Source organism: Spermophilus citellus (assembly GCF_964194105.1).
Source record: "Spermophilus citellus genome assembly, contig: SCAFFOLD_241, whole genome shotgun sequence".
In the NCBI taxonomy this organism is placed as follows: Eukaryota; Metazoa; Chordata; class Mammalia; order Rodentia; family Sciuridae; genus Spermophilus; species Spermophilus citellus.
Genome location: NW_027672865.1, coordinates 124,095 through 185,907, shown reverse-complemented (window position 1 = coordinate 185,907; position 61,813 = coordinate 124,095). Strand labels below are relative to the sequence as shown.

General features: G+C 41.1%; 1 protein-coding gene across 1 annotated transcript; it reads left to right on the top strand.

The window, feature by feature from the left end:
* Positions 1-39,969: 39,969 nt before the first annotated feature.
* LOC308640513 (uncharacterized protein) lies at positions 39,970-50,979 on the top strand (the record flags this gene model as incomplete). Its single annotated transcript, XM_081312393.1, has 6 exons — positions 39,970-40,073; positions 40,724-40,752; positions 47,215-47,296; positions 49,090-49,163; positions 50,282-50,375; positions 50,891-50,979. The coding sequence occupies exons 1-6, from the start codon at positions 40,019-40,021 to the stop codon at positions 50,977-50,979; spliced, it is 423 nt and encodes a 140-aa protein (XP_081168519.1). The 5' UTR covers positions 39,970-40,018.
* Positions 50,980-61,813: the final 10,834 nt, after the last annotated feature.

The window sequence follows — 61,813 nt, the reverse complement described above, 5'->3', positions numbered from 1 at the left end:
TTCCACAGACCAGATTTTGGAAGAAAGGATAATTCTTTGGATAAGAATCCAATTAGAATGGCTCAGCGTGGGCCAAGGTGACAGAGTTGCCATGACTGTTGAGTCTTGAAAGTATGATGTCACCCTGCTGTCAAAAGTCAAAAGTGCACCTGGGCAGGAGTCTCTGGAAATTTCCCAGGGACTCCAATAAAACTAGAGTGCAGAAGAGGCACAGGGTCCGTCTGCTTTCTGATAGGACCCACTCTCGCCCTTGAGAATGTCCCCTTCCCCTTCAAGAAGTTCATGCCTGTTACAGGGTGACATGTCTCAAAACTTTCTGATGTGATTGCAAAAATCACGGGTTCAAGGGGGTCTTTTCACTGCCTCAGTTTCTCAGGAGGTCCCAGCTCTATAATGAGTTCATTCTCTCTCTAAAAAAAAAAAAAAAAAATCAGAAACCTTCATTAACAAACAGCAAAACAAAACAAACAACAACAAAAATAGATCAGTAACCTGCTAGAGCAGCCTCCGCAATTTAGCTTCACTCTGTCTCAGAATAAAACTTGCAATAGAGATGTAGTTCAGGGCATGTAGTTCAGAGGGCCGGGCTTGGTGGTGCACACTTCAAGTCACAGCAGCTTGTGAGGCTGAGGCAGGAGGACCGTGAGTTCAAAGCCAGAGTCAGCCATGGTGAGGGCCTAAGCAATTTGGTGAGACCCTTTCTCTAAATAAAATACAAAATAGGGCTGTGGATGGGGCTCAGTGGTTGAGTGCCCCTGCGTTCAATCCCCAGTCCCCACCCTCCCTCCAAAAAGACATAAGAAAATAGAATGTAAAAGGGCAGATATAAAACTAACGACATCAACAGTAACATTATATGGGAATTGACTGAGCGATCCTATCCAAAGGTAGAGGTCATTAGAAAAATAAAAATAAAAACAATGTCCAATTCTACGCACCTGAGACCCAGATCAGGAAATGTAATGAGCAAACTAGTCCCATCTTTGCCCCAGATCTCCCTCCTGGCTACCTGATTCCTTTTTCTTTGGGTTCTATGATGTCTCCTCTGACCGTAAGGGTTCACAGAAAGAGAGAACAAGAAAGAGAGAGAGAGAGAGAGAGAGAGAGAGAGAGAGAGAGAGAGAGAGAGAGAGTTTCAGGGGTTGATGTAGTGATCTGTCAGAGCCTCTTGCTTCAGGACTGGAAGGCGGGGAGTCATTCAGAGTGGCTCCCCACATATCTCCTCTTCCTTAATATTTGAAGGCAATTGGGAAATTGTATCTTTCTGTCACTGGATTCTTGGTCCGAGGTCATCATGATCTACTATTGAAACACAAAAGGCATTAGTAGAAAACATACTATCTCTGGGACATAGCCAACTTGGAAGATCCAGGTTAGTAGTAGTAGTAGTAGTAGTAGTAGTAGTAGTAGTAGTAGTAGTAGTATTCTGCCAAACACTCATCAGAATATTCTTCATCTTTTCTTGATTTTATTGGGAAGCCTTGCACTTTGCAATGGTAACATAGATATTTTCATTTGGCATGGCGCTTCAGCCTCTCCACAAACCATGGAACAGAGGGCTCAGTCACAATATTTATCACAGTGGCCTTTTAGAGCATTTTAACTCAGTTCTAGTTTTACCAACAGCATTTATCTGACTATGAAAGCTCTTGGAAGGAATTTAAGTCCGATGTTAAGAGAATCCCTATGTTGTAAGTTTGAAAGAGAGCCATAAAGACTGTATCATGGAAGCAAGGGATAATATTTAAAGTGGTCACTTCATGAGACCAGGAGATGGCCTAGGTCTGGATAACTGGCATGCACCTGTTTCAGACCTGAATCTTAACTTCAGCAGAGTGTAGCTCTGAAATATCAGCTGGGAATAACTAAGATGAGTTGTATTCATACAGGCTACAGGATAGTCATCATCCTTTCTCTTAATTCTCACATTTAAGGAATCTGTTAGGTCTGTCAGTGATGTAGATATTCTGACGGCAGAAGACAAACATCCTAACATCCTTTTGGGTGCCATCTCATGAGGGTTAGGGTATTACCAGTAAAACCTCCAGGTGACAGGCATCCTCCTGTAATTGTTCTTGTCCATTCTAGGAGACCAGCCTAAATGCATCCACTATTTCTAGACCTCTTGTGTGGTCCTGACTAGACATTTGCATAATACTCAGGAATAATACGTAGGAAACATGCCAGTTTCCATTGTAGAATTATCAGGGCAAACCTACTTCGGTGGATACCTTATGTAAATAACTGGCTTGTAGAGAAAAATTCTATTTCAACAATCCTTCTCTTAGGACAATGGTCCAGATAAGGAGTCTTAATTTCCAAGGGCCAGCATGATTGTCTAGTTTAGGTTTCTCGTATGGTTTCTTTTCCTCAAATATAATCCCAGACAACTTGTTTGCCATAGGATCGACATATAACTGGCCACTACAGTCAGTAGGATTAATCTAGTTTCATGGGTGGGATTTCCAGTCCACACTACAATGTACATTAAAAATGGATCTGAGTGCTGGGGTGGTGGCTCGGTGGTGGAGCGCTCACCTAGCACTTGCGAGGCCCTGGGTTTGATCCTCAGCACCACATGAGAAAATAAACAAAATAAAGGTATTGTTTCCATCTACAACTAAAAAAATTAATTAAAAAAATAGATCTGAGAAATGGGTCCATAGAAGTCTCTTCATAATTTTTGCTTACCTGACAAGCTCATGATGCTGCATGGTTGGAAAATCTGCAGTTGGAAGATTTACCTTCCTGTGTCAGGTTTTTCAGTCATTTTCATGATGACAGGTTTAAATTCTATCTTTTCAAATCTGATTTAATTTACTGAATCATATTCAGCAGCAGTCAACATGATTCAGTAAATTCAGCAGCAGTCTCAAATTTTTTTTTGGGGGGGATGGTGCTGGGTTTGAACCCAGGGCCTTGTGCATGTGAGGAAAGCACCCTAACAACTGAGCTATATGCCCTGAGATTCCCAATGTTACAATTAAGAAAAAAATTAAATATTTTGTAAGATCTAGTGTGTGCCTCTGGGGTCCTGTGTTCCCCCTTTTCTTTATTTAATAAAATTGAGTAAAGACTTGGCATAAGCCATAGTATCATCAGTTTAAGTTATGGATAGTAGTACAAGTATTTAAATGATCAGATTTACCTTGTATTGATTATTGTAATTTCCCAATATATATATACTAGTTGATCCATTCTAACAATTTAAAAGGAATCCTCAATCTCTTTCTGAGAGAAGGTCTCAAAATATCTTCATGTCTCAGAATATTATCCTTTAAATAGGTGTCTCTCGATTGTCTTTTTAAAAATGTCATTAAGCATTATATAAATCCTACCATATTTTTATGGATAATAGGTCCAGTCAGAGAACTTCTATCATGTCCATGAATTTTCAACAAGGTTTGCAACTTTTATTGCTCAAAACTAACGTACAACTTTAATTTGGAGAACCTCAGTCCTAATAAAATTCCCAGATCTCAAAATGATTCAACAAACAAAATATGCAAGAATAGACAGTCTTTGAATCAATCAAATTTAGTCTCCAAGGAGAATTGTAAAAATTAGAATCTAAGTCAGCAGTTTAATGTATTTAGTGTTTAATCAAGGATGTGAATTTATTCACCCAAATTAATCCTTGCCTTAAACAATAAGAATCATTAGGCAATAAAGACTTTGCTTAACAGAATTAAACTTAATATTTTAATAGGTCTTTATCATGTCAAAATATGAACAAAAAATATTAGCTCAGTATCAGCATAGAGAGTAAAATCAGGGAAATAGCCTGAAATATCCTTGAATTAATCAGTTAAAACTTTTAGTCACTCCAGTACATACAAATCTTTTTTTTTTACATTTCTATATTATCTGTCTAATTAATAATATAAATATATTTCTATTTAGGAAAATATTTTTATCATAAAAATCTAGAATATAAAGATCTTGGTTTACCCAAAAATGATTTCTTTCTTCTTAGGACCTCCAATGTGTGCTTCTCCTCTGTTGAAATTCCTTTTAGAATTTTTCCTGGTTACACTTTGAAATGATTTCTGAAAATAATTTCTGAAAAATAATTATCCTTGTACCTTGATAAAAAAGAAATATCAATGAGGGCTGGGGTTGGGGTTCAGTGGTAGCACACTTGCCTGGCATGCATGAGGCACTTGGTTCGATTCTTGGCAATGCATACAAATAAATAAAAAAGGAAAAGGCCCATCAACAACTTAAAATATATATATATATATATATATATATATATATATATATATTTAAAAAAGAAAAGAAATATCAATGTAAATATAGTTAAAGTCCTTGGATATTTCTGTAGATAAGGCATAACCTATAATTAATACAGTAGAATTGATTAACTTTATGTAACCACGTGGTTCTTTAGATATTTTGGATTCATTTCAATTTGTTTTAACTAGGAGTGAACGCTTTCATGTGACGTCACGTGATGTAGCTGATGATCCTTGTGTATACATCTATTTATTTCTTGTAATTATATAGTCAGGAACAAGAAGAGGGATTTGGGGGGGCCATCCCAGGAACATAGATGGCTTTGTTTCTGCGATAAGCAAATGCATCCCCGAGTTACAGCCATCTGATCTAGTAGGAGATTCAGAAAATACACACACACACACACACACACACACACACACACACACACACACACACAGGCTGAACCCTTTTATTGAGGAGAAGCCATTCAAATGAGGCCAGGGGTCAGGTTTCAGGGGGCTGAGTCTAGCTTCCTGATGTCTTGTCCACAAGAGGCTTGGTTTCAGCTTTGGAGTTGTTCTGTATCCTCACTTGCAGGGAAAGCATGAATGAGAGTCAGACCCCATCATTCCTCCTCCAATTAAAAAAATCCTGCAGGAGAAGGGTGGAGTTGTGGGAAGGGCGCCCCCTGCCGGGCTCTTGCAGGGACACGCGGCTGCAGAGTTCTTAGGGTCCCTGTTAGCCTCAGATTGTGTCACCTGAGCAGCAAGTGGAGACCTACTCTAAGATCCCCCAGATTTCAGAGATGGGGGTATTTGCACAGAGCATATCAATAACCTTTGGAAAACATTCATTAGTAAAATCATGTTATACTGAAATATGCATAGATTTTGGAATGCTTCAGTCTAGAGACTATTTTCACATTCTTTATTGTGTTTGAAGAGAAAATTCTTATCAATTTGATGAGGTACTCTTTATCAAATTTTCTCTTCTTGCTGGTGTAGTGGTTCATGCCTGTCATCCCAGCAGCTCAGGAGGCTGGCGCAGGAGGACTGCGAGTTTCCAACCAGCCTTGGCAACTTAGTGAGGCCTGAAGCAACTCAGTGAGATCTTCTCTCTAAATAAAATATAAAGAAGAGCTGGGCATGTGGATCAGTGGTTAAGTGCCCATAGGTTCAATCCTCCATACCAAGAAAAACAAATAAAAAATAAAAATTTTTTAAATGTGGTTTCTGATTGTACCTTCACTATGATTCTAAGACATCTATCCTCTCTCAAGATCCCCAAAATTCCCTCTTGTTTTTTGCCTTGATAATTCGAGTAATTTCAGTATTTGCATATCTGTGTGTTCCATGACACCAGAGTATATTTGGACACATTATACATACATGGAGTGTAACTTATTCTGCTTAGGATCCCAGTCTTTTAGTTGTACATGATGTGGAGTTACCCTGGTCTGTAGTTATAAATGAACATAAAAAATGTGTCCCATTCAGTTTACTCTCTTTCCTATACCATTCCCCTCCCTTTCCATAAGTTCCCTTTATCTAATCCAATACACTTTTATTTTTTCCCTCCTCAACCTCCCCGTGTGTGTGTGTGTGTGTGTGTGTGTGTGTGTGTGTATCACATTTTCTTTATCCATTCATCTGTTGAAGGGCAACTAGGCTGATTGCATAGTTGAGCTATTGTGAATTGAGTTGCTGTAAACAGTTTTGTGGCTGAGTCACTGTAGTGTGCTGATTTTTAAGTCCTTTGGATATAAATCGAGAAGTGGCATAGCTGGATCAAATGGAGGTTCCATTTCAAGTTTTCCAAGGAATCTCCATACTGCTTTCCAGAGTGGTTGCACCAATCTGCAGTCCCACCCACAATGGGTGAGTGAACCTTTTCCCCACCTACTTGCCAATATTTAATGATACTTGTATTTCCGAGAATGGCCCTCCTGACTGGAGTGAGAGGAAATAGTTTTAACTTGCATTTCTCTAATACTAGAGATATTGAACTTTTTTTCATATATTTGTTAACCATGGATGACTGTATGTTTAGTGTGTGACTGGTGCTGGGGCTGCAGCTTCATAATTCTGCAGGACAACTTTTGAATTTTCTAGAATCATTTTAGAAACACTTCTGTCCTCATTGAAATTCTTGGTCCATTTACTATAATGAATTGTTCACAGTTGTGTGCATCATTCCATCTTCAAATACTCCCAGTGGTTTATAAGAATCCAATCTCAGGCTAGAACTTTGTGGTTTGTTCACTGTAGTTTTTCAGTAAGAATTGATGTCACTGTGCTGAACCACAGAGTTTTGTCATGTATTTGAAAGAGTGGGTCATAGTTTTGGTTTTCTTCACAAATTGGTGTGGGTTTTAGGGAACTTGTCAATTTCTCTCTAAGTTTGGAGAATACACTGAATCCTTATGTCAATTTGTGGTGCACTGTTTTCTTTTACTTTTTTGGAAATTTCAAAAATATATTTATAAAAACTTATGTGACTTTTACAAAACAATAATAGAATTCACAAAGATTTAACAAAATTCAAGCCCAATTGAAGTTTATTACAATAATCTTTCCTAGACTTGTTAGGCTCAAATCCAGGACCACCCAAAGACCACCAGAGACCAAGATCCTTGTAAGCAGCAAAGAATTGTTTACTGGGAGCGAGCTTGGTCCTCCATGTGCATCCAGCAACTTGTGATGCTGAGAGGCCCCTAGCCCAGGGTTGGCAGCAGTTTTATACACTCTCTGGGGAAGGCAGGGACTTCACATACGTCATAGCATCTCTTGGCAAATCATCTCACACCGCGGGAAAATCATAAAACAATCTGAAACAAGATTAGCACATTCACTGGTGGGAACAAGTTGGGTAGGGGTGATTTATTAGTACAGAGGGGGATTCATTTGAACTGGTTGGTTTAGGCCACGAGGATTGTATGTGCTGAACTACATGGTTTCCCAACATGTTATCAACCACCATAAACTACTGGGAGGGTCATCTGGCATCCCAGGTATTTCCCTATCTCATGCTGATTGGTGGCTGCTAGGGGGTTGCTATGGGTCCCCACCTAAACTGAGTCAGGGACACCTGGCACAGCAGATATCTCCTGTTATTTGCAGAAAAACAACTCAGCAGGGTGCATTTATGCCTAGGAGTGCTCTGTGTGTCTTTTAAAGTACAAGGGACATGCCCCTTCCTTGGACAGGCTTTGCTCTCAGGTACAGACTGGTTTTTCAGACTGAATGGCATTTTTGTAACAAAGGTTGGGGGATCTCTGTGCCCTTCAACAGATGAATGGATAAAGAAATTTTGGTATATATACGGAATGGAATATTATGCAGCCTAAAAGAAAAACAAAATGATGACATTTACCAGCAAATAGATGGAAATGGAGAATATCATGCTAAGCGAAATAAGCCAGTCCCAAGAAATCAGAGGCCTGGACTGGAGAAACAAACCAAATCTCAATAATAACCCTAAATGTTAATGGCTTAAACTCACCAATTAAGAGACACAGGCTAGTCGAATGGATCACAAAACAATATCCAACAATATGTTGCCTACAGGAGACGCATTTGATAGGAAAAGATATACATAGACTGAAGGTGAAAGGCTGGGAAAAATCATTCCACTAATATGGACTGCGGAAACAAGCAGGAGTGTCCATACTCATATCAAACAAAATAGATTTCAAGCCAAAGTTAATCAAAAAGGATAAAGAGGGACACTGCATACTGCTCAAGGGAACCATACACCAACAAGACATAACAATCATAAATATATATGCCCCAAACAATGGTGCAGCTACGTTCATTGAGCAAACTCTTCTCAAGTACAAGAGTCTAATAGACCACCATACAATAATCATGGGAGACTTCAACACACCTCTCTCACCACTGGACAGATCTTCCAAACAAAAGTTAAATAAGGAAACTATAGAACTCAACAACACAATTAACAACCTAGACTTAATTGACATATATAGAATATACCACCCAACATCAAGTAGTTACACTTTTTTCTCAGCAGCACATGGATCCTTCACAAAAATAGATCATATATTATGTCACAGGGCAACTCTTAGACAATATAAAGGAGTAGAAATAATACTATGCATCTTCTCTGATCATAGTGGAATGAAACTGAAAATCAACGATAAAAGAAGGAAGAAAAAATCATGCATCACTTGGAGAATGAACAATAGGTTACTGAATGATCAATGGGTTATAGAAGACATTAAGGAGGAAATTAAAAACTTCTTAGAGTTAAATGAAATCACAGACACAACATATCGGAATCTATGGGACACACTGAAAGCAGTTTTAAGAGGAAAATTCATTGCTTGGAGTGCATTCCTTAAAAAAAGAAAAAACCAACAAATAAACGATCTCATATATCATCTCAAAATCCTAGAAAAAGAAGAGCAAAACAACAGCAAAAGAAGTAAAAGGCAAGAAATAATTAAAATCAGAGCTGAAATTAATGAAATCGAAACAAAAGAAACAATTGAAAAAATTGACAAAACCAAAAGTTGGTTCTTTGAAAAAATAAATAAAATCGACAGACCCTTAGCCATGCTAACGAAGAGAAGAAGAGAGAGAACCCAAATTACTAGCATACGGGATGAAAAAGGCAATATCACAACAGACACTTCAGAAATACAGAAGATAATCAGAAATTATTTTGAATCCTTATACTCCAATAAAATAGAAGATAGTGAAGGCATCGATAAATTTCTTAAGTCATATGATCTGCCCAGATTGAGTCAGGAAGATATAGACAGCCTAAACAGACCAATAACAATAGAGGAAATAGAAGAAACCATCAAAAGACTACCAACTAAGAAAAGCCCAGGACCGGACGGGTATACAGCAGAGTTTTACAAAACCTTTAAAGAGGAACTAACACCAATACTTTTCAAGCTATTTCAGGAAATAGAAAAAGAGGGAGAACTTCCAAAGACATTCTACGAGGCCAACATCACCCTGATACCTAAAACAGACAGAGACACTTCAAAGAAAGAAAACTACAGACCAATATCTCTAATGAACCTAGATGCAAAAATCCTCAATAAAATTCTGGCGAATTGGATTCAAAATCATATCAAAAAAATTATACACCATGATCAAGTAAGATTCATCCCTGGGATGCAAGGCTGGTTCAATATACGGAAATCAATAAATGTTATTCACCACATCAATAGACTTAAAAATAAGAACCATATGATCATCTCGATAGATGCAGAAAAAGCATTCGACAAAGTACAGCATCCCTTTATGTTCAAAACTCTAGAAAAATTAGGGATAACAGGATCATACCTCAACATTGTAAAAGCAATCTATGATAAGCCACAGGCCAGCATCATTCTGAATGGAGAAAAATTGAAGGCATTCCCTCTAAGATCTGGTACAAGACAGGGATGCCCTCTCTCACCACTTCTGTTCAACATAGTCCTCGAAACACTGGCCAGAGCAATTAGACAGACGAAAGAAATTAAAGGCATAAAAATAGGAAAAGAAGAACTTAAATTATCACTATTTGCAGACGATATGATTCTATACCTAACAGTCCCAAAAGGGTCTACAAAGAAACTATTAGAGTTAATAAATGAATTCAGCAAAGTGGCAGGATATAAAATCAACACGCATAAATCAAATGCATTCCTGTCTATCAGCGACAAATCCTCTGAAACGGAAATGAGGACAAGTACTTCATTCACAATATCCCCCCAAAAAATTAAATACTTGGGAATCAACCTAACAAAAGAGGTGAAAGACCTATACAATGAAAACTACAGAACCCTAAAGAGAGATATAGAAGAAGACCTCAGAAGATGGAAAAATATACCCTGTTCATGGATAGGCAGAACTAACATCAAAATGGCGATATTACCAAAAGTTCTCTATAAGTTCAATGCTATCCCAATCAAAATCCGAACAGCATTTCTTGTAGAAATAGATAAAACAATCAGGAAATTCATATGGAATAATAAAAGACCCAGAATAGCAAAAACAATGCTAAGCAGGAAGTGTGAATCAGGCAGTATAGCGATACCAGACTTCAAACTATACTACAGAGCAATAGTAACAAAAACAGCATGGTACTGGTACCAAAACAGGCAAGTGGACCAATGGTACAGAATAGAAGACACAGTAACCAATCCACAAAACTACAACTATCTTATATTTGATAAAGGGGCTAAAAGCATGCAATGGAGGAAGGATAGCATCTTCAACAAATGGTGCTGGGAAAACTGGAAATCCATTTGCATCAAAATGAAACTGAATCCCTTTCTCTCGCCATGCACAAAAGTTAACTCAAATTGGATCAAGGAGCTCGATATTAAATCAGAGACACGGCATCTGATAGAAGAAAAAGTCGGCTATGATCTACATACTGTGGGGTCGGGCTCCAAATTCCTCAATAGGACACCCATAGTGCAAGAGTTAACAACTAGAATCAACAAATGGGTCTTACTCAAACTAAAAAGTTTTCTCTCAACAAAAGAAACAATAAGAGAGATAAACAGGGAGCCTACATCCTGGGAACAAATCTTTACTCCACACACTTCAGATAGAGCCCTAATATCCAGAGTATACAAAGAACTCAAAAAATTAGATAATAAGATAACAAATAACCCAATCAACAAATGGGCCAAGGACCTGAACAGACACTTCTCAGAGGAGGACATACAATCAATTAACAAGTACATGAAAAAATGCTCAACATCGCTAGCAGTCAGAGAAATGCAAATCAAAACCACCCTAAGATGCCATCTCACTCCAGTAAGTCCAACAACAACAAGTGCTGGTGAGGATGCGGGGAAAAGGGTACACTTGTTCATTGTTGGTGGGACTGCAAATTGGTGCAGCCAATTTGGAAAGCAGTATGGAGATTTCTTGGAAAGCTGGGAATGGAACCACCATTTGACCCAGCTATTCCCCTTCTCGGTCTATTCCCTAAAGACCTAACAAGAGCATGCTACAGGGACATTGCTACATCGATGTTTATAGCAGCACAATTCACGATAGCAATATTGTGGAACCAACCTAGAAGCCCTTCAATAGATGAATGGATTAAAAAAATGTGGCATTTATATACAATGGAGTATTACTCTGCAATAAGACATGACAAAATCATAGAATTTGGAGGGAAATGGATGGCATTAGAGCAGATTATGCTAAGCGAATCTAGCCAATCCTTAAAAACCAAATGCCAAATGTCTTCTTTGATATAAGGGGAGTAACCAAGAACAGGGTAGAGACGAAGAGCTTGAGAAGAAGATTAACATTAAACAGGGATGATAGGCGGGAGGGAAAGGGAGAGAGAAGGGAAATTGCATGGAATTGGAAGGTGACCCTCAGGGTTATACACAATTACATATAAGAGGAAAGGAGGGGTAGGAGAAAAATTATATAAGTGGAAGAAACGATTTATAGTAGAGGGGGTGGAGAGAGAGAAGGGGAGGGGAGGGGAGGGGAGGGGGGATAGTGGAAAATGGGATAGACAGCAGAATACATCAGTCACTAGAAAGGCAATTTGTAAATCAATGGAAATATAACTGATGTGACACAGCAATCTGTATATGGGGTAAAAATGGGAGTTCATAACCCACTTGAATCAATCTGTGAAATATGGTATATTAAGAACTATGTAATGTTTTGAACAACCAACAATAAAAAAAATAAAAAATAAAAAATAAAATAAAATAAAATACTGAACAACTAAAAAAATATATATATAAGCCACAAGTGTGTGTGTGTGTGCACGTGCACGCGTAATCCCTCTGAACCCCAGTTACAAATTGCCATCCCCAATCTTCACAGTCAGCTGAACTTAAGACCACTCATGTCAATTTCCAGGGACACCAAAAAAAAAACACAGACACACTTTACCCCCAAGCTTCAGGATGGCTTCTCCACTCTCAGCCTCAGGCTCCCCATAAGGGAAGGCAAGAGAAAGTCATGAGAGCCTGGTGAGAGAGAGTGATCACGTTTAGAAGAGAGATTTTATTGGAAGGACTCTTGTTCTTAGAAAGTTCTATTCAAAAAGGCCAGAAGAGGCAGGGTTACAAGGGACAGGTGAGTGTAACTCAACCCTCACATGTAACACCCACACCTGAAGACCCACCTCTATCTGAGCTGGGAAAACGCCGAACTCACCACAAATGTAGTGATTGGTCAGAATCTCCTGCTTCAGGACTGGAAGGTGTGGGTCATTCAGAGTGGCTCTTAACATATCCCACCTTCTTTCTTTGAAAAAGCAGGTGATGGGTCATTATTTCAAGTCCCCAAATTCTTGTTCTGGGGGCACGACATTCTACAATTACAACACAAGAGAGAATTAGTAGCAATGAGAACAATACAAAGATAAACATGCAGAGTGTTTAAGAATCTTTCCAGGGTTAAAGCTGTTTAATTCTTTAAGTATTTGATCAGCTATAAAAGTAGGATCTGAAAAATCAAACTTGCTTTTTTGTATATCTTGAATCTGATGAAGTAGCTCCAAAAGATCCAAGCTGTTATCATTATTCTACCAAATATCCAACAAATGGTTTTGAACCTTCTTCCAATACCATTAAGAAACATTGCATTTGGCAGCAGTGACACACACATACTTATAGCTAGCATGACATTTAAGTCTTTCCTTGAATTTCAAAGCAGAAAGTTCATTATTTATATTCATGACAGCAGCCTCTAAGGCATTTAGCTTAGTCTCAATACTTTCATCAACATTTATTTGATTGTGAAGAGTCTTGGAAGTGTTCTGAGCCAAATTATTAAGAAAATTTGCATGTTGAATATTTGAGATATGGCCACCATGGAAGCAATAAAAGAAACCAAGGCAACAATTCCCACTATTATGAGTCCAAGAGCAAATTTAAGTATCACTAGCTGGGCGTGTATTTCTTGTAAGACTTGAAAACTAGCATCAGCCTACCAAGGCTCTGAAATATTTCCTGGTAATAAGGCAAACGAGGGCTGATGGAGCATCATCGTTTCTTTTTCTCTATTATTTCTGGTGATACAATTAGTTAAATTACATTTACTACATGTTACAACATATCAATCATCTTCCCTTTTAACTTTTACATTTCCTGTAATTAAAACATATGGAGATTGAAATCAGGCCCATAAGCTATAGCAAGAACCTTCCTGTTACAGTTCTTGCCTACAAAGTCTGGTAAAAGTTTGTCAGTAAAATGTAAGAATTCTGAGGCAGCAATTAAGTGCCAAACATCTTTCTGAATACCACCTTTGCTGAAGGTCAGGATGTTACTAACAAATCCTCCAGGATTCACGGCATTACCCTTGCATAACTGCCTTTTGTCAATTTTAGGAGACCAGTCCAAAATATACCCACCATTTCTACACACCTTATGCTGTACTGGAAAAGTACTTATATAATCTATCCACTTAGGAAAGGTGACTATTTTTATTGCAGAAGTGTTAGGAGATTGAGGTATTCGTGGATGTTCTTCTGAGATAAGTGGTTATGAGAAAGTCCCATTTTAATAACTGATCTAAGGTTTTGAGTCTCCATTAATAGTATGATTAGTTGATCCCCCAACTGCTGACTTTTCCTCAAATGACACTTTTGGACAGCCACCAATTTATTGTGGGACCAACAGAAGGGTATTTGGGCACTATAGCCAGAATAATTAAATCCAGTCACATGGTTGGGAGTAAGAGGGGTGTCTGTAAATCCTCCCATCATGAATGAGTCATTAGGAAACACTGGGATGGATTCTCCAGTCCACACTGCTCAGTATACTAGAGGTGGATCTGGAAAATATGTCCAGTAAGTTTCTTCCTGATTCCCCTTTACCTGATGGCCCAATAGAGCTATTACTGCAGTGAGCATCATAGTTGGAGATTTAACTTTTCCTTGCTGTCTAATCATTTGTTCAACTGCAGTGTCAAGTCCTTCAGATCCTTCCATGATAGTGGCTTCACCATTGGGTCTCTCTGGGCCATTTTTCTTCCTCTCTTTTTTTTTTGAGTTCCACTTGTTGGAGGGAGTCAGGTCTGGCATCTGTGGGTTGCTATTCAGTCATTTGAATCTTGGTTCTAGGTCCTCCATGCCTGATGATGCATTCAGGTACCCAAATAGGAGGAAAAGCACCTTTTGGGAAAATACAAGCATGAACTCTGCTTCACATGATCACTGGATCTGGTCCTCTCCATTGGCCTGTCTGCAAGTCCTTCCAGCAAACTCAGCTTAAAGGGCCTGTTGCTGTGGAAGACGGGTCACTCAGCTGCAGTGTGACCTTCTGAGTCACAACTTATAAAATTTTAAAAACAGAGAATAATTGAGGTTATTTTGTGGAGTCTTAATCCTATCTCCCCCTTGTAGCTTTTGTAATTGTAGCTTAATAGATAAATGAGCTCATTCTACAATAGATCGACCTTTCTCATTTGTAAGTTTAGAGGACGGATTGTATGTCCTTTAATCACATGACCTAGATATTGAAAAGGAGATGTCTTTAACACATTTTGAGGTGCAATGCACAAACCCATTGCTGTGAGTGACATCCCTAATTGGGCAAAAAGTTTTAAGAGTACATCTGGGTTAGCATGAGACAAAAGTATGTCTTTCATAACATGAATAATATATGCATCAGGGAATTTCTCTCACAGGCGTGATAGCCTGTGTCACAACACTTTGACATAGGGTAGGACTGTTACACATTCTCTGAGGCAACACTTTCCAGCAATACCTTTTAACTGGTTCTTTAAAATTAATTGCTGGGACACTAAAGACAAACCTTTTACAGTTATCTGGGTGCAAAGGTATAGAGAAGAAGCAATCTTTCAGATCTATTATTATCAAATAATAATCTAAAGGAATAGCTGTAGGAGAAGGAAGCCCAGATTGTAATGCTCCAATGGGATCTATAACACAATTAATAGATCTTAGGTCTTATAATAACCTCCAGTTATCAGATTTTTTTCCTAATTACAAAGATGGGGGTGTTCCAAGGGCTGAGCGTAGGCTCTAAATGACCAGCCTGAAATTGTTCCTCAACTAAAAAGTGGGCTATTTTAACTTTTCCCCTGTTAGGCGTCACCGACAAACACAGATTGTCTCTTCTGTGAGCCAATTAATTTTTTTTCCTGTTCTCTGGGTTAAGGATAAGGTTAGGGCCCCTTCCAGAAATTTGGGCTGGGTGCATTAGTTAATCTCTGTTGGAGATATTGGGTTACAGGCAGGTACTCTTCCTATAAATCTCCCTCAATTTCCCTAGAAGTAAACCCTTAATTAAGTCCCTTGAATAACATGATAGTCTCTTGTAGAGAGCTGGATGGCATGTTCTGATTGCACAGCAATTTTAATCTCTTCTCAAAAATTTGAATCAATCACTCCCGGCAGTACCTGAATTCCGTTTTTAAAATGCTTAAATTGTTTTTAATTGTTTCATACCAAAATTAGGCCTGTGGTATGGAAGTAATGGCCCACGAGTCACCACAGATGTAGTGACTGATCAGAGCCTCCTGCTTCAGGACTGGAAGTCCTGGTCATTCAGTGTGGCTCCCCACAACACATCTTAATGTGAGACTGAAAATTGAAAAATGCAAAAGCTCCCCAGTGATATCCAAATTACAATATACACTTTCCATAGAAAAAAAATGACTCCTCAGAACTAAGTTATCCTGTGTGAAATGACATGGAATGAATACAAGAGGAAAGGTACAGGCATGACCCCTGGAAGAAAAAGAATGGCCATGGTACCTCCATATCTGAAACCGAAACTCAAGGATCACAAAAACATCATTACAATTACCTTGGTTTTCTTATCCCTAAAATTGATCTTTAGATTGCAACATTTACATATTCCAGTCAATTTAAATCAACATGTGTAGATTTTTTTTTTTGAGCCAAAGCACTAACACGTAAAACAATATAGGTTAATCATGTGCTTTCACTTTTGAACAGGTTTGTACATAGTTAGCGGCTTATCTGAATAAGAATTTTTTTTTTTCTCAGTGTGAGGACATGTGCTCAAACAATTCGAGGCCTAGGAGTGGCAACTAATCCCCATAGAAGTGCTATGGTATTAGATTGGAAGGATCCTGAAGGAAGTGAAGGAACTATACAACCATATGTATTGGATCATCTTCCTATAAATTTATGGGGATGAGATGTTCTAGATCAATTAGGTCTAACATTAACAAATAACATCAATTCAAATGTGCCCACTATTATGGCTAGACAAGGTTTTAAGAAAGAAAAAGGATTAGGAGAACAAGGACAAGGTATAATGGCACCAATACAAATAGATCAAAAAACAGACATGGATTGGGTTTCAGGAGGGGTTACCGAGACAATAAAAATTACTTAAAAATCAGAAAGGTTCCTCAGTGGCCCCTGACTAAAGAAAAGATACAAGCAGCCCATGACCTGGTCAAACAACAATTAGTGGAGGGACATATACAACCTTCCATATCTCCCCATAATACTCCCATTTTTGTCATCAAAAAGAAATCTAGTAAAAGGAGATTATTGCAAAATTTAACAGCCATTAATAATGAGATGATTATTATGGGACCTGCTCAATCAGGGATTAGTTGCCACTCCTAGGCCTTGAAGCTTTTGAGTGGCTTGTTGTAACAGCCAATGTTTTGGCCATTCTTGACAAGATAATGCTAAGGTCTGCACCTGTATCCAGTAGCCCATTAAATTCATGTCCTTGAATATTTAGTTTTAGCATTGGGCGAGAATCTAAATTTAAAGAAAGCATAGTCCAATCTACACCTGTGGAGCCTAATCCCCTGGAACCTCTTTCTATAGTACGACTGGAAAATTTATCATGTAGGCTGGGTATTATTAATAACTGTGCTATTCTATCTCCTGGTGAAATTACTGATGTACCCCTTGGAGAACTGGCTATAATTTTTATTTCACCTTCATACTCGGGATCAATTACCCCAGGACTTATCATAAGTCCATTTAGAGTAGAAGAACTGTATCCCAATAATAAGCCTACCGTTCCTTGGGGAAGAGGCCCTTTTACCCCTGTGGGAATGATTTGAACTCCCATCTCTGGAGTTAGTACTGCTCTGGTGGAGGCACAGATGTCCAATCCTGCACTCCCTCTGGTTTGTCTGGTGGGGGATCTAATGGATAATGTGTCCTGGGCACTACCCTGATGGGTTGCTGGGTTCCTCCATTGCCCCGTATATTTGTGGTCGTGGGCCCTGGAGCATGGGCCCGCCCCCTGTCCGTTTTTTGGCAATGGAGCCCAATGTTTTCTCCATGTCCTGTCCCTGTAAGACCAAAAAAGAGACAGATTTAGTTTATAGTATCTTGTAAACAGTCTATCATAGAGAAGTTTGGGGAGTCTATGCTATATACTATCTACCCTGCCATCCCAAGGGCATAATTACCATTATATATTATAAAGTACAATAAAAGAGGTAGGAAAAGTACAAAGATATTTAATTAAGTAAATTGTGAGGTGCCCAGCTAGCTCAGTCGATAGAGCATGAGATTCTTAAGTAATCTGTGTGGGAGATTTAAGTGCTCCATGGGTATGTCTCTTTCTTATCCATGTTATTGTACACATTCCTGGTTATATTTCCCTGCTAGGGATTCAAGAATAAATAGGAGGTCAATATTGGGAAAAAATATTTTCCTACATTCTTTGAAGTCATTCAAGTATCCTCGGGGGTTACATTTAGGGATTGCCTGACTCTTTCAGAATGTTTCTGTACATGAAGCGTCAAGAGCCAGGAAGGATCAACATGTAACTGACCACATTTATCTTGAAAATATTGGGAGTATTTCTCCCCAATGACCCTCCTTTTCCCTGAATAGGTGCCAGCTGCTCTCTGCCTTTGAGGTCTTTAAAATAATTACCCTGTTTGGGAGGTTGTGTGACTCTCCAGAATTGCAGGATGAAAATTGAAAAGATACTCAAGATACAGAAATCTGGGGCTTACTTTCATATGCCCATACCTTATCTACACCTGTCTTTATTTTTCCAATAATTATAAGCAGAAAAAAATGAACACTGATATGACTCATAGGAATAATATTCTCCAAGTAAATTGAATGATTAATAATTAATAGAGATGTTATGCCACTATTTACCCAATAGTGTGCTTTTATTACCTGTTACTAAGAACATTTAATAAAGTAGAATAGTTTGATATCTGTGACATGATGATTCCATACAGAACACTGTTAGCACATTAATACTTTTATTTAGTAAAAAAAAAAAAAAGCATATATAATGTGAACAAAGTATTTCAAAGTCCATATCATAGTTTCAACAACAATAACAACAACAACAACAACAACAGATTAAAATCTCTGGGGCTGGGGCTATAGCTCAGCAGTAGAGCACTTGCCCAGCAGGTGTGACACACTGGATTCGATCCTCAGCACCACATAAAAGTAAATAAACAAAATAAAGGTGTTATGTCCATCTACAACTTAAAATTTTTCTTAAAAGAGAAATCTCTCAGAAACAAGTTTTCTTGTTCCTGTGAAATCTGTGGGAATTATGTTCTCCCAGGTTTAAAAAACAATGTGGATATGTAGTAATCTTGACTTATAACAAATTTATATCTTTTATGTTTTCTGCATCATCCTATGATAGTTAGGATGATTTTTAAATTTCTACCCATGAGCTAATAACTTTAAATAAATTTTATGCAAAGATAATGTCCCATTTTCTATACTTATATGACTTAGCTCCATTTGCAATTCTCATATAAATCAAGATATGAGGAAGAGATAAGGGTATTGCTAAACTTTTTACATTTGTCAAGGTTTTTCTTTATTACAAATACTTTGTTGTTATTTAAGGCATGTATTTTCGATGACTCTTTCCACATTCACGTCAGGTATCAGGTTTGTTTCTTTTAATACCGGGGATTGAACCCAGGGGTGCTTAACCACTGAGCCCCATCCCCAGCCCTTTCTTATATTTTATTGAGAGGCAGGGTCTCATTGGGCTCCAAGTGTCTCGCTAAGTTGCTGAGGCTGGATTTGAACTCACGAACCTCCTACCTCAGCCTCCTGAGTCACTGGGATTATAGGCGTGTGCCACCGTGCCTGGCTCAGGTATCAAGTTTTTGATATTGAAGAAATCTCAAAATCTGAATAAAGACTTGGGCACATTACTTAAATGTTTAGAGTTTCATGCACTCTGAGTTCTCCAGTTTCTAGTAACATCTGATCAATTATTAATAGCTTTGCCGCATCCTTTACACTGGCACTATATCTCCACAATATGAATTCTCAAGTGCTGAGTCAGATGGGGACAACTGTCGAAGACAGTCACATGTTTCCACCTTTGTATAGTTTCCCTCTGCTATGGTCCCTCTTGTTTGGGATAAGGGTGGGATCCTCCTCAAGTGCTTTAACACAATGTTCAGATTTGCAGAACTTTTCTCCAGTATGAACTCGCTGGTGTTTGGTAAGGCTGGAAGAATATGGGAAAGCTTTGTCACACTCTTCACATCTGTAGGGCTTCTCTTTCGTGTGAACCATCTGGTGTTGGGAAAGGCTGGAAGAATATGGGAAAGCTTTGCCACACTCTTCACATCTGTAGGGCTTCTCTTCTGTGTGAACCATCTGGTGTTTGGTAAGGCTGGAGGGATACGGAAAAGCTTTGCCACACTCTTCACATCTGCACAGCTTCTCGTCAGTGTGTATCCTGTGGTGTTTGGTAAGGCTTGAGGAATAAGGGAAGGCTTTGACGCACTCTTCGCATTGGCAAAGTTTTTCTCCAGTATGACTCCTCTGGTGTTTGTTAAGGCTGGAAGAATACGGAAACATCTTGCCGCACTCTTCACATTTGTAGGGCTTCTCTTCGCTGTGAATTCTCTGGTGTTGGGAAAGGCTGGAGGAATATGGGAAAGCTTTGCCACACTCTTCACATTGGTCGGGCTTCTCTTCCGTATGCATCCGCTGGTGTTTGGTAAGGCTGGAAGAATACGGAAAGGCTTTGCCACATTCTTCACATTTGTAGGGCTGCTCTACACTGTGAATGATCTGATGTTGGGTCAGCGTGGATCTCTGATTAAAAGCTTTGCCGCATTTTTCACACATGTAGGGCTTTTCTCCAGTATGAATCCTCTGGTGTTGAGTTAGTGAGGATCTTTAATTAAAAGCTTTGCCACATTCTTTACATTTGTAGGGCTTCTCTCCAGTATGGATTATCTGGTGTTTGGTAAGGGATGAAAGATCCTTAAAGGTTTTGCTACATTCTGTACAATTGTAGGGCTTCTCTCCAGTATGGATTCTCTCATGTCAAATAAGGTTTGACCCCCGATTAAAAGCTTTGCTGCATTCTTTACACTTGTAGGGCTTTTCTCCTGTATGAACCCTCTCATGTCGAGTAATGTAGGATCTCTGACTAAAAGCTTTGCCACATTGCTGACAAGTGTAGGGCTTCTCTCCGGTGTGACTTCTCTGGTGTTGAGCAAGGTGTGATCTTTGTTTGAAAGCCTTGCCACATTCTTTACATGTGTAGGGCTTCTCTCCAGTATGAACCCTCTGGTGTTGAGTAAGGTAGGACCTTCGGATAAAAGCTTTGCCACATTCTTCACATTTGTAGGGCTTTCCTCTAGTATGAACACTGGGATGTGGATTGAGTTTGGGGAGTTTACTGAAAAGGTTGCCATGTGCTTTACATTTATAAGGCTTCTCTCTCACAAGATTCCTTTGGTTTTGAGAAAGGGTCGAAGCATTATCGAAGGCTTTGGCACAGTTACATTCGGGGGCTCTCTCTCCGGTATGAATTCCCTGGTGTTGTGTAAAATGTGATCTTTGAGTAAAAGGTCTGCCATACTCTTTGCATCTGAAGGTCTTGTTACTGCCGTGCCATCTCAGGTGCTTAGAAAGGACAGAGCAAGTGCTAAGAGATTTGCCACATTCTTTCCATTTGGGGGGCTTTTCCATACCATGAATTCTCTGATGTTTGATGGGGGGTGATTCTGGGTTAAAGGTTTTGCCACCTTCTCGGTAGTCGTAGTTGTCACTTGTAAAGTATCTGAGGTGTGTGGACAGGGTGGAGCAATCCCATGGTTTGCTACACTCTTTGAATCTGCAGGGCTCTCTTTCAATGGGAATTCTCTCATATTGACTAAGACTGGCCGGATGAGAGAACACTCTTCCACCTTCCTCATGTTTGTAAGGCCTTTGTTCACTATGAATTCTTGGATGGGTCATAAGCCCAGAGGATTGGTGAAAGAGTTTCTCACATTTGCCATTGTGGTACAGGCTCTTTGCAAAATGGGTACACTGAGGATTTCTGGGATTGCAACCAATGCTCATGTTTTTAAGAATTTCACTACTTTCATATTTTTTCTCACCAATATAAACATACTGGTAATTACTTAGGTTAGACACCTAGGCAAGGGTGTGACTGGTTTCATTGCCTATGTAGCAGACATTCCAGAAATCAACATCCGAATTTTGATTAAGGAAGAATGGGTAATGGTGGATATCCCCACAATTGTTATAATTGTAAGTTTGGGCACAAGAAGAAATTATTGTTTGATTGCAGAATAATGGACATTTTGTAAAGGAATGATCAAAGTGCTCTCTTTTAGAAACCTGTCCTTCACTTTTATATTTCTTTGCTAGAGAAATCATTGACTGAAAGTGTAAATCAACACTATATTTGAAATTGGCCAAGTTATAAACTGAAGCATAGACAAAATTGCAATATTTTTGAAAGCTACCTTTAAAATGTTATGGTCTTGGGCTGGGGTTGTGGCTCAGAGGAAAAGCACTTGCCTAGCATGCGTGAGGCACTGAGTTCGATCCCTAGCACCACATAAAAATTAACTAAAGGTATTGTGTCCACCTACAACTAAAAAAATAAATAAATGCTTAAAAAAATAAAATGCTATGGTCTTTGTCCTAAACTTAATAACAGATGTGTCCACATATAGATGACAGGCATGACTGTAATCCCAGCTACAGGAATTCTGAGGCAGGAGAATTGCAAATTCAAGGTCTTCCTCAGCAACTTAGTGATAACATCTCTCCAAATAAAAATTAAAAGAAACTAGGGATATAGCTACATAGATTGAAGTATAAATAAATAAATAAACAAATAAAATAAAAACAAAATAGGCAACCCACCCCCCCCAAAAAAAAAGCCAAGTGTAATGTTTATACAAACAAATACAAACATGTATAATTTTATATTCAAGGATAATGCATATCTTAAGTTCAACTTGCACTGCCCTAATTTGTCAAAGAATGGAAACTGCCACCTAATTATAAAATGCAGGTGAAAGACAAAAATGTTATTAACAGATGTGAGAAAAAGTCCTCTATAAAACACAAGAAACAAAAAAGGAAAAATGAAATTAACCACAAAAAATTCTGAATAACCACAGATGCATGATTTTACACACACTTTTACGTAACCACAATTTCCACCTGTGACTGTGTATCCTCAAAGATCAGCCATTATCAATCACTGATATTAATCTCATGGCAGAACAAATTCACAGAAAATCCATCCTAAGAATTCATAAAGAACTCTGGTAAGGAAATTTTAATGAATAAACACAGAGATGATATGACAGAAACAGCTTTGGGATATTAATATACTACAATGGCTTGGCTAGACATCTTCAGAAATGTGCACATTCCCTAGAGACCCCCAGGTAATGGAAAAGCTGTCATATGCTGACCGTCACAACCAAAGAGAAGTGTTTTGGCTGCTAACTTGAAAGTAGGAGAACACCACTGAAGGGACAGATTTTAAGAATTTGAAAGTATGATAAACATACAACCGTATGTGTCCTATGACAGCAAGAAAAATCAACCTAAGCTTCTGAAAAATCATTTCTGTTGCATGCTTACTTCTCAACCAACAGTTTCAAATGTGACTTCCTCCTTAACCTTTACAACCCCCAACTGAGTCCTCTGTCTCCATTTCCAACCACATGGGTATATATGGCTACTCCTTGTCTCCGCAAATCCAGGGCTCCTTCCTTTGCTCCTGAGAAAGGTGTTCCATTTTGGCTTAGAGACATTAAGATTTAGTGATTGAAAAATAAAATAATGACTATCTGTTGGAAATCTTCTTATACCTACTGATGTTTATATTCTAGAACTGTGCAGATACACACACACACACACACACACACACACACACACACATATGTTGAGAGCCACAGCCGAAGGGGCCCCAGCAAACTTTCAGCTGCCAGGTAATGATTGGCTCACAGCGGCCCCAGCAAACTTCCAGCTGCCAGCTGATGATTGGCTCACAGCGGCCCCAGCAAACTTCCAGCTGCCAACTGATTGGCTCCTCTGCAGTGATGCTCATTGGGCTGTTTCCCCGCCCTTTCAGACCACGGAGCTGCTCATTGGGGGACTTGTTTTGGCTCTGCCCATGCGACCCAGCCAATTGGCCTCAAGAGCAGGAGGAGTGGGGGGGTGTTGAGAGGCTTGTGGGAAGCCAATTGTGGCAGTTGGGCTCTGAGGGAATTCCTGAAGAGCTCCTGTGCAGCGTGTGTTCTAAAAATAAAGTTCATTTCTGCTTGATAAGTGGCTCATGAATTGTGCCCAGCCAGACTGTGGCACACATATATACATATGTATATATCATATATCTGGAAAATAATTTTCTAGCATTTCTACTTACCATATGTAACATCTGGAAAATATTGTGGCATCTATACACAATGGAGTACTATGCAGCAATAAAAAATGACAAAAATCATAGAATTTGCAGGGAAATGGATGGCACTAGAGCAGATTATGCTTAGTGAAGCTAGCCAATCCCTAAAAAACAAATACCAAATGTCTTCTTTGATATAATGAGAGCAACTAGGAACAGAGCAGGGAGGAAGAGCAGGAAGAAAAGATTAACATTAAACAGAGACATGAGATGGGAGGGAAAGGGAGAGAAAAGGGAAATTGCCTGGAAATGAAGGGAGACTCTCATTGCTATACAAAATTACATATAAGAGGTTGTGAGGGGAATGGGAAAATAAACAAGGAGAGAAATGAATTACAGTAGATGGGGTAGAGAGAGAAGATGGGAGGGGAGGGGATGGGGGATAGTAGGGGATAGGAAAGGTAGCAGAATACAACAATTACTAATAGGGCATTATGTAAAATTGTGGATGTGTAACCGACGTGATTCTGCAATCTGCATTTGGGGTAAAATTGGGGGTTCATAACCCACTTCAATCTAATGTATGAAATACGATATGTCAAGAGCTTTGTAATGTTGTGAACAACCAATAAAAAAAAAAAATATATATATATATATATATATATATATATATATATATATATATATTTCTACTTACCATATGTAACTAATATATATTTATAAGTCATAAACATAATTTATATGTAACGATAACACATATTATTTATAATATATATATACGATATGTAACATTTAATTGTAACATATTATATATGACTTATATATAATATATGATTTATATATAGTAAATAATATATATAATATTATATGTAATAGAAATTCTAAAAAATATATTTTTGCAAACTGACCCGTTACAATTTTTAGGAAGAAATTTTAACATACAGATCCTGAGATCTATTTCCAAGTATCAGAGTAAAGGAATCAAATCAAAGTAAAGGGAAGAAATTGGACTGTGACTTGTAGACCATGACACCTTGTGTCACGGTCACTACATATACCAGTAATCTACAATGAAGGACCTAGATCATCTGAAGAAAGGGAGAGAGGAAAGATTAGTGGAGATGTCACTGACATGACAAACCACAAGCTGTCCAAACGTCTTTCTTGAAAGCGAGAATCTTAAACTCATTCATACAGAGCAAAAGCTCCCCACAACTATTCTGCAGAGGAAGAAAATTAGATACTGATAACTAGAAATCCTGAAGCCTCACCTAGGAAGACCAGGTTATGGTAGTTCTGGGAAATCACATCTTGTTATAAGGTCCTCTGAGCGGGCTGCAGACACTCCCACTCCTCTTCAGAGAAGTCAATGGCCACATCCCTGAACGTCAAATGTTCCTGAAATAAGAACGGGGCAAATAAACAGCATGCTGACCACATGATCGTTGACACAGCTTAAAGTGAGAGGGAAGCAGAAAGAACAGTAGAAGTGGCTCTCACATAGATGGGTGACTTCATTATTCAGTGAGTCGCTTTTACAACACAGTCTATTATCCAACTGAAAGAGAGCGACATATTTCCCAAAAGGGTGGCATCTGCTGCACTTGATAAAATGTGAAATTAAGGCATCCACCCAAGAGCATACATCTTCATTCATTTTGTGTTTTATAAGAGACATTTGTATGTTTATCAGATGAAAAAGGAATGGTAAGAAGGATGATTCTCAAATTTTAATTCTGCGACCACAAACTGAGAGATATTACTAAAACATAGACTCGGTGGTTCTGGGATGGCACCTGATTTTCTAAACATGTGGCAAGCTCTCTAGGGACTCGAGGACAGTGGTACAAGAGAAACGACTGGACACTGATGGAAAAACTTATTGATGAATTTGAGTTCAGCTATTTTAAGGGAATTTTTATTTCCATTAAAGTAGCAAGTAGCAACATTTAAGTCATCTAATGTAAGGCCAGCTTCCATCTCCTCCCCCCAAATCTGGTTGCTTTGTGCATATTTTCTTAGGTTTGAAATCTTACTAAGAAAATACATTTAATGTTTTGGGACAGGCTATATGGGCAAGGACCCAACAGACTTGTGAGAAATGCTTCTCCCATGGGGACACCCGCATCTGTGCCTAACAGGAGTTGCTGAGCACAACACGTTTGGCAATGCAAGATGATGATTCTTAAAGAGTGTAAAATTATTCTCTTTGGTTCCCATGTTTCTTGGGCAATGTACCTTGTCAGAGACTGTCTAGACTTGTTAGTAACCATTCTCTAACTTGTGCTCAACGAGGGTCATTGCTGGCTTGTTGCTATGCCAACCTGGAAAGTCCTGTGGGAAATACCAATGTACCCCTTGCATTGTCTCGCTGACCGCCCAATCGGCTTCTGTACCCCTCAACCTGGATGTGGCTTTTGCCATTAAAGTCCCTGAGAGGCTCAGGAACACCTTGCAGAGACAGTTATGGGTCCTGTGGAGAGCAGTGACCGGTTGGCCAACTAAAGACTCTCCAATTGGGACAAAATGGACTGGTATGTTTTCTGAGCCGTCTGCCCCATGACATTAGCACTTACGTAAACAAGTGTTCTCAAGGTGACAAACCTATGGAACAGCAGTGTGACCTGTGTAACAGACACACAAATCCCAAGGGGAAAGTCAAGATATCTCGGCACCATGGCCATTCTCCCACCCCTAGTTTGACTTACTGAAGGACACTGTGGACTCTGGTCCACCCTCACAGCTGTGGCTTTTCCTTGAAGGAAATCCAGGGACAAGAATGATTCTGCATTTCCCTCTCAACACCAGTACCCAATTTGTGAGCCACCAAGTATCTGTGTCTCTGTGAGATGGAGACCACAGGGGACATATTTGTTGAGAGCCACAGCCAAGTCGGGATGGTGCCTGGCATTTTGCCAGAAGGAGTGGTTGAGAAGTGACACCAGCAAGCCATTGGGATGATGGTGATTAAGTTAAGCTGTGTATAATTACTGGGATGGTGACTGATTGCTGTAACTGGATGATGCTAGATTGGGGCAAGCTGTGTATTCAGTTGTGTATATAAACCTCTGCTGTCCAGCAATAAGGCGGCTCCTGCTACCTCAGGGGCCCGCTACTTTTGAGTTCCCGTTGGTTCTCGCAGAGTTTCCGGGGAGTTCTAGAGAGTTCCCGTGGGGTTCGGGCAATAAAGTAGTTCCTGTTTGAACCTACAAGTGGCTCGTGACCTCCCGGTTATTTTGTGCCCAGCCAGAATTCGGCACATATTCATGTCCCAAGAGGTTACTTGTGTAGACCAAATGGATAATGGGAGATTTGGCTAAGCCTCCAAATAACCAACTTTTCCCAAATTCCCGCTCTCATCATTTATCTATCCTCTGGGAAGAGTGAGTAGGGGGCTGATGGTCTACGGACAATTCATTCCTCTGAAGATGTCAGAAGGAGGACATTTGCTCAATGAAGTTCAAAAACAGCCCCCGAGGTGACCTGGGTGAAATGATTTTCCCATTTAAAGGGCATCTCAAGAAAGTTGATGGCACCCTCCAAAACAAGTACCAAGGTAAAAGAGATGGGAACTCGCCATGATCTACTCCCAGCACGGCACCCCAGATGCTTCAACAGATTGCTTGGTGTTTCCTGTTGGCCTGTCTTTCATTTTTTTTTTAATATATTTTTTAGTTGCTGATGGACCTTTATTTATTTATTTACATGCATTGCTGAGAACCAAACCCAGTGCCTCCCACATGCAAGGCGAGAAGTGCTCTACCACTGAACCCTGTCCCCCAGCCCTTTGCTTCTATTTTTTTGGGACAACAGAATCCACAGATTCGTTGCATGGTTCATTTTGGTGACAAGAAGCATGGTTCACAGAAACTTGTGTTGCAACAAAGAACTCCAGTTTCTTCTATGAGAATAACTCAACTTCATTCCCTAGAATCAGTACTTTTCGGTTCACATCTCCAGAGGCTGGGATGGAGCCCGAGGACTCTTCTGCCATGGCATGATCTGCATCTCACGGCTTCTGAGGGTCCCTCCTCTCGCCCAGAGGAAGCTGCTCCCATCAAGCATCACCTTCGTCCCAATGCCAGCTCAGACCTTGTATGAATTCCCTTTCTCAGGGTCAGTCGCAGGAAGGGTATTCTGGGTCATCCACCACCACCACCACCACCACCACTCACCCCACTAGAGAGTGGCTCTGATTTGATGTTGATTGGAGACATTTTCTTTGTTTGGCCTCAAAGATTTGGTGGCGTGGTCAACAGTAAGCCTGACATGGTACGTGTTGTACGCTTTGAAAAAAAAAATTAAAACTCTAGTCGTAAAAATCTTCTTGGGAAAGATTAGCTGGATAATTAGTTGTTGGGTTTGGGTGGAGAGTTTCAGGGTTTGTTTGGGATGAACAGAGATCTTTTTGAACACAAAACTTCAGAACTGAGTCCTGTTTGGGAAGGATGGTGTCCCACAGGAAGTACCAAGTCCACAGGTTCATACGTCAGTTTTTAAAAAGTTGAGTTTCAGAAAACACAGTTGTGTCCATCTGGCATTGACCTTTAGCATCCTATGTGAACTCACTGTTGCAGCCTAGATTTGCTTAGGAAAGAAATCACATCATATAAAGTTAAAACATTAAGTACTTGGGCAAACTGGAATTAGATGGCACCAAGATTTTACAAAAGGCGCTAGAAAAACAAAATTCAGTGAGTAGCCTGTTGGATTCGTAGTCCACAAGGAAACTGGTGAGAATAAATTCCGCCGTCTGGCTGGGCACAAAATAACCGAGCCGCCACAAAGCCTTGTAGGTTCAAACAGCAACTCTTTATTCCTGAACTCTCCCGGGCATTCTACACACACTTCCCAGGAATACAATCCCTCCACCGGGCTCTGCGTGCTCAGAACCCCACCCCCAAGAACTCAACAGGAACTCCAAAGTAGTGGGTGCCCGAGGCAGCAGGATCCGCCCTAATCCTGGAGCCGCCCTATTCCCAGGAGGATCCACCCTAAGCCGCCCTATTCCCGGAGCCACCCTATTCCCGGAGTAGGGTCACCTTTCAACCATTCCCTCTAGCAAAATGCCAGGCGTCATTCTGACTAAACTGTGGCTCTCAACAAATAAATACATGCCCAACTTGGGGAGTCCTCTCACTGTGAAGCCAGAGTTCCCCGTGGTTAATTCCTAAACAGTCAGAAGAAAGTTCTGAGCAGCTCAGGAAAAAAAAAAAAAAAAAAAAAAAAAAACAACAACAAATCTGTGAGGTCCCCACTCCCTGGATTCCTTTTACCCAATGTCACATTCTTCCTCTCCCAGGGTCACAATTCTCACCAGTGAACAAAAACATAGCTACACCTGCTTTAAGGTACTGACAGCTCATCTCCCCCCCCACCACTTGTAATAACAAGCATGTGAATTTGCCAACACCAGCCAATTCCCTAACAATGGGTCATCCAATAATTCCATTTTGCCACTGGCTTGTAGAGATGTTGTAAGTTTTGGGCTCAAAATTGCAGCATTTCGCCCAATTGGGATGCAGGTTACAAGGCCCAAGGTATTGACTGTAATTTTCATCAACTCCCTATAAACTGCAAATTCCCATTTTGTTTCCTTCAGAAACAATTAATTGAACAGGTTTTTCCCATCAGTTGTCAGATCAGAATATCTGCTAACCAAACATGGCTTCGATCTACCTCCCTCACGCCTGCCTCATGAAGTTCAATCCCCTCAGCCTGAGCCAACACACACTCTGTTCCTTGTCCCTTCCAAGTACACACTGGCTTCACGGTAAAGGATTCTCTGGTCTTATATTTGAGTTTTTTTCATGGTTCTGGAGATTTAACCCAGGGGCCTTTCAGCACTGAGCTGTCCCCCCTGGCCACACAGATGAAGAATGTGGTCTCTGAGGGACAGGACTTCAGTTCAAAGTCCTGCTGGGCTGTCTTACGTCAGGGACTTAATTTTTTTTTTTTTTTTACTTTGGTTAATGACAGGCTAGCAAAAGGGATAACTGTGGGAGTCATGACTGAATAAAGGAACCATTTTACAATATGTAAATGACTGCTCACAGCCAAGAACCAAGAATCAGGTGTCTCGTAAGAAGGCTCTGGTTTGTAAAAGATGGTGGAATGAGGTGGACATCATACCCTAAGTACATGTATGAAGACGCGAATGGTAGGAATATTCTTTGTGGACATAAGAGATATGAAAATTTGTGCTCTGTATGTGTTCTATGAATTGTAATGCATTCTGCTCTCATGTATAACAAATTAGAATAATTTTTTTCTTAAAAAAGCTCAGGTTTGTTAAATAAATAAATAAAGTCCCCCATGTGGGATTCCTGATTAGCCAATGAGCATGAATTTTGAAGTCATTATCAAAAGCAGAAGATCAAGTGCCTTAAAGAAGTCACGAACAACAGAATGTCATGCGGGCTCCTAGAAATGTCATGCTTCTGCCATTTGGGGGTCCCTAATTTTGGACAGCTAAATGTCCATCTGCAGCCTGAAAATGAACAGATGTGAAATACTTTACTTGTACCCCTGGACACCAAGCTGTCTCAGAGCGGTTAGGAAGCCTCAAACAGCATCCGCCCTGGGCCTTAGGGCTCACACCAAGGTGTCTAAGGAAGGCACAGCCCTTCAAGTTCTCCTGCAAACACAGGAGACATACTGTGACAAGTAGCCTAATTGTCAAAAGACTTAACCACGCACTCCTGCCTCTGGGGGGTGGCTGCCACTTGTGAGTTACTTACTATAAGGTTGGGAAACACACTCAGGTCAACAGATAACTTCCTCATCAAGTGCTGGTCCTCATCACCAGAAGGACAGATGTCAGCCGGCCACAGGGTGGGCAGGGAGAGTCCAGGCTATCCAAAGGTCAACAGAGAGAAACCAGGTCTGCCTTCCATCAAGCGACCTGTTGCCAGCAGATGGGATAAGAGGCCAGAACCTGCTCAGAGAGCTGGGGGCTTCAGCAAGTTGGATTTGCTTGACACTGGGCCAGACGGGACCGCTTCACTGATAGAAGCCAGTCCAGCAACAACAGCCGGTGGACAGTGGGATACCCCGAAATCATGGATCAGACTTGAATAGCTGAGGCTTTGCTTCTAAAAACATCAGCCCAAACTACTTTCTCTGACAACAGTTCTGACTGACCAAAGGAAAGAATATTATTTTTATATGTGGGGCTGAGGATCGAACCCAGTGCCTCAAGCATGCTAGGCAAGTGCTTTGCCACTGAGCCCCAGCCTCAGCCCCAGCCCCAGCCCCAGCCTCAGCCCCAGCCCCAGCCCCAGCCTCAGACTCAACTCCAGCCCCAGCCCCAGACTCAACTCCAGCCTCAGCACCAGCCTCAGCCCCAGCCTCAACTCCAGCCTCAGCACCAGCCTCAACTCCAGCCTCAGCACCAGCCTCAGCCTCAGCCTCAGCCCCAGCCCCAGCCTCAACTCCAGCCCCAGCCCCAGCCTCAGCCTCAGCCCCAGCCCCAGCCCCAGCCTCAGCCCCAGCCTCAACCCCAGCCTCAGCACCAGCCTCAGCCCCAGCCTCAGCCCCAGCCCCAGGCTCAACCCCAGCCTCAACCCCAGCCCCAGCCCCAGCCTCAACTCCAGCCTCAGCACCAGCCTCAGCCCCAGTCCCAGCCCCAGCCCCAGGCTCAACCCCAGCTTCAAACACAGCCCCAGGCTCAACCCCAGCCTCAGTCCCAGCCTCAACTCCAGCCTCAGCACCAGCCTCAGCCTCAGCCCCAGCCTCAACCCCAGCCTCAGCCCCAGCCCCAGCCCCAGCCCCAGCCCCAGGCTCAACCCCAGCCTCAGCCCCAGCCTCAACTCCAGCCTCAGCACCAGCCTCAGCCTCAGCCTCAGCCCCAGCCCCAGCCTCAACTCCAGCCTCAGCACCAGCCTCAGCCTGAGCCTCAGCCTGAGCCTCAGCCCCAGCCCCAACCTCAACTCCAGCCCCAGCCCCAGCCTCAACTCCAGCCCCAGCCCCAGCCTAAACTCCAGCCTCAGCACCAGCCTCAGCCTCAGCCCCAGCCTCAGCCCCAGCCTCAACTCCAGCCTCAGCCCCAGCCCCAGCCCCAGCCCCAGCCTCAACTCCAGCCTCAGCACCAGCCTCAGCCCCAGCCCCAGCCCCAGGCTCAACCCCAGCGTCAGCCCCAGCCTCAACTCCAGCCTCAGCACCAGGCTCAGCCTCAGCCTCAGCCCCAGCCCCAGCCTCAAATCCAGCCTCAGCCCCAGCCTCAACTCCAGCCTCAGCACCAGCCTCAGCCTCAGCCTCAGCCCCAGCCCCAGCCTCAACTCCAGCCCCAGCCCCAGCCTCAGCCTCAGCCCCAGCCTCAGCCCCAGCCTCAGCCCCAGCCTCAACCCCAGGCTCAGCACCAGCCTCAGGCCCAGCCCCAGCCCCAGCCCCAGGCTCAACCCCAGCCTCAGCCCCAGCCCCAGCCCCAGCCTCAACTCCAGCCTCAGCACCAGCCTCAGCCCCAGTCCCAGCCCCAGCCCCAGGCTCAACCCCAGCTTCAACCACAGCCCAAGGCTCAACCCCAGCCTCAGTCCCAGCCTCAACTCCAGCCTCAGCACCAGCCTCAGCCTCAGCCCCAGCCTCAAACCCAGCCTCAGCCCCAGCCCCAGCCCCAGCCCCAGCCCCAGGCTCAACCCCAGCCTCAGCCCCAGCCTCAAATCCAGCCTCAGCACCAGCCTCAGCCTCAGCCTCAGCCCCAGCCCCAGCCTCAACTCCAGCCTCAGCACCAGCCTCAGCCTCAGCCTCAGCCCCAGTCCCAGCCTCAACTCCAGCCCCAGCCCCAGCCTCAGCCTCAGCCCCAGCCCCAGCCCCAGCCTCAGCCCCAGCCTCAACCCCAGCCTCAGCACCAGCCTCAGCCCCAGCCCCAGCCCCAGCCCCAGGCTCAACCCCAGCCTCAGTCCCAGCCTCAACTCCAGCCTCAGCACCAGCCTCAGCCTCAGCCCCAGCCTCAACCCCAGCCTCAGCCCCAGCCCCAGCCCCAGCCCCGCCCCAGGCTCAACCCCAGCCTCAGCCCCAGCCTCAACTCCAGCCTCAGCACCAGCCTCAGCCTCAGCCTCAGCCCCAGCCCCAGCCTCAACTCCAGCCTCAGCACCAGCCTCAGCCTGAGCCTCAGCCTGAGCCTCAGCCCCAGCCCCAGCCTCAACTCCAGCCCCAGCCCCAGCCTCAACTCCAGCCCCAGCCCCAGCCTCAACTCCAACCCCAGCCCCAGCCTAAACTCCAGCCTCAGCACCAGCCTCAGCCTCAGCCCCAGCCTCAGCCCCAGCCTCAACTCCAGCCTCAGCCCCAGCCCCAGCCCCAGGCCCAGCCTCAACTGCAGCCTCAGCACCAGCCTCAGCCCCAGCCCCAGCCCCAGGCTCAACCCTAGCGTCAGCCCCAGCCTCAACTCCAGCCTCAGCACCAGGCTCAGCCTCAGCCTCAGCCCCAGCCCCAGCCTCAACTCCAGCCTCAGCCCTAGCCTCAACTCCAGCCTCAGCACCAGCCTCAGCCTCAGCCTCAGTCCCAGCCTCAGCCCCAGCCTCAGTCCCAGCCCGCCTCATTCTCCTTTTGACCTTTGAAGATTCCCTAGCTTGCTATTCATAAGATATAAATATTTAACCTAACATTAACATGTTTATACTAGATTATATTAACATTCTCTGATTTAATGAAATGTAAGATACTGAATGGCCTGAAAAAAAGTATTAATTTGTAATGTGGAAATAACTGCATCCATATGAATTTTATAAGGCTCGTTGTATTTTATTCTTTCAATTTTTTAAGAGAGAATTTTTTTAATATTTATTTTTCAGTTTTCAGTGGACACAACGTCTTTATTTTATTTTTATGTGGTGCTGACCAGCGGCCGGCACGTGCCAGGCAAGCGCGTTACCACTTGAGCCACATCCAAGGAGAATGTAAAACTACTGTGCCCACGCCTGGGTGGCTTATGACAAAATTATCCTTGGCACCGAGACAGGCAAGCTTTCTCTCTTCAAAGTGGGAGATCAACACTGGGAGTGGAATATAGTAATCCAGGAGCTCAGCCAAGACTCATCAAGCCTGCATGTCACCAGGGTTGAGAGAGGTGACAGTGCCCCTTTGTGGTGATACCCACACATTCAGTGCCCTGAGACAGTCACACAGCAGGAGCACTATTTACATACCACTTCTAACACATCCACCTTTAAAAATGTTAATTATTCTTCTTCATTTTTAGTATACATTCATATTAAAGCACAAATTTGATAGGTATACCCATGCCTTAGACACAATGATTTTTGCTTTTATACTTTTTATTTTATGCATATTTGAGTGTGACAGTCTTCAAACTTTTTTTTTACAAAACTGAATTGCCTAATGGCTGGCTGCCTGATCTACTGATTAAGTAAACGTGTTCTGGTTCTTGGAGAGTACGAGGGTGCGAGACATCTTGCTAGGTGCTGAGGACACGTAACCTCAAGGAACTTAAAATTTAATGAGGCATCAAATCAACAAAGGCATATTATGATAGAAGAACGTGGGTAAAAAGGGATGTACCAAAATCCTTATAACCAGAAATAATCACATTTAATACATACGACAATGTATTGCTGAGTGCATCAGCCAGGGCAGTCAGCCGTTCACATACCCCCATTTAATTTTTATCCTATATAGTAGGATAAAAATTATTATTACCATCCCCACTGGACCGACCAGGAAACTGAGGCTCACAGAAGTCATGTGACTTGTCCAAGACCACAGTGCTCTTACAGGGCAGGGTTAGAAATTCAAACCCAGATCTGTCTGCCTGCAGAGCCCACACCACCAACCAACCACAGGGCAAACTTGGGGTTTATCTCAGGAACTTCAATTCTCCCAAGTCTTACCACATTCCCAGGCCACAGACACCTCCCTTTCATTTTTGACACTCACCTCTCAGATCACTGTCTCCTTTAGGTGTAATGGAGAGACCAGAATCGCGGACGCGCTCTGTCTCCATATACTCTGAAATTGAGTTTATATTTCCTTTGAGTTTTATAGTATTATTTTCTTAATTTAGGTCTTTGGCCTATTTTGAGCTCGTGTATATGGAATGAAACTGGGCTCCAAGTTAATTATTTGCATGTAGAGATCTGATATTCCAGCACCACGTGTTCGGAAACTATACATTCAAATTAGTTTACGAATGGGTTTATTGGTTCTATTCCATCATCCCACATTTCTGTCCTTCTGCCAGTACCATCCTCTCTTGATTACTGTGGATTTATGGCAAGTTTGGAATACAGAAGAAACATGAGTCCTGCATGTTTGCTTTTTTTTTTTTTCCACTCAAGATTGCTTGGGGGCCCTTGTGATTGATTCCTTGTGAATTTCAGAATCAGACTGTCAATTTCCATAAAGAAATAGGTGGAGATCCTGATAGTGACTGCGCTGGAATTTTAAATCAATATGTAAATGATTGGCGTCTTGACTTCCAAATCCAGGAACATTCGATTTCTCATCTTTTCTAAGATCTTTAATTTTTAAAATATGTCAGTGTAATTTTCATCATGTAATTTTTTCACTTGTTTGGGGAAATTTACTCCTGAACATCTTATTATATTTTCAGATGGACCTCTATGTTGAACCTCTCATGGGCTCAAGAGATTCTCCCAAAATAACCTCCCAAATACCTGAGACACAGCATGTGCTGCAATGAGCAGGTAATCTTTTTGTTGTTTTGAAATTATTGGAAAAAACAATTCTATTTCTGAAAACACTTGGACATTCTTGCTAGAAATACAGTCTAATAGAGACATCATGAAAAACAATATGAGGGCTTGGGTTCTGGCTCAATGGTAGAGTGCTTGCCTAGCATGTGTGAGGCCCTGGGTTCAAATCTCAGCACCACATAGAGATAAATTAATAAATAAAATAAAATAAAATTTATTGGGCTGGGGCTGGGGTTCAGTGGTAGAGCACTCACCTAGCATGCATGAGGCACTGGGTTCGATCCTCAGCACCACATAAAACTAAAATAAAGATATTGTGTCCACCTAAAACTAAAAAAATAATATATTGAAAAAAATAAATAAAGGTATATCAACAATTTTAAAATATTTTTTAAAAAAATATGGGGTTTTTCAAGAAATTAAAACTAGAAATACCATATGACTCAGATATTTTTCTGAGCATATGCCTGGATTAGCCAGGGTCCTTAAGAAAAACAGAATTGATAGAATGCATAAATGTGTATGTGCTCTTCCCCCTGCCTCCTGACTCCCCTCTAGAAACACAGGTCTATACCAACTTTCTAGGCACACCTCACTGCGCTCAGGCTGACCACCACAGTGACCATGACCACCATGAAAGGAAATGAAATCCACTTTTAGGGCTATCTGCACTCCCAAGTTCACTGTGGCCCTCTCCACAATCGCCATTTCTTGAAAACAACGTGAATGTCCATCAAAAAAAAAAAAAAAAAAAAACACCCTGCATATAAAACAATGAATACATATTGCATATATAACGTATATATGTAAATTATAGATATGTATTATTTATATAGTTATTATATAAATATATACATATTTGTATACATACAAATATATAAACATTCATGCATTCAATTCCATCTATCTTCCTTAACATTCCAGGATTTTATTTTTGTTCATGTCTGGGTGATACGCCACGATGAATATATAATACGCTTTCTGACAAATATATTAATTATTTGCTCAGCTGTATCACTGATTTTTTTCCCCTGTGTATGTATTGCTAAACTCACTGTTACACAACTTAAATTCCTACACCCAAAGAAACAACAAAAAAATATAGGAAACTGTTCTTCAGCCCAATTTTATCAAACTGAAAAGAAGCAATCCAAAACTTGAAAAAAAGAGAGAGAGAGAGAGAGAGAGAGAGAGAGAGAGAGAGAGAGATATTATGTGTCTTTTACTTTATTAGTCAACGAGATAACAACATGTTGATTCTCTTTGTACCTGTCACACACTCAACTGATCTGGAGTGTCCAGTAGGTCATGTGACATTACCCAGGCTGTCATGGCGTTCTGCCAGGGGACCCCCAGAGGGCCCCTGACATGCACATTCTCTGTAAGGAAGCTGCATCTTGAGCAGTTGGTGTGGAATTGGGTCGTCGAATGCAAGTGAGGTGGAAGGGGAGAGGTGTTTGTGGGTGGGCAGATGGGGTGGGAGACTTGCTGACCAAGTCCTGCCCATGATCACCTTTGAAAAGTATGCCCACTGCACACTTTACATTCTCGTGTGTCTTCTGTGACAAAGGTAAAGCGCTCAAAAAGAAGTATGGGATTTAGGGATGTTATTAGATCTTCTAAAAAGAAGCCATGTGTTCTAGATTTCAATATATATTATTTATAGGTAGTTATTATATAAATATATACATATTTGTATACATACAAATATATAAACATTCATGCGTTCAGGTTTCCACAACTTTCTAAAAATTATTCCTAAGTATTCTGCTTTTGATATGATTGTCACTAAGATTGTTTTTAATTTCATTTTGAGTCTTTATTTTCTCATGTACAGAAACCACTGATGGATCTCGAATCTTGTTACTTTTCTGAGCTCACTTGCAGCTTCTAATAGCTTATGAATGAATTCCTACCTTGAAAATAACCACTTCAGAGATACTTCTATCTCATGCCTCATTTGGGAAAAAAAAAAACACATAGACGAGACAGTAAGAGAGAGAGAAGCAATTTCCAATGCCCCTTTACCTTGACCAAGGCAAAAATATTGGTGAGATCCTCAGCCAACCGTAGTCCCTACGAGTCACAAACCCAGACAACAAGCTGTCACAAACACACGTCCCCAAAGGATGACAGACACACGAGGCAGCAAACCTATCTGCTCTCAATCTAATAGGAGGTAGAACTGAGGAAGTAACCCAATCTCCAAATTGAGGAAGTAACCCAATCTCCAAAAATAAATCAACTCCCAAAACTACAAGAAGCACCATCAGGAAATTGATGTGAGCATGAACCCCCCCCCCCAGATGTAGATCAGGGTGGTTCAATGCAAATATGTGTTTAGTTCAGAATGTTTGTTAAGGTGTGAATGATGGCAGGTGGTCTAAGGCCAAGGGGGGAAGGTTCTTTAGGGCCTAACACCCAGTTCACATTCCAAAGAGGCTTGGAACTTTAGACTGAAGACACCCTGTGACCAGGGCACTGCAGCTTCTCACAAGGTAGTGGTGTTGGGGCTGGGTGGTGGCTCAGCGGCAGAGCACCTGCCTACCACGTGTGAGGTACTGGGTTTGATTCTCAGCACTGCATGTAAATAAATTTAATTGCAGGAAAAAAAATTCACTTTGCCACTGGGGGGGGGGGAGGAAATCATACATAGAATTGCTTGAGCCTGTCCTTGCTCACCGAATTTGCCAGAATTTCAGAAAAGGCAGCCCCCCAAGGACAATGAAAGGCATCCTATGCAAGACAGGGGATGGGACCCAAAACAGTGGGGGTAAAGACAGAGCTGCACAGGACACTGCCTCAAATACTGAGAAAATTCAGAGATCAGCAAACCTAAGATGCTCAGTGGACAGAGTCGGACACAGAAGCAGAGCAGGGGACAAAGCCCTGTTCAGGTAGCAGGAATGAGCTCTGCCTTTAACCAGGTTCTGGGAAACTCTCCCAGGTGCAGGTCGACCAGATCACCCCTGTTACTGTGACCTCCATCCTGTGAGCGGACCCTGCTGACCCCATCACCGGGTGTATGGGCTCTGGCATTTACCTGCAATCTCTGGGGTTCAGAAGCACTCCAGGTTTGGATTCTGTGACTTCCTCTTTCCAAGATTGCACCATGTAAATCTCCAGGGCTTTGCCTCTGTGAATCCTACTTTGTCCTCTGCCCAGTGGTGCACACCTGTCATCCCAGCCGCTCGGGAGGCTGAGGCAGGAGGATCGTGAGACCAAGCCAGCCTCAGCCATGGTGAGGCCCTAAGCAACTCAGCGAGGCCCTGTCTCTCAATAAGTACAAAATACAGCTGGGGATGGGGCTCAGGGGTCAAGAGCTCCTGAGTTCAATCCCTGGTACCAAAAAATGGAAAAACTAAAAAATCCTACTACTGTCATTTTGAGTCACTGTGTGTCCCATGTTCGAAGGTCAGATCTGGAGTGGGAGATGTTTTTAGTTCACAATCAAGTGCTTATAGTGCAGAATACTCAAAGTACTGTCCATATATTTGGGGGAGGGTGGGGAACACGTCCCAACAGAGTACAACATGGATGAGAAGTTTCAAAAAAGATTTCACAGAGGAAGACACATTCAAATAACAAATAAATATGTAAATGAATACACATGTGAGTATTGAGCTATACTGTTTAAGGAAGGTAAAATCCAAGCCAGCAGAGACTGCTGTATACTCACCAGGAAGGGAAAAAAAAATCTGTGTCTCAGATGGACAGACAGACAGACAGACACACACACACACACAAGAAGACTAATGGCCACCAAGATGTGAGTGGTGGGAATAGCTAGGCCTGGGGTGGCTAGCTCAAAGGCAGAGCCACTCCGGGGCATGGCATGGTGCTACCTATCCAGGCTCATTTCATGGACCACAAATTCCTCCCGAGACAGAGTGGGAGAGATGCTATGGGGTCTCTACCTGCACCACCACTGCCGCCTGACAACTGGGAAAGACCCCCCCAGTGCAGCGCAGGGCCCTTCTGTCCACACCAGACCCGACCTGGCCCCAGGACCACCTCAGACAAGGCCAGGAGGCCCCGGTCCATCAGTGCCAAGGACCTGGGTGAGAAGTGAAGGGTCAGGTGAGCTGGGCAGGAGGGGACAAGGAGCGTGGGGAGGGGCTGAGGAGGAAGACATGTGAGGGCCAGGGGGTGAGCAGAGGGACACAGAGGAAGAGAAGGTCACCCAGCAGGCAGGAGACAGAATCTGGGTACCAGCAGGAGCAGCCTTCCCACGAGCTTAGGGTGCTCCTAAGTTCCTCAGAACAAAACTCGTGTGTAAACGGAATTTTTTATAGAATTTGTTCTTCAAGCATCCAAAATCTGGGTCATATATGGGTGTTTGTTTGTTTGTGTGTGTGTGTGTGAGAGAGAGAGAGATGAATGATTATTGATAAAGTTGTGACGTTCCAATATCACATTGGTCCTTTGGATCGCCATGTCTCAATCGTTTACACCAAACAAACCTTATTTCTTAGATATGGGGTCTATCTGTTCTCACTCGAGGGGATCACGAAAGTCTAATCCGGTTATGCCAGAGAATACAGGAGAAGAGGATGCACAAGAGGAACCAGCGTCCTACAGGGGTATGAGAAACAAACCATAGGTGTCCTAGTGTCCCTGTCAAAGTATCTCAGCTAACTACTTCACATGTCTTGCTTTGTTGAGAAATGACAGGTTTCTAGTAACATATGTACTTTGAATGGTGTTTTTTTTTTTGGCGGGGGAGGGCTGGGTTGGTTGGTTTGTTTGTTTCTTTCTTTTTATGTGGTGCTGAGAATCAAACCCAGGGCCTCACATGTACAAGGCAAGCACTCAGTCACTGAGCCACAAACCCAGCCCTTTGGCTGGGATTTTTTTCTGTTTTTACTTGGGCTTTGCCATTGAATCTCTCAGGGTCCCTCTTCGTGGCTGCCATGGGAGATTGCTGAGCTCCCCATCAGTCTGCACCTTGGCATTGGTATAGGTACCCTTTTCTGTCCTATTTATGCCTGTTTGACACATAATCTCAGTTTTGTGAAAGAAACTGCATGTTTCAGGAAACCTATTCACGAAGCTCCTCTATTAGCTTTGAGTCACATAATTGTTGTTTGGCCAGAACCAGCCAGCGTGGAAACTCAGCAGATAGCGTACTGTTGAGCAGAGTGAAACCATGCACCTCAGCTCTATGTGGAGGAAGGTCTGAGTTGTGTGGTCCTCTTCACCTGGATTAACAGTGTGTCCCTTTGTGTTTCAGCATCTTGGGACACCTCTGAATGCACGAAGGTAATTAAAGCTCTACATTGATGCTGAATGGTTCCCTTTGCAGTGAGGAGGTGCACACTCTTTATGTCCTCTCTTCTTTCCAAGCACGCTGAGCCCCCCGTCACAGTAAAGGAGCCCGACCCATGTCCAGAACCAGGGAAGGCAGAAGCAGAGACAGTCAGATCAGGAAAGTTTGCACTACAACGTTCCAGGGGATCTCTGTGTGAAAACAACTGAAATGCTAGCAGCCTTCCCACGTGTAAGGTCATTGTCCCAAGGAGGTGGGAGGATGTGCCCCCCATGTCTGGCAGTCATCTCAGCACATGATCTCTCCTCCATCATCCTGGGAACATCCCTCCATTCTGAACTGCTTCCCCTCCATTTCATACTGGAGCTTTCTCATGGATCTCTGATGCTGTTTCCATTCTCCCTGTTTCCAGCCTTTGGGGAGATCTAGCTACTGTGCAAATGTCACCTGAGCCTCTGCTCAGAATGTGAAAGGCCTGCCTTCTCAAACTTCCTAGAAATCTTTCCTAACAGGAGCTGTTCCTCACTGAGTCCTTATGCCTGTCCCTCCTTCCCTGTGCTCTGCATCAGTCCTCACCATCCCTCTATCCTGAGACAATGCAGACCCATTTTACACCTTCCTCTGTGTGGGCCTGCAGCTTTCATGCTCTCACCGTCTCCTGCTTCCTGGCTAATCTCCTCTGTCTGCACCTCCTTCCAGAAAAACCACCGTCTCTGGTACCTTTTCTCTGCCTGCTCGGGTCCTGGTGCTGCTCACTGCCAGACACACATGTTCCCCATCGCCCTGCCAACCCGAGTCTCATGGGTATAGACTCATCTGCATCAGTTTCTCTCATATTTTAGGACGCACAGCTGAAGTCTCTTGATAGGCACTGCCATGATCCTGTTGTTGTGTTTCTTTGTGTGTGTGTGTGTCAGTGTGTGTGCATGCTGTTTTCATGAACTGATCCACTGTGGTGGTCTTCTCCAAGGACAGCTACTGCCTAGCACTCCCCTCACCCATGGAGAGAAGAGCAGGCTTTTCAGCACCAGTGCAGAGAGCAGCCTTGTGGTCAGACCAGCTCAGGCAGCATTTTTGATCCTGGGTTTCTTCTTAGAAAGACACACCAAGGCCCAACTTAGAATGCAGCTTCCTCTCCTCTCCCTCATTTGGTCAGAGGCAGATCTGCTCTGGTGTTGGCCTGCAGGTTATGGGCTTTGTTTGATTGTGGTACACAGCTTTCTGAATCCATAAGCCCTTCTGAGTGTCCAGTGTGAAATTTGAATAAAACCCCTCTTCCACTCACCTTGCTGAGAAGCTCTTGACCCACTTCTTGGGGCTCCATGCAATGGCGCAGCTTAGAATGCAGCTTGCTCTAGACCATGGTTTTCCCACACTCAGCCCTTCCTTCATGTGGAAGTTCAGGTTTGTTTCTGAACAAATCACATTGACCTTGAGCAGATGAATCTTGGAGATGTGCTGTGCATTGAACCTGGTGTCCTGTAGTGTGTTGATGATTTGGATCAGGAACAGTACTCCATGAAGAAGTCATTGTTGGTTGGGTGCAGATGAACAGGCGCATCTTATCCACAGCTGCTTGTAAGTCAGAGGCTGAAGAATGGCTGTGTTCAGTCCAGTCAGCAGAGGACCCCGGTTGCCAACTAAAATGGCCAAGGGATAGAACTAAGTGTAGAGTAGTTGACAAGATTGCACAAGTGCCTGGTCCAACCCAAGGTGCAAACACAAGGAAAGGAAAACCGTGCAACATGGAAACCAGGAGTTCCTCACCTGACATTCAACTGACTTGGAAAGCGTATTTGGGAACATTTAGTTGTATTGGTGTTACAGTTACCGCTTTCTACTTAGATCGACATTCACTTATCTAACTCAGTCCTAAGGACTGTGAGTAAATGTATTCACTTGTCAGCAGAGACCCATTCTGATGTGACCTCAGAGGAAGAGCATGAGAGTTCTGGTGACACTCAACATAGCCAGCCACAGGTATGTCAACATGCAACTCCTTTATTCCGGGTTTCCTCTTGTTTTCCTTGTTGAAGAATAAAGGAGGCCAGGTGAAAATACTTTTGAAGTAGTCTTTAGGGGTTTAGGCATCATAATTTATGGCTTAACATGTAACAACAATTTGAAAATAGCATTAGAAATCATGTCTACTTAGAGCTAAACTTTATTTAGTGATGGAGGCAAATGTTTCTAAATGCCGCTTGTTCTTCCACGTGAGAAAGGTGTTTGAAAGGGAAAACATTGAGGTGAAACACACTGAGGAATAAGTACCCAGACCATGAATGGTGTAAATGTGATGGCCGCTGAATGCATACATGCAGAAGGGTGATCATCAGCAAAGGCTCAACATTCTGTAGCAAATCACTTGTCATTCGCTCCAAGTGGAATGATTTTTATTCTGTGATAGCCTTTCCATTTCGATTCTCATGCATGCAGAAAATCGGCCAATATGTTGACTATTTTGATCAAAACATCTTTACTGTGTGTTAAATGTATTTGGATGCAGCATGGGGGAATGATGGAATTTGGAGATACTGTCTTACCATGTTTTCTCACATTGCCAGCATTTCCAAGGTTAATTTTAGGTAGCATACATCTAGATGTATGTCACTTGGCCTGCACATGTGGGTCCTTAGCAGGGATCTGATCCTAGTGTCAGATCCCCAAATGAACATCTAAGTCACATATTTCCAAATGAAAACTTTGTCAGTGCAGCATTTACAATATGTAATCTCACATAATAACAAGCGTATTCCTTAAAACTCTTTTCATGTAAGACTCGAAAACCTTCTTACATTTGATGGGGAATGTGAAGGAGAACGACTAACAATGACTTTGTTCCTCCTTTTCTTTGGGGTATGTATACCTCTGTTAGTGTGATGTCAGGGGATGCCTTTCCTGTGACCTCCATCCTGCTTTTACCCAATTCAGAGCCATTAAAGAGAAGAGTTCAGGTTTATCTGGATCGCAAATGCTATGTTGCCCTGTGGAAAGGATGACTGTTCAGTCTGGACGCATCTGCATTTTAATTAGACCAAAAATTGGGTAATGCCTAAAAAAGTGGTCACGAAATCTTCATGCAACTCACTGGGGTCATTCATTTTGCAGATATTTTCTGAGGCTCATCCACAGATGCAGCTTTCTCACTCATCTGGTGAGAAACAACATAGAGCAAAGGAGGAAACAGATGGACATGACCGTGGTAAGAAGGACATAGTCCACACAGTTCTGGGGATGGAATATCGATTTCTAACATGAGCACTGGTTACTCTAGTCTTGGAGAAATGAACCCAGTAAACAAGTAGAATTGAGAAAGCCAGAAAGATAATCAGTTCATTCTCTCAAGGCCCCAAATCCTGCCCCAGTTATAGTGGGGTGTCCCTCTTAGTTTCTCTAAAGACACGCACAGATCACAGGGGAGTTGGAAGTCATGCAGTGGAGAGGGCAAGGGTGATAAACACTGAGAAGGGCAGAGAGAAAGAGAGAGAGAGAGAGAGAGAGAGAGAGAGAGAGAGAACACAGTGAGTAAATGAAGGAAAAGAAGCCGTGGAGGCAGAGAAATTTCAGTCATGTGCCAGATGGAAAAGACCAGTGTATTTAAAGTGTGGAAAGAACATGGGAGTTTGCAGTTATGCACGTGCCTCAAGGTGTGAATACATTTTCTCACCACTCAATCATGTCTTAGTTGTCATTAAAAAGGAACTCACATGTGGAGAACTGATCATGAAGAAGGACAGGTCTTTTTTTAGTTTGGTTTGGTTTTGAAACTGAAATGTTCTTGAAACCATGTGTGATGTTGTATGTTTACATAAAAGAATATCATAGGGGCTGGAGATGTGGCTCAAGTGGTAGTGCGCTCGCCTGGCATGCGTGCGGCCCGGGTTCGATCCTCAGCACCACATACCAACAAAGATGTTGTGTCCGCCGAGAACTAAAAAATAAATATTAAAAATTCTCTCTTTCTCTCTCTCTCTCTCTCTCTCTCTCTCTCTCTCTCTCTCTCTATCTCTGTCTCTCTCTAAAAAAAGAGAATATCATAGTTTCTTGCTGCTTACCTGGGACAATGCACAGAGGGCAGAGATAGCGGGATGGGGAATGGAATGGTGTGCAGATGCCCAAATCCATGGGTTTCTAACCCCTACTTTGGAGAATCTGGACAGGAGAAGGGGGAAGAAACATTGAGAAAGGCAGAGAGAGAGACAGTGAGTAAGTGAAGGAGAGAGGAATCTTCTCACCCCCAGGTTGTGGACCACCATCTGGAGGAAACCTGACTGTTCTTGGAAGGCACATGAGACAGGAAATGAGCAGCAGACTAAGTAGAGACCCAGACTCTCTAAGTCTAATAGATCCTCTGTTGGGGACCCTGTAGGAAATGCACATTCTGACTGAGCTGGTCTGTGCATCTGCACTCCTTAGGGTGGAGCTGATGCCAGTCACCAGGATCTGCAGGCCATGCTGTAGAGGGGTCAGGAAGGATTTCCCATTAGCACAGCTAGCTGCAGAGCCACTGGAGCATGAGTGTGATCAAGGGATTGCATACATCTTCTTTTCTTTCTGATCTTGTCTTTGCAAGAAGGAGGGACTCACGTACAGGATTTATATTTCTTAGGTCTCCTCACTAAATTGGGGAATAAGGAGGAATGGGGACAATCCATTGACAGAATGTCAGATGGAGAAAAATCAAGACCACAGGTTGAGATGTTCTTTTAAAAAGTCCCAGGACAGAGAAATGGGGAATGAATGAAGTTATCTGTGTAATCTTGGAGGGAATGATGGGGAAACTGAGAGCAGGCAATTGAGGTGCTATCAGTAAATGTAGCTTCCAAAATATGTGAGACTCTGTTACCCGTCCATCATCTGAACCAGGAGGGGCTGGTAGAGTTGGGACAAATTGCAGACTATGACCATCTCCTCTCAGTTCCTACCAGACACGCTGCTGGCTGTGGGTCCAATGGAGTTATTCTAAGAAGCAAAATGACATTTCAGAATCTTTGGTTGTTTTTAAAGACACACACACTCACCTCCCTCCCCCCGACTCTTTCTCTCTCTTTCTCCTTTCTCTCTTCCTGGTTCCTAAAAATGAAAGCATGGGCCTGGGGATTCTTGAATTTCACTGTTAGTCATCCTTCGAAAAGTAATTCTAATTTTTTATAAAGCCAGGCCTTTCACAAATACACTTAAGAAATGAGCAACTTACAGAGAACAAAACTCACTTGTATGTAGAAATTTTTATAGATTTATTCTTCAAACACAAACTCTGAGTCATATATGGTGTGTGAGAGAGTGTGTTTGTCTGTAGGTGTTTTAGCGTGTGTATTGAATGATTGCTGATATATGATATAGCTGTGACCTTCCATTTCACATTGGCCCTTTAGATCACCATGTCTCAGTTGTTTACACTGGTCAAACTTTATTTCTTAGATGTGGGATCTATCTGTTCTCACTCAAGAGGATCACAAAAGTCTAGTCCAGTTACACCAGAGAATACAGGAGAAGAGGATGCACAAGAGGAACCAATGTCCCACAGGGGTAAGAGAAACAAACTATAGGTGTCCTAGCGATTCCTGTCAAAATATGTATCTCAGCTCACTACTTCACATGTCTTGCTTTGTGGAGAAATGAACCTGACCTTCCCCTGGAGTCTGGATACAGCTTTGGCCTTCCTGAACCAAAATGGAAGGATAGGGCTGGGGATGTAGTTCAAGAGGTAGCACGCTCGCCTGGCATGCGTGCGGCCCAGGTTCGATCCTCAGCACCACATACAAAAAAAGATGTTGTGTCCACCGAAAACTAAAAAATAAATATTAAAAATTCTCTCTCTCTCTCTCTCTCTCTCTCTCTCTCTCTCTCTCTCTTTAAAAAAATGGAAGGAAAAATGGAGGAAATGTTATAATCCTAGGGATCAAACCCTTCCCACAGGTTTCTCTAGTGAGATAAGTAATTTGGCTGTTTTTTTTTTTTCTGTTTTTACTTGGGCCTTGCCATTGAATCTCTCAGGGCCCCTCTTGGCGGCTGCCATGGGAGATCACTGAGCTCCCCATCAATCTGCATCTTGGCATTGGCATAGGTCCCCTTTCTGTTTTATTTATGATCATCGGACACATGACCTTAGTTTTGTGAAACAAAGTGCATGTTCCAGGAAACCTATTCACAAAGCTCCTTTAGTAGCTTTCAGTCACATGACTGTTGTTGGCCAGAACCAGCCAGCGTGGAAACCCAGCAGGTAGCATGCTGTTGAGCAGAGCAAAACCATGCACCTCAGCTCTATGTGCAGACTCCAGGAAGGTCTGAGTTGTGTTGTGCTCTTCACTTGTGTTGACAGTGTGTCCCTTTGTGTTTCAGCATCTCGGGATGCCTCTGCTAGCACGAAGGTAATTAAAGCTCTACATTGATGCTGAATGGTTCCCTTTGCAGTGGGGAGGTGCACACTCTTTATGTCCTCTCTTCTTTCCAAGCACGCTGAGCCCCCCATCACAGTAAAGGATCCCGACCCATGTCCAGAACCAGGGAAGGCAGAAGCAGAGACAGTCAGATCAGGTAAGTTGCACTACAACATTCCAGGGGACACTGTGTGAAAACAACTGAAATGCTAGCAGCCTTCCCACGTGTAAGGTCATTGTCCCAAGGAGGTGGGAGGATGTGCCCCCAATGTCTGGCAGTCATCTCAGCACATGATCTCTCCTCCGTCTTCCTGGGAACATCCCTCCATTCTGAACTGCTTCCCCTCCATTTCATACTGGGGCTTTCTCATGGATCTCTGATCCAGTTTCCTTTCTCCCTGTTTCCAGCCTTTGGGGAGATCTAGCTACTGTGCAAATGTCACCTGAGCCTCTGCTCAGAATGTGAAAGGCCTGCCTTCTCAAACTTCCTAGAAATCTTTCCTAACAGGAGCTGTGCCTCACTGAGTCCTTATGCCTGTCCCTCCTTCCCTGTGCTCTGCATCAGTCCTCACCATCCCTCTATCCTGAGACAATGCAGACCCATTTTACACCTTCCTCTGTGTGGGCTTGCAGCTTTCATGCTCTCACCATCTCCTGCTTCCTGGCTACTCACCTCTCACCTCTCTCTGCACCACTTTCCTGAAAAACTACCATCTTCGGTACCTTTTCTCTGTCTGCTCGGGTCCTGGTGCCGCTCACTGCCAGACACACAGGTTCCCCATCGCCTTTCCAAACCATGAGTCTCATGGGTATAGACTCATCTGCATCAGTTTCTCTCATATTTTAGGATGCACAGCTGAAGTCCCTTGATAGGCACTGCCATGATCCTGTTGTTGTGTTTCTTTTTGCGTGTGAGAGTGAGTGTGTGAGTGAGTGAGTGTGTGTGTGTGTGTGCGTGTGTGCACGCTGTTTTCATGAAGTGACCAAAGAAACCACTGTGCTGCTCTTCCCCGAGGACAGCTACTGCCTAGCACTCCCCTCACCCATGGAGAGAAGAGCAGGCTTTTCAGCACCAGTGCAGAGAGCAGCCTTGTGGTCAGACCAGCTCAGGGATCATTTTTGATCCTGGGTTTCTTCTTAGCAACACATACCATGGCCCAACTTAGAATGCAGCTTCCTCTCCTCTCCCTCCCTTGATCAGAGGCAGATCTGCTCTGGTGTTGGCCTGCAGGTTGTGGGCTGTCTTTGTTTGTGGTACACAGCTTTCTGAATCCATAAGCCCTTCTGAGTGTCCAGTGTGAAATTTGAATGAACTAATCTTCCACTCACCTTGCTGAGAAGCTCTTGACCCACTTCTTGGGGCTCCACGACGTGGCACAGCTTAGAATGCAGCTTGCTCTAGACCATGGTTTTCCCAAACTCAGCCATTCTTTCATGTGGAAGTTCAGGTTTGTTTCTGAACAAATCACATTGATCTTGAGCAGATGAATCTTCGAGATGTGCTGTGCATTGAACCTGGTGTCCTGTTGTGTGTTGATGATTTGGATCAGGAAAAGTACTCCATGAAGAAGTCATTGTTGGTTGGGTGCAGATGGACAGGCACATCTTATCCACAGCTGCTTGTAAGTCAGAGGCTGAAGAATGGCTGTGTTCAGTCCAGTCAGCAGAGGACCCCGGTTGCCAACTAAAATGGCCAAGGGATAGAACTAAGTGTAGAGTAGTTGACAAGATTGCACAAGTGCCTGGTCCAACCCAAGGTGCAAACACAAGGAAAGGAAAACCGTGCAACATGGAAACCAGGAGTTCCTCACCTGACATTCAACTGACTTGGGAAGCGTATTTGGAAACATTTAGTTGTATTGGTGTTACAGTTACCGCTTTCTACTTAGATCGACATTCACTTATCTAACTCAGTCCTAAGGACTGTGAGTAAATGTATTCACTTGTCAGCAGGGACCCATTCTGATGTGACCTCAGAGGAAGAGCATGAGAGTTCTGGTGACACTCAACATAGCCAGCCACAGGTATGTCAACATGCAACTCCTTTATTCCGGGTTTCCTCTTGTTTTCCTTGTTGAAGAATAAAGGAGGCCAGGTGAAAATACTTTTGAAGTAGTCTTCTTCTAAAAATCCCCTTAAGTGGTTAGAATCTGAAAATAGCACTAGAAATTATGTCAACTTAGAGCTAAACTTTATTTAGTGATGGAGGTAAAAGGTGTCTAAATGTCACTGGTCCTTCCACGTGAGAAAGCGCCTTGAAAAGGAAAAACATTGAGATGAAACATGAGACTGAGGAATAAGGACCTGTACCATGAATGGTGTAAGTGTGATGGCCACTGGATACATCCCTACCGAAGGGTGATGGTTGCCAAACACTAAACAACCTGGTGAAAATCACTTGTCATTTGCTCCACGTTGAACGATTTTTATTCTGTGGTGACCTTTCCATTTAGTTTCTCATGCATGCAGAAAATCGGTCCATATGTTGAGTATTTGATCAAAATGTCTTTAGTGTGTGTTAAAGAAATATATTTGGATGCAGCAACAGGGGAATGATGGAATTTGGAGATGCCATCTCACCATGTTTTCTGACATTGCCAGCGTTCCCAGGGCAATATTAGGTAGCATGCATCTAGATGTATGTCACGTGGCCTGCACGTGTGGGTCCTTGGGCAGGGGTCTGATCCAAGTGTCAGATCCCCAAGTGAACACCTAAGTCTCATATTTTAAAATGAAAACTTTGTCAGTCTAGCATTTATAATGTGAAATCCCATGTAATATCAAGAGTATTCCTCAAAAATCCTTTTAAATAAGAGTTGAAAAACCCTCTTACATGTGAAGGGGAATGGGAAGGAGAAAGAGTTACAATGAATTTTGTTCCTCCCCTTCTTTGGGGTGTGTACACCTCTGTTAGTGTGATGTCAGGGGATGCCTTTTCTGTGAACTCTGCCCTGCTTTTAACAAATCCAGAGCCATAGGAAGAATAGAGTTCAGGTTTATCTGGATCACAAATGCTAGGTTGCCCTGTGGAAAGGATGACTGTTCAGTCTGGACTTGTCCACATTAGACCAAAAATTGGGTGGTGTCTAAACGAATGGTCATGAAATCTTCATACAACTCATTGGGGTCATTCATTTTGCAGATATTCTCTGAGGCTCATCCACAGATGCAGGTTTCTCTCTCATCTGGTGAGAAACAACATAGAGCAAAAGAGAAAGCAGACGGACATGATCGTGGTAAGAACAACACACTCTAAACAGTTCTGGGGGTGGAATATCAATTTCTAACATGAGCGCTGGTTACTCTAATACTTGGAGAAATGAACCTAGTAAACAGGTAGAATTGAGAAAGCCAGAAAGATAATGACTTGTCTCTCTTAAGATCCAGAGTCCAGCCACAGGTTACACTGAGGGTGTCCCTCTTAGTTTCTCTACAAGACACACACAGTCACAGGGGAGTTGGAAATCATGCAGTGAAGAAGGGAAAGGGTGATAAACACTGAGAAGGGCAGAGAGAGAGAGAACACAGCGAGTAAATGAAAAGAAGCCATGGAGGCAGAGAGATTTCAGACACGTGCCAGATGGAAAAGACCAGGGTAATCAGTGTTTTGAGGCAATATGGGAGTTTCCATTATGAACATTACCTGTGTATGAATGCATTTTGTGTTTTTTGGTCTCGATTGTTTTATCTTATATCATCTCTCTGAATTTATCATTTATAATGGTTTTCATGTGTCTGTCTTCTCCATTAGACTTTAAGCTGAAGAAGGGTCTGGTCTCTTCTGCTTCTTCTGCAGAAACAGCAAAACATGTCACATGTTGTCGGGACACATTGGTATGAATAACGTATGTGAAATATACAGCATTCATATATGAAAATCACTCACATATTGTGCTTCTACTTTCTTTTCTTTGTTACAGATTCTGTTATTTTGTTGAAAACCCAGAAAGATGTTCTGCGATTTCTAAGAAAAATAAAACCTAAAAACCATCACTGTTTACAGTGTTCACTACATTTTAAAAGAAATGCACAACTAGAAAATGAGAATTTTGAGGTGAAAAAGGGGCTATCAGAGTTTTAGCAGGAAAATGCAGAACTGAAACAACAACTCCATGATTTGAGGTATCATATCCTAGATTCAAAGTAGGGGTGGAACCCTTTCCTTTATTCCAGTTGAAATAAAAAGGAAAAATCTTTGTCTGTTGGCATTTTGCAAGGGAGAAAATTTGAATAAAATTCAAATTTTTACAAACTAGATAACATATTGTTAAATGTGATTACTTCTCAAAATTAAATGCATATTCTTCCCTGTCACAATTTTAATGGCTATATGGAAACCCTTCTGCTAGAACTCTATTTATTTAACTAACAGAATTTGGTGTTATTTGTTTATATTTTTAACTATTTTATTACAATTAATGTTTCAAGAAATAGTATTTAGAAAAAATCATTTTACACTCAAGGTGCCATGGTACATGCCTATAATTCCAGCAGCCTGGGAGGCAGAGGAAGGAGGATCAAAAGTTCAAAGCCAGCCTCAGCAACTTAGCAAGGTCGTAAGCAAATCAGTGTGACCCTGTCTGAAAATTAAAAAAAGAAAAAGATTTGGTGGGTTCAATTCCTGGTGCCAAAGGTGGGGGTGAGAACAAAAGAAAAGGAGAGAAAAATTAGACTCTACATTTGTTTACTTTTTTAAAAAATTTAATATAGAAAGTAGGGAAATTTTAAAAAGATATTTGATCAGGATTTCTAAATTGCTCAAGAAAGTTTGTATTCCACCAATGAGGTTTTCTACACTGCCCTAAAATGTGTTTTTATATATTTGTAGTTTTTCTTCTCATGCCTGGGATCAAATCCAGGGTTTTGTGTGACTAGTGTGATGTGCTAGTGCTGAGCTAGACCCTCAGGTACAGTTTTTACATTAACATTCATTAAAAATAAATGTAGTTAAATTTACTCTCATTTATAAATCACATTTGTTCAGATTTCTATATTGAAAGAACTTTTTTTTATTCTTAAGTGTTCATGATAGTGGAGTACATGTTGACATAAAGTCATTCTTGTTATGGCTAATATTTCATTGTGTATATTTTCTTTATCCATTCATCTGTTGAAGGACATTAATCTTTATAATTGGATTAAATATTAGGTTCTCTCTTGTTCCAAAGGGGATTTTAACTTGTTTGTAAAATACATAATGACCAACAAGGTAAGTTGAAAATGTTGCTATAAAAGAAACAGAAATAAGTGTAAAAACAGGTATTAGATTTCTTATCCCAGTTTTGGGTTACAGTAATACAAAACATATGTTTAAAGAAGAATTTCTAAATACACTGCTATACTGTAAGTCAAGTGTAGGTATACCTGACATATTTTATGACATATAAAGATGAAATCATATTATTACCATACTCATAAGTCTTTAAAACTTATTTGACTTGAAATTATCTTTTTAACTGGGGAGGATCTTTGATAGTGCAAAAAAAGATCATTTTGAACTGGTCAGCTTACCAAATTATTTCAAAATTCCTTTTCTGTAGTATCTAAAATGATTACTAGTAACAAAAACTTACCAAATAATAAAATAGTCTTCTATTATGCCTTTCAGTTATGTATGTTTTAGACAACAATGAAGGAGAAATTAAAAATGTGAAGCTAGAAAAGAAAAGCTTCAGAGAATATAGAATTTTTATTAGGATTTTAAATTAGCATACAAAGAGCCAGAACATAAAAAGACTTTTTTTCATTTCTGGCAAAAATTAATTTAAAGATAACCATATTTAACTCCAGGTATGCCTTGAAGGAAGAGGCAAAGAGAAGAAATGATGAACTTTTATGTGAAAAAAATAAGGACAAGTTAAAAGAAAAAGAAGCAGAATATAACAAAGAAGATAAAGTGAGAAAGCAAGCTGAAATCTCTGTCGATACATTGGGTATGAAATTGAGGACTGCAAGAAATCATTTTGATCAGGTAAATGACCCTTCAGTAGAGTTTCAAATTCTTTATCTCCTCTGTATGATTTATAAAATCCCTTTAACTTACTGTATGTGGCCATGTTTCACTTAATGGTGGCAATGTGGTCTGAGGAATGTGCTGTTGGGCAGATTCACCCACATGTAGTCATCATGTGTGTGTACTTCCACACACTTCAGACATCACCCACAATGCCAGGAAATACAGACTTCCAGGTCATCTGTCGATAAGCAATCTGTGGTCTCCCAAAGCATTTGTATGTGGGGTAGGAACTGCTCTTTGGGTTTAAAACACAGTGTTATCTGACTCTAAAATTAAATGATGGCATCTATGGCAAAATCAGTTACTGCAAATCTTAGCATCTGTTTACTGAAAGAAGAAGTTGACTTTGATCACTGATATAAATGCCAATTTAGGGCTTTTTATGTTAAGATACAGAATAAATAGCTATAAAACTACTTAAATACATTTTTTAAAGTCTTTCACAGTTACATCTCTACCTATATTTAAGAAATGTTTTCACTCTGACATTTATCTGTCATTTGTGCAGTTGAAATGTAAGTCATTTATGCATAAATAAATAAAAGAGTAAACCTACTCTTGAGGTTTTATTTTTTTTTTTGAGGTACCACTCTTTAATTAAGTGTTTAGACTTTCCACTACATGCTGATATGTGGTCAAAACCTTGCTGAAGTGAACTTGCAGATTTTAGCAGAACAAAATGAAACCTGCAGACAACTTTCATGATTACAGAATGCCAGAATTTACAATATGGAATTTCAGTAAAACATCTTTGCAAACAAAAAGAGATGGATATGTGCCAAAAGGATACGTTTCCTGAGTTATTTTTCTCTATTGTTTTCAAGTGTGTGTGTGTGTGTAACATTTTAAACAGTAATTATCATGGAAAAGTATACAGGGTTTTAAATCCATATATACATAACCATAATGTACATATTTTGGGGGTGAGGGTGGCATTTTTTGTCCCATTGAATTCAGTAATGTTCTTAAGTCAACTCTATTTCTCTGCAGCAGTACCATGATGGCTTTGAGAGTAGCCTCATCAAGAGAAAGGCCTTTTAATATTTTCCACAGGAATAGATGATTTCTCTATGATATCAAAACCCTTACTTCTAATAGTAGATGTTTTACTTTTGGGTAGTGACTTCACTCGCTTGGTGTGTTAATGTGTGTTATTGCTCCCACTGTTAAGTAAGGAGGAAAAGTGTGGCCAGTGAGGACCCTGATTTTGTATATCATTTCCTCATTCTTGAGAAGAGAAACACTTTGCTCCAAGTAATTTCTTATTTCAGTGCAAAACACCTTTGGAAACAATGGCATACCATAATATGCTCTTAGAATAAGTTACTGGTAAGTATTTGTTCCTGATCAATAAAGTTAGTTTATTTCCCCTTTCTTATATTGACTTATGTATCAAACCTCACTGAGATGAAACAAATGCTGCTGAGTAGAAATCTCAGGATTTTCTGAGCAGAGCCTTGCACATTTTGCCTTATTTGTCATTTGTATTTTGAAACACAAGCCTTCTTTGGTGTTTATCCATTCACAGGAAAGAAATAACTGGCTTGGTGGATGGGCACTAGGAGCAGAGGCAAAATACTTGGAGAAAAATCTTGCAACTTGCCTATGTCTTTAGCCTCACCCTCCTTTTCAGAATTGTGATACATTGTTCATTGGTATACATACATGTGGTTAGTGCTATTCCTGGATATATCATTTATCAGTAGATGGCAATTCTCATACTTTGCTCCAAAATGTTAGAAATATAATAAGGGAGAAATACTTTCAGGAAAAGAACTTGGGGATCTCTTGTGTGTCTGAGTACATGTAGAGCTAAGGCTGGTACTAGGCTGGTCAAATGCTTGAGCTGTCAGACTGAACACTTATTCTTCTTAAAGTTAAATGTTCTTTTATTTGCCAGTGAAGCTACCCCAACAGGTAGGTACATAATAAAATATTTGCAATTTTTAACTGTTTAAAGTGTAGAGAATAAAATTCTATAAGTTATATCAACATAAAAAACAGTGAATTATTATTTTTTGTTTTAGGTATGCATGACAGTAGAAGTGTTTTGACATATTATACATACATGGCATATAATTTATTCTAACTAGGATCCCATTCCTGTGGTTGAAAATGATGTGGAGTTTGGCTGGTCGTGTATTCATATGTGAACATTGAAAAGTGATGTCAGGTTCACTGTATCATCTTTCTCATCCCCTCCCAGCCTGTTCTTCTCTTTTATCTAATTCAATGAACTTCTGTTCTTCCCTCCTCCACCCCTATCTGTGTTAGCATCCACAGATTAAGGAGAATATTAAGCTTTGGATTTGGGGGACTGGCTTACTTCACTTAGCAGGATAGTCTCCAGTTTCATCCATTTACTGGCAAATGCCATAGTTTTATTATTCTTCATTGCTGACTCCATTGTGTATATATGACACATTTTCTTTATCCATGTGTTAAAATGCACCTAGGTTGGTTCCATAGCTTACCTTTTGTGAATAGCTGCTGTAAGTATTGATGTGGCCGTGTCACTGTAGTATCCTTTGGGTTTACACCAAGGAGCAGAATAACTGGGTCAAATGATGGTTTCATCCACGTTTTCTGAGGAATCTCTATGCTGCTTTCCTGTGCAGTCCTATCAGCAATGTATGAGTGAAACTCTTTCCCACATCCTCACCAACATTTTTTGTTAACTTGCATTCTTTTTTTATTATTGATTTTTAAAAAATAAATGACAGTGGAATGCATTACAATTCTTATTACACATATACAGCACATTTTTTCATATCTCTGGTTGTATGTAAAGTATGTTGGCACCAATTTGTGTCTTCATACATGTACTTTGGAGGATGATGATGATGATGTCCACATTCCACCATCCTTGCCAACCCCCTGCCCCCGCCCTTTCCCTTCCACCCCTCTGCCCTATCTAGAACTCATGTATTCCTCCCATGCTCCCCCTCCCTACCCCACTGTAAGTCAGCATCCTTAGATCAGAAAACATTCAGCATTTGTTTTTTGGGGATTGGCTAACTTCATTTAGCATTATCTTCTCCAGTACCATCCATTTACCTGCAAATGCCATGATTTTATTCTCTTTTATTGCTGAGTAAAATTCATTATGTATATATGCCACATTTTACTTGCACCATTGGCTTTCTGACTGGAGTGAAATTGCAATCTCAGTATAGTTTTAATTTGCACTTCTCTAATTGCTAGATATGTTGAACTTCTTTTCATTTATTTGTTTACTGTGTTCATGTCTTTTTCTTTGAAGTGCCTGCTCAGTTCTTTGGTCCATTTATTGATTGGATTATTTGTTCTGTTTTGTGGTTTTGCGTGTTAAGTTTTTTTGAGTTGTTTGTTTTGGAGATTAATGCTCTATCTGAGGTGTCACTGACAAACACCCCCCCAGTCCTCTGTAGGCTCTCTGTTCACATTCTAATAGGCCTAGGGTCTCTTGCCTAATGTCTAGGTCCTTGATCCACTTTGTGTTTTGTGTGGGGTGAGAAATAGAGGTTAAATTTCTCGTACTAAATATGGGTTTTCAGTTTTCCTAGCACTATTTGTTGAAGAACTTATCTTTTCTCCTTTGCATGTTTATGATGTCTTTTCTAGAATGAGATTATATATGTGGTTCTGTCTCTCTGTCTTCTGTTCTGCAAAGTTTTTTTTTTTTTTTTAACATTGGCAAACTGTTCAGTTACTCTATTCTATCGGTCTGCTGTAATTCAGAATTTTTCAATCCTTACTTTTTTTTTTTTTTTTTTTTGGAACTGGAGTGCTGAACCACTGAGATGCATCCCCAGCCATTTATTTTTTAATGAATGAGTCATGGTCTCGCTAAATTGCTGAGGCTGGCTTTGAACCTGTGATCCTCCTGGCTCCTCCTGAGCCACTAGGATTATAGGCATGTGCCATTGCACCTGGCAATTCTGACATTCTTTAAATTGAAATTTCCTTTTACTCTCATAGATCCATTTTCTTGGATTAACTTTTTGAACTTTTGGGAATTTATGTTTCTATAAGCTCAGAAGTTTACATCTAATTTTTCTTCAGTGGAGTATCTATTGAAACCCTTTCACCATATAAATATACAGGTTATTCTTTAATTTTAGAGGAAATTATAAAATGTCATTTTATTGAATTGTAGCAAAATGTCTCTCTTTGCTTTTACTTAGATTCCTACTAGAGATGAATCAGACAAAAAGCCATTGCATAAATATCACAAGACAAAGGATGAAATCTCTATGAGGAGCCTGGGAATGGACCCAATAAAATATCAGAACCAGGAAAAGAAGTGCCTTAAGAATACTGAAATTTTAACAGAAAAGGTTGTTGACCTTCCAAAGACAGCCAAACTGAATGAGAAAACACTTACAAAAACATTCCAGGATAATGAACAGTTGTATATTTGGAAAGCTGAGAGTACACTGCAAAACTGCACACTGGAGAGTGAAAAACAGAGCACAGAAAGACCAGAAACAAAAGTCAAATCGCATCCTGCCAGACCTAGTGCTGCTCCACACCATCAGGGTGAAAGTCCAACTCCAAAAAGAAATCTAGAACTTGCTTTCCAGAGAGCCAGAGATAAAGACTTTAGTTCACAGGAAGAAAAGAATATTGATGTAATTAACCTAGAAGTTATTAGTGAGATTCCTTCCCAAAAGGCTCCAAAGTCTGAAATACAAACTAGTGACCTAGAAAACGAGCTGCATAAGACAAGAGGTACTTTCAGAGTCATGACTTTGGCTACACAACAGGTAAACAGACACCTGAAACAAAGACAGTGCCAACTGAAGGGGATGGAACACGGGCATCAAAATGAACAGACAAAAAGGAATGCACACCTCCGAAAGCAGGAAGCTTCTAGAGAGCAGGTGTCTAAACTACAGAGTGAAACTACATTGCTTAAAGACCAATTGCATGACTATCAGAACAAAGCTAATGATAAAAAGGATGAAATTATTAATATCCAAACCCAATTTCAGGATATTATAAAAAGAATTCAAGCTCAGAATGACAAACATTATCTCATTCTGGAAAATGAATATATGGAATTAACCAGTGAAACTAATCATTTAAAAGAACAATTGGATCAATATGGAAAGGAGAAAGAAGTAGTAAGTATAAAAGGTCTTGGAAGGAATAATTGAACTGATATTTGCTTATGGCTAAATGTTGAATCTTGATGAATATAAAAATCTATATATTATAAATGTGTTTTCTGTTATCAACACAGAAGTACAACCTGAGTTCCAGCAAATATAACTTACACCTCATTCCCAGCACAAATAAATGATCTGTGTTTGAACTCATACATCTTCCAATTCCCTGCTCTAATTCTTACATGCTACGTGTATATTTTAAAGTAACTTAGGTAGTCATATACCAAATAAACACACAAAAAAACTTAGATAAAATGGATTTTAATATTTGAAAAGGAGGAAATTTTCAAACTTGGACATGACAGATTCCTCAATTTAAGAAATTGTGTTTCTTATAAAGATTTGAGAGACTGAGACACAGACTTAGTAGATGTATATGATGGCATTAGTAATACTGTCTCAATAATGCTGAAACAATGTCTAATTTTGGTGCTGTTAATTGAATCCAGAGCTCTGCCCATGCTAAAACACACACTCTACCAATGAGCTACATCCCATCACGGAATAATGATTTTAATGTCTTCATGTTGCCATACTTTAAAACCACAATGAAGCAGATAAATGGAAATGCTCATACCTAGTTTCAACTGAGTTAATTACTTTGACAGTTCATTCCAGATTTTCCAGCTGAACTGAAATGTAGGTGCTGTGTTTTTTAATAGATTTTCTTCACTATATTTTTATATCTTTCTAGTTGATAAGTTTATTTTTAGTCATGCCAATCAACTTAAATCTGAAAATAACTGTCCTGATATTTTTTTCTTTATTCATGACCTCTCCACCTCTTTAAAAAAACATGTTTGTCATTATCATAGGTTGGGACAAATGTGATGAACTGCAGCAAAAACAGTGGATGTAATCTGTAATTTATTGCATATATCCATGATAAAACTTGCTCATAGTTTTCTTCATTTCAAGGCCCAATTGCTTATCTGAAATAGCCTTTCAGTACAAAGATAATCGTAGCCATCTACAGTTCATTAATTTGGCACTGAACCCCCATTTCCAGACTAATGAGGTGGCAGGATTTATGTAGAGCAGGAGTGGTGTGAGGGCCAGTGAGATTTCTAGGAGCTGAGGACAGGCACTGAGGTGGAGAGCAGGTTACCCAGGGTCTCTCTTATTCCTCATGGAAGTATATTGGAATTATTTCAGCAAAGGTTTGAAGATGTGAGGATTTGGGGGTTAATTTGAGCCTCTAATAAGAGGGGTACCTCTGTAGAATTCACCACCACCAGTGAGACTTGCATAACCATTTCTGATTGAGAATTCAGTGGGTTGTTGAGCATTGCAACCTTATCGAGGGCAGTACATTGAAAGGGCTTGACCGTTGCTAAAGAATGTGACAGTGATTAGGCAGGAGTATAGAACCTTCTGTTTCTTTCAGGGAATTCAGAAATAAATAGGAGTGTACACACGTGAAAAATGGGATGAATATGTGTATGTAGTGATTGTTTTCAGAGTAAACATTATTATAAAATATTCTTAATATATTTTAAAGTGAGCTGAGTAACAAAATCATTAACAGAAATATCTCATCAGGTAGTTGTGAGGCATCTTGAAAAACAACCGGCTGGTATCCTGAAATTACAATCTGCTTCACCAGAAGATTTACCACGTTTTCACACAAAGTTAAAAGACAAAAGACGAGATTTAAAGAAGACACTAAGACAAATGACAAGTCAAGTATGTACAAAAGTGAACATGTCAACTGTAAATCTACACCTGCTTAAGTAATAAAAATGTTCCAGTACACTCATTTCAATGAATAGCTTTCTTTGTATTTTCATTATAATTGATTTTATATTTTGTGATCTTTACACTTTTTATTGTGGAATTTTTCTGTTACAATGTCATACATCTTTCATTGAAATATCTACCCTGAGGAAAGCTGAGACTTTTTTTTATAAACCCAGCACCTTTTAATGCTATCTTGACTTCCATGGTGATTCAAGAAAATTAAACCAGAGGTACCATTTAATAGAGTGTTTCAAGGAATTGTGTCATTTATTACCTTCATTTTTGTTCATGTATACACAATCTACATGTAATTATTAAATGAATTTTTTTAAAGTGTACAAAAAAAGCTTTTATGCTTTTCTGAAAATACATGTATGGTGTAGGTTATTTTTTAATTATTGGAAAACCTAGGCTTTTCTCTTATTTTTTCTTTCATTTTAGATACGTTATGAAAGCATATAAATATTTGTAATATGTCTGGTACTGATATGGAGCTAGACAATGAAAAAATGTTATCTAGGTTCTTTCAGTAGATTTCTTAAAAGAAATTTTTATGATATATGTAATACACATGCCATCTAATCCACCCATTTAACATGTAAACTTCAGTGTTTTCTTTGTATATTAGCAGAGTTATGTAACCACTTACAGTCAATTTTAAAACATTTTCATGTTCTTGAAAAGAAGCCTGGAACCCTTTAGCTGTCAGTGGTCTAATCCCTCCATCTTCCCAAGCCCTAGAAAACCAATATATTTTTTAATAATTCATAATTGTAAACAATAGTAATATATATATATTTTAAGTTTTTGTTCTTTTTAGATATACATGACAGTAGACTGTATTTCAACATACACATACATGGAGTATAACTTCATATTCTCATGTTTGTACATAATGTGGCGTTACACTGGTCGTGGATTCGTATATAAATAGGAAAGTTGTGTCAGATTCATTTGACTGTCTTTCCTATTACCATTCTCACTCCCATCCCTTTTGTCTAACCCAATGAACTTCTATTCTTTCCTCCCCACCCCTTACTGTGTGTTAGCATCCACTTGTGGGACAGAACTTTCAACCTTTGAATTGGCTTATTTCACTTAGTATGATAGTCTCCAGATTCATTAATTTACTACTGGCAAATGCTATAATTTCATTCTTCACAGCTGAGGAATATTCCATTTTGTATATATAACACATTTTCTTTATCCATTCATCTGTTGGAGGACACCTATATTGGTTCCATAGCTTAGCCATTGTGAACTGAACTGCTATAAACATTGATATTGCTGTGTCACGATAGCATGCTGATTTTAAGTCCTTTGGGTATATACCAAGGAGCAGAAAAACTTGGGTCGAATGGTTCCCTTCCAAATTTTCTGAGGACTCTCCATACTGCTTTCCAGAGTGATTGCACAAATTTGCAGTCGCAGCAGCAATGTGAGAGTGAACCTTTTCCCCACACACTCGCCAAGATTTATCATTATTTGTAACATTCTTGATAATTGCCATTCTGACCAGAGAGAGAAGGAATCTCAGTGCAGTTTTATTTGCATTTCTCAAATTGTTAGAGATGTTGAACCTTTTTTTTTCATATATTTGTGGACCATTTGCCAATGTTCTTCTGTGAAGTGTCTGTCAGTTCCTTTGTCCATTTATTGATTGGATTATTTGGGTTTTTTGTTTTTTAAATATTTTAAATTATTTGTATATCCTGCAGATTAATGCCCTATCTGAGGTGCATGTGGAAAAGACTTTCTCCAATCT